This window comes from Thamnophis sirtalis, unplaced genomic scaffold (genome assembly GCF_051295495.1).
Source record: "Thamnophis sirtalis isolate CommonGarterSnake01/CBP01778 unplaced genomic scaffold, rThaSir2_p1.2 scaffold_5, whole genome shotgun sequence".
NCBI lineage: Eukaryota > Metazoa > Chordata > Lepidosauria > Squamata > Natricidae > Thamnophis > Thamnophis sirtalis.
Genome location: NW_028261385.1, coordinates 93,851,479 through 93,923,567, shown reverse-complemented (window position 1 = coordinate 93,923,567; position 72,089 = coordinate 93,851,479). Strand labels below are relative to the sequence as shown.

Below are 72,089 nucleotides of genomic sequence, written 5' to 3'. Positions count from 1 at the left end.
TACTGATTAATTTTTCTAACTGTCAGGAAATTTCTCCTTATGGTTGCATTTCTCCTTAGTTTCCATCCATTGCTTCTTGTTCTGCCTTCATGTGCTTTGGAAAATAGGTTGACTCTCTTTTCTTTGTGGCAACCCCTGAGATATTGGAACACTGCTATCATGTCACCCTAGTCCTTCTTTTCATTAAACTAGACATAAAACTATTGACATCATAAGTACAACTAGACTTGGAACAAATGTACAGATCTATCTAACGAATAAATGAGTTAAGCGGAACTTCATCAACACTTCTGTAGTTAACAGGCAGACTTTAGCTTAACCTACTGGCTTTATCTTTCAACTAAACACTCTGCCCTGTTGAGTCATTGTTTTAGAGATATTTCTTTATCTGAAATGAGAAGGTGAATGACCAAGGCCAAAAAAGCAGTGAGAATGGAAGTAACTTCCTACTTCCTGCCAGCTTGACTGCAAGTGATCACCCTCCAACAGCCAATGATGGGATGGGCTATGGCAGAATTGGTCTACCTCATCTCTAGCAGATGAAGTAGGGCCAGTCTACTGAAATTGGGTGGCGGCACAGCAACATAGTGGCACTGAAGTGACTGCACATTTGTCAAATTTCAAATCCCATGGGAGTCATGGCTCTCCAGTTTTTATATGTATCCTGTAAGTTAGCCTACTTGTGCCCTGGTTCAAAAATTGTTGCCTTATGATGCACTGCTAAAGATTGCAGGTATGAGAGTTCAGTAGTATATAGATCAGGTTCATATTACAGCATCTCTTTTTGGAAAACAAGTGTTCAGGCTCTAAAACAACTACAAAAATAACTATTTCATTCTTAAGAGAGTAACAACAGGGCCGAATAAAATAATATTGGAAAATAATTTGACCAGTGAAATGAAGAGGGAATACTCTTAGCAACTCTTAGCACCTTGGAGTAAATTTAGTCTAGTGGTTAGGGCACCAGGCTAGAAAGCAGGTGATTTGTAAGTTCATGTCCCACCTTAGCCATGAAAGTCAGCTGTGTAACTTTAGGCCAGTCATTCTTTCTCAACCCAACCCATCTCACAGGGTTGTTGTTGTGGGGGAAAATGAAAGGAAGAAGGTATGTTTGGATGTGTTTGCTATCTTGAGTTATTTGTAAAAAAAATAAGGTAGATTACAAATACAAATAAATAATAATAAATACAGTGTCTGCATTTTTCTAGAAGCAACTCCCAGATCTGTAGCAGTTAATTACGGTAGGTTTATGACAGAAAGGAATGTGTGAGGAATTGATTCAAAATTTGGCTTTAAAAAGGGTGGAATGCAAATCTAAATACCACTATTGCAAGTACGTAAGGAAGCTCACGGCTTTACATGGCCAAACAGAATATATTTCTGCTGCAATTAATGCATGATCTTATGGTTTCTTTAAATTCTGTACACTGCCTTGACCATTGTTACATTAGCTGTGTTGTGTTATGTTAATAACTTTACCATTTCCTGACAGCAAACTTCATGAACGCCATAAGAATCTTTTTGGGAATAAACATATGCAGAAACTTGCAGAAAATTTATTTCCAACATTACACATTTTTGTTTGCAATTCTCCAGAGGGCAGCACGGAGTTATTTTAATAGTTGGCTATATCAAATACCCCAGTTCCTTCTTAGCTGGGGATGCTTAGTCTGCAGACCAAAAATTGAGATGACCATTTTCTTTCTTGTTTTCCTCTGCTGGGTGCAAAAAGCTTAACTGCTTAATTGCAAAGTCACTGGAGGCTCTTAAGTTCCACTGCAACCATAAATGATAATAATATGATTGCAATCTCTTCAAAGGTTTAACTTAAATCCTCCCCCCCCCCACCTTTAAATCATGAACACATGTCTGGAAACCAATGTCAGTTAGCTACAAAGAACTCTGAAAGCAAACAATTCTGATACAGTTTACAAGTTTAATTTCCCTATTGCGTAGAAAAACAGCTTTCTTTGGATTCTAATTAAAACCTTTTATATTGTACAATGTCTTTTACTCTGAGGACTTTACTGGACTTTACTGGACACACAGAAGAGTCACAGCTGCATGCAAAACCATGTCCTGTACATGTCAATGAATCCATAAGCAAATGGAAATGGATAAATCTTTCGCATGGTGCAAAGTTTAACATGAGACATTTCTGCAGATTGGAACCCATGTCTCGGTCTACGTGCAGTGATTTACAGATTCAAAATAAGAAAACACTGAATATGGCATCCAAAAGTCTGAACAATATTTTAGTGTATATTTTATAACAGCTATTTGGGCAGAAGGAACAGGGTCTACACATTTCCTTGGCTAAAAGTCCTTCCATTCTCACTTTGGGAAACTTTTCACATTTGCCCTTGCAAAATTCTATTAGCTCAGAAATATTCTTCGGTCTCTTTATATAGCAATAGCACTTAGACTTTTACCAACTATGGAAGGCGGGAAGGCTGAGTCAGTCTTGAGCCAGTCAGGGTCAAACTCTGCAATGAGCAGAATTAGCCTGTAATATTGCATTCTAACCACTGTACCCTGACAGCTCTTATATGCTATCCATATTAATCTCTCCTTGCACAGATTTTTATTATTGTTATTGTTACTGTTATTTCATTATTCACATTCAGAATCTGTGAAGGCACTTACAAAATATTTTTATATATATCCGGTGATGGTGGATTTGGAAGTCTTTTTTATGCTGTTTTTCTATTCTCTCATCAATATTCTGTAGTTGTATCCACATATCACATTAAACCCCCTTTTTGACCATAGATGGTTGAAGAAACACAAACTCGGATTAAGCTTTATGATTGAGTAAAAGAATAATGGTTTACATGGCCAGTTTCTGATTTGTTCTACCTCTTTTTAATTCTTTTTTGTTTGCTGTTGTTCCTATGATACTCTGGATTGCTAGAGGTTAAAATAGAATGGATGAAAAACAGCAAGCTATGTTTCTATATTTGTATACCATGTACTCATAAGCCAACAGCAAATTAATATCAAGTGATTATTTACTGTCCTCAAATATCCCACAGTTGTTTTGGGATTGACATTCACATAAGAAGGTAAGCCAACATCAAACCATTGGTTGTGGCTTAGTGTTACTTCATAACAGTATAGAGTATTTTCTGGCAAATCATGAAAAAGTACAAATCAGTTCGTTGCAGAATGCCTGCTATGCTGAACTAAAAGATCTCCAAACTCTAGATCCTATTTTCAAGGAAATACATTGTATGGTGAAGATCTGGTTGTATTTGGAGTAAGATTAAAGAAGTACTTGGCAAAATCATTTGTGGAATATCTTTCAGTTTCCCAGATTTTAAAAGGCAAAGGGACATGTTTGTACTTCACTTTGTCTGAATTCCACTCTTTCATTACATTGGATAAACTCTCTCCCAGCTGAAGATTAGAGAACACATATGCAAAGTGGGATCTCTGTTTGTAATACCTTGTTCTTTCTCTTCCATTTTAACCACAAAGACATTCAGCATTATATATGGCAGCTGAATATGGTAGTTTGTGCAGGTAGTCCTCAATGTATGATTACAATTGAGCCAGGGGTAGGTTGCTGCCAGCATTGCTGCTGGTTTGCTTTGCTTGCTCATGAGCACATGCGCAGTTGATGATAAATTTAAATTGAATTTAAAAGGAATACTTGTATTCTGACTTAAATGACAATAGTTCTTAAATAATTTAACAGAATAACAGCATTGGAAGGGACTTTGGAGATCTTATAGTCTAACCCCCTGCCCAAGCAGGAGACCCTATGCTATTTCAGACAAATGGCTGTTCAATCGCTTCTTAACAGCCTCCAATGATGGAGCACCCATAGCTTCTGAAGGCAAGCCTTTCCACTGATTAATTGTTCTCAGCTGTTAGGAAGATTCTCCTTGGTTCTAGATTGCTTCTCTCCTTGATAAGTTTGCTTCATCCATTGCTTTTCTTCCTGATTTCAGGTGCTTTAGAAAATAGATTGACCTCCTCTTCTTTGTGGTAGCCCTTCAAATATTGGAAGACTGCTGTCATGTCATCCCAGTCCTTTCCCCACTACTAGACTAGAGAAACCCAATATCTTCAACCATTCTTTATATGTTTTAGCCACCAGCTCCCTGGTCATCTTTGTTCTCTGCCCTCTTTCTAGAGTCTATACATCCTTTTTATAATATGGTGACTGAAACTGAATGTAGTATTCCAAGTGTGGCCTTACTAAAGTTTTAGAAATTATTGTAAGTACTAATACTTTATATGTTTCACAACTTTCATAAGTACTGTGAAAATTTGTTCAGCCATCTTCCTCTGCGATTTAAAGGTTTGGGACAGCATAGAAGATTTTATTCTTGGCTGTTCAGCCAAATTCCCCAAAGCTGCAATAATTATAGGGGGGGGACTTAAACGCTAGGATGGGTCCAAATGATCAAGCATTATACAAGCAGTTTAAGATTCACTATGATGAAAATGTAACAGATGAATCTTTGCATGCCAGACAATTTAAAGACCCTAAAGCTAATCGGGCAGGCTTATGTGTAAGACAAATGACTGAACGTTTGGATCTGTGTATCCTTAACAGGTCCCCATGGGGTGATTTCCCAGCAGAATATACTTACTGGGAAGCAGGAAGAAAATCCACAGTTGACTACTGGATAATATCATATGACCTCCTGAAGTTTTTACAGAAGATAGAGGTAGACTCGCGATTGGAAAGTGATCATAATACAATACTCCTTACTCTCACATTGCACCAGAATTCTCTAAGGGCAGGCACAGCCTACCCACCCAGGTTAGAAACTCAAAATACCCAGGTAAAAATTAAATGGAATGAGAAAAACGCTAAGGAAGTTACCAAATGGATGTTAGCCCCTGAAACCATAGAGTTACGTACATCTCTACTAAGAAATAACTGTGGGGGATCTTACATAGAGGGGTTTGAATCCTTAATGGTAAACTTGAATTCGGTTCTCAGTAACAGATCACTAGCTCACCCCAAAATGCTAGTTTCACAAAACAAAAAATGGTTTGATAGAGATTGCGTTCAACTAAAAAAGATATATAATGAAGAATACAAGAACAGTAAAGGTGCCCGCTCCGAGGAGCACACTTACTACTTAAAGCAGCTGAAAGCACAATATAAGAACCTTCTAAAAGTAAAGAAAAGTGCGGCCCTGAAGGAGTCTTGGCATAGACTAATTACGGCAGTCAGGACAAAAAATACATCCCATCACCATGGGACTGGGAAAACCTCCCCTACCCCCTACAAATCAGGTTCCAATTCATGCCTGGGAAGAGTACTTTAGGGAGCTTTATACAGATCCTGACTACGTAACCAAGGAGAGCCAATCTAGTTTGGACCACACTCCTCATTGCCCCCCTGTTACACCAGAAGAGATATCCCGGTTAATTGGAGCCCTAAAGGCTAATAAGGCACCCGGAGCTGATAATGTCCTGCCAGAAATAATTAAAAAGAATGCCAGTTGGTGGGCTCCACTTTTAGCATCACTGTTTACATTTATAGACAATACAGGCCATATGCCTAGAGATTGGGGAGTAGCAATTATCATACCAATTTATAAAAAAGGGAATAGAAATGACCCAGGCAACTACAGACCCATTAGTCTTCTAAGCGTTATTAGTAAACTGTATGCCAAACACCTAAATTATAAACTTCAAGATTGGCTAATTTCAGGGGGGATAATCAAAGACGAACAAGCCGGTTTTAGAGAAGGAAAATCGACGGTGGATCATATCTTGGTACTCCACCATTTAGTACAAAAATACACACATAAAAAAAAAATCCTCTCTTTTTGTGGCCTTCCTGGATTTTAAACAGGCCTTCGATTCAATATCCAGGATCACCCTCTGGGAGAAGTTAAAATGCACCACTATCGATAAACACCTCCTCTTCCTCATACAAAAATTGTATGCCAATTCCACCCTGAAAGTGAGGTGCAATCCCCAAGGGAGTTTAACCGGCTCAGTAAGGGTACAAAAAGGGGTACGGCAGGGTTGCATCCTGTCCCCTTCCCTCTTCAACTTCTATATTAATCCCCTGATTGAGCTTTTACAGAACCCGGATTTCCATCCTCCTAACCTAGCACAATGCAAAGTGCCAATTCTCTTATATGCTGATGACGCCGCTATCATTTCACAAACCCCCATAGGACTGAAGAGAGCAATTAGGGCAACACTCGGCATGGAACATGGAAGCCACACCTGGATCACACATTGCAAGTAGCCATTAGGTCCTCAAATGCAATCAAACATTTCTTTTATACAGGTGGAGGTCAGTTAGTACCTGCTGCCTTAAAACTTTTTGAGGCCAAAACATTGGCACAAATTCTTTACGGGGCACAAACAGGAATCCTTGCAAAGAGAGACTTGTTAGAAACCATTCAAACAAAATTCCTGCGAGCCATCTTAGCTGCTCCCAATGGAACTCCAAATGCTCAGTTAAGAATTGAGACAGGCATGCCTCAAATTCAAGTAAGAGCCTGGAAGATGATGATCATTTATTGGCTTAAAATGCATTTCTTTCCAGAGGGACTGTCCCCACTAGTGTTGACTGACAATTTCCCTTCCCCCTGGAAACAAGCAATTGATCATAAGCTAGGCTCTTATGGGCTTTCACCTTTATTCTTAATGTCCCTAGGCTTTGAGCAAGCAAAGCAAGTAGTAATCAATAGAATGAGGGACATGGAGTTCCAAGAAAAACTAAATAGGTTGCCTTTCCACAGTAGGGACAGAATCAAACAGGGTGTGTGGGAATCGGCAAGATATCTAAATAACCTGATCTCTCCAAAACAAAGAATAGCTTTCTTCAGAGCCAAATTTAACATTCTTCCTTCAGCACTCCTCCAGGGCAGGTATAAGAGAACACCTATAGCCGAACGTGTTTGTATATGTGGTAAAGGAGAAGTGGAAGATATTTCACATGTACCATTACACTGCGAGCTATACAGAGCTTGTAGGTCTGCATATATTCTCCCCTTATTAGAGAGATTGCCAGGGAGGGCAGACCATTTTTATCTAGGCTTTCTCCTCCAGGACACTAACCCGGTTATCACGTATGCAGTGGCAAAGTTCTGTGCTGCTGCAATGTCCATAAGAAAAAAATTGGCTACAGTATAGTACCATCTTGTACCAATTATCTGGACATACCTTTAACAATCTTTGGACCATAATGTTATTATCCACTTTTAATGTAAATACTTTTAATTATATTTTAATGTTAGTATTTTTAATATAGTGTAAAGACAAATGTATATTGCTGGTCTTTGACCATAATAAAGATCTTACTTACTTACTTACTGCAATTTAAAGGAACATTTTGTCAAAATTAGGACCCAGGTCAGATTAATATAGGCAGAATTTACACTGTGTGACCTTTTTTTCCCCTGTATCAATAATTTCTCAATTGTGGTTACTGTTTGGTGGGGCACATGTTAAAAATAGCAATGCTTTACCAAATTGATAAGATACTTGCATGCTATTAATACTGTGTGGCACACACCAGCATAGTATTCTGAATGAGTCAGATAATCATATTTTATCATTTGAATTGATATCATAAGAACGTACCACCTACAATGTAATCTATGACACAGAAATTAAGGAGAAACAAGATTTCGTGCCAGATCTGGAAGAACACAGGTGACTCTGTAGGCAATGTAGCTTCTACTTAAATTCAGTAAATTTATTTTTCCTAATTGCAAATTATTTTACATTCCTCTCTAATTCTGTTACCATCCTAGGTGTGTGTGTGTGTGTGTGTGTGAGAGAGAGAGAGAGAGAGAGAGAGAGAATTCTGGTAACTACAGGTACAATTCTACAGCAGGTGTTAAGGATAAAGTTAGCATAGTTATTCACAGTCACAATGAAAAATAGTTTTGAAGATAATGAAGTCATTGATTTTTTTTTGTCTAAAAAGCCTGTTTTTCTTGCCTTGGGTGGGAAAAAAATTGTAACACAGGTCCTACTCATTTCCAAACACTCCCACTTTGATGAACACATTTAACTTGGGGAACTGCATTCATAAAATTGGGATAAATTTAGTTAGGGGAAAAAATGGAAATAGAAAAATAGCTTTGGAAGAACAGATTGGGAATGTGGTGCCAGGTCTGTGGTTCACAAGGCTCCCCTCGTCCAGGACCTAATTACAGACGAGGGGGCAGACCTGGCATGTATTACTGAAACCTGGCTGGCCCGGAGGGAGGCGTCTCCCTCACAGAAAGTGCCCAGAGGGTTTTCAGGTGCTTCATCAACCGCGACCCCATTAAAGGGGTGGGGGAGTGGCCATTGTTATCCGACAGTCTTTAGCTCCTCGTAGGATCCCTGCTCCGGAGCTTGTCGGGTATGAGTCCTTGCTGGTGAAGATGGACCTTGCAGGTCAAGTGGGCTTGTTGTTAACGTACCTGCCTCCCAACAGCGTGGCAACAGCCCTCCCCTTGCTCCTCAAGTCAATAGCTGAGCTGGCGGTTGAGTTCCCCAGACTTATGGTACTGGGGGACTTCAATTTGCCTTCACTCGGCGAACGCTCTGATGGAGCACAGGAGTTCATGGCTTCCATGACAGCCATGGGCTTGACCCAAGTAATCCAGGGTCCGACTCACTCAGTGGGCCACACACTCGACCTCATATTTCTCTCGGAGCAGTGGAGTTGTGATCTTGGTCTGAGGGGTAGTGAGATCATGCCCCTGTCATGGTCGGACCACTTCCTATTGAGGCTTGACTTTCGGAGACCAATCCCCCGCTGTAGGGAGGAGGAACCGATTAGGTTATGCCTGATACTCTCGCCCGCAGTTCGGTGGAGACCTTAATCACTACTTGGAACTCGGTAGCATCTGAGGCTCTCCACCGAATTGCGCCTTTACGGCCGATCCACAACAGTGGATCCAGGAGGGCTCCTTGGTTTACCGAGGACCTCCGGGAGATGAAGCGCCAAAAAGAGATGCCTAGAGCGCCGCTGGAGGGCCAGTAAATCCAAGTCAGACCGAGCACTCTTAAAAGCCTGCATCGGAGCATATCTATCAGCATTACGGACAGCCAAGAACAACCACATTGCCGCTCTGATTACGTCCGCTGAGTCCCGCCCTGCTGCCTGGTTTAGGGTGACCCGCTCCCTCTTAAATACGAGGGTTGCGGAGAACCCCTTACAAGGTAGGGCAGAGGAATATGTCCAGTTCCTCGCGGACAAAGTTTCTCGGCTTCGGATGGACCTGGACTCCAATTGCGCAGAGCCAGCCGAGGTACCGGGAGAAGGTCTTGAACGACATCTCTGGACTGATTTTCAACCTGTTGCTCCTGATGAAGTGGACAAGGCCATGGGAGCGGTGAGTGCTTCCACATGTGTACTGGACCTGTGCCCCTCCTGGCTGGTCGCGAACAGCAGGGAGGTGACGTGGGGCTGGATCCAGGCGGTGGTGAATGCCTCTCTTCGGGAGGGTTTCTTCCCACTGGCATTGAAGGTAGCGGTGGTGAGACCCCTCCTGAAGAAGCCATCACTGGACCCAGCCAGTTTGAACAACTACCGTCCAGTCTCCAACCTCCCCTTCATTGGGAAGGTTGTTGAGAAAGTGGTGGCCTCGCAACTCCGGCGGTCCTTGGATGAAGCAGATTATCTAGACTCCTTTCAGTCGGGTTTCAGGCCTGGCTACAGCACGGAAACCGCTTTGGTCGCACTGACCGATGATCTTTGGAGAGCCAGGGATGGAGGTCATTCCTCCATCCTAGTGCTCCTTGGCCTCTCAGCGGCCTTCCATACCATCGACCATGGTATCCTTCTGCGACGGTTGCGAGAGGTGGGGGTGGGAGGCACCGTTTTTTGGTGGTTCTCCTCCTACCTCTCGGACAGGTCGCAGTCGGTGTTAGTTGGGGAGGAGAGGTCGACCACTAGACCCCTGAAATATGTGGTTCCTCAGGGTTCGGTCCTGTCCCCCCTGCTATTTGATATCTACATGAAGCCACTGGGTGAGATCATTCGACGGCATGGGATAAAACACCATCAATATGCGGACGATACACAGCTGTATCTGTCCGCCTTGTGCCAACTCAGTGAAGCGGTTGACATGATGTGCCAGTGCCTGGAGGCTGTTAGGGCCTGGATGGGGGTTAACAAGCTTGTACTCAATCCAGACAAGACCGAGTGGCTGTTGTGTTTCCCTCCCAAAAACTTGGTCAATATTCCATCACTCAGGCTGGGGGGTGAAAATCTACGCCCCTCAGACAGGGCTCGCAACTTGGGGGTCCTCCTGGATCCACAGCTGACTTTAGAACACCATTTGTCGGCTGTGACCAGGGGGGCATTTGCCCAGGTTCGCCTGGTGCACCAGTTGCGTCCCTACCTGGACCGGGAGGCGCTCGCAACAGTCACTCACGCCCTCGTGACCTCAAGACTGGACTACTGCAATGCGCTCTACATGGGGCAGCCCTTGAAGAGTATTCGGAGACTTCAACTCGTCCAGAATGCAGCCGCGCGAGCGATTGTGGGTGCACCTCGGTACACCCACGTTACACCTATCCTCCGCGAGCTGCACTGGTTACCGATTAGTCACCTCTTCAAGGTGCTAGTCGTAACTTATAAAGCCCTTCATGGTATTGGATCTGGGTACTTGAGAGACCGCCTGCTGCCAATTACCTCCCACAGACCCATTAGATCTCACAGGGTTGGCCTCCTCCGGGTGCCATCTACCAGCCAATGCCATCTGGCTATTACCCGGGGGAGGGCCTTCTCTGTGGCAGCTCCGGCCCTCTGGAATGAACTCCCCGCAGGGATTCAGACCCTCACCTCTCTCCAGGCCTTCCGAAAAGCCGTCAAAACCTGGCTTTGCTGGCAGGCCTGGGGGTGATGAGTTCCCTCCCCTCTCGACATGTATGGTTGTGCGACTGTTGCCTATTTTTATTATTTGTATTTCGTTTTTATGTTCCCCTTTCCCCCTTTTGAATTGTTCACCGCCCTGAGTCCTCCCGGAGAAGAGCGGCATACAAATAATAAAATTCTATTCTATTCTAATGTCTTGTGTGGTATCATGTGAATGAGTCAGACATTATAGTACTGGAATAAATCTCTCATACAGAATAGCTCTAGAAGCCAAATATAGACCAACCAATGCATATAAAGCAATGATATGATCAGAAACTTGTGTAGCTATTTTTAAAAAAGAATCCTCCTTTTGTGGAGGCAACCATAAAAAGTGTGCAGAATAATCAAGATACATTTTGTGGAATCTTTATTATATTATATCATTTTATTATTTACATAGTTTAACTTTTTAAAGGGAAATAAGGTTTGTTTCCCACTCCATGTCTTTTAAGGGTATTATATATTTGATCAACCTTTTGGACCAAGGACTGGTTTCATGGCGAGATATTTTTCCACAGATCAGAGGAGGGGCCTGTTTTCACGTACTGCCTACATCCCATGGGTGGGGCCTCGCTTGTTTGGGAGTTGGGGACTCCAGCCTTAAAGACAAAAACTTAAAGTCGTACATTTTCTGATTGAGTAGTTCTTGTCTTCTGATCATTCATTCAGCGACCATTCAGCATTGAAAAAAGTGACTTATAACCAGTCCTCGTACTTGCAATCGTTGCAACATCTCCACTATCGCTTGATCACAATGTGTGTGCTTGGAAAGTGTCATGCATTTATGACAGCCTCCCAAGTTCATGTGATTGCCACTTGAGACTTTCCCAACTGCCTTCCAGCAAGCAAAATCAATGAGGGAATCTAGATTTGTTTTACGACCATGAGTTGCTTAACAACCATAATGATTTAGTTAGCAACTGTGGCAACAAGGTCATAAAATTGGGCATGACTCACTTAACAATGGACAAGCTTAGCCATGGAAATTCTGGTCATAGGTTGAGGATTACCTGTGTGCATTTCAGTTTAGAGAGAGCGGGGGTGGAGGCCAGGTGAGAATTTTCAACCAAACAATTTTGTTGTTTCCTAATTCTAGATCAGGAAGAGCCATAAAGAAGCAGATAGAAAAAGTTTCCCATAACTTTTAACCAAGATAAGGTTTAATTTTAGGTTTATGTTTTTTCTTCTTCATTAAAAAAAAATCTTTGGTTTAATTATATTTAGGATGGCTTGCATTTTCCCCATCAAATTCATTTTCCCAGGTTTCTAAACATATTTCAGGTATCAGATTTATCTGAGTAATATAATTTAGCTTAGAAATGAATAATTAAAATAGCCCAGAGCCAAGAGAGTTAAAAAGCCTTGGCTTCTTAATTTAATTGGTCATCTAGACATGAACCACAGCCATGATTAAAAATTAAAAATGCTGGATCTAATCAAAGATCTACCACATTCAGTATCCTTTTCCCCAACAGTGATAATATCTTTTTGAAGCTTATATAGTTTTTACCCACTGTTTGTCTCTACACTTAGTGTTCAAAGTTATATTGCTTCTCAACATATGGGTTCAAAGTTGTAAGACGACTAGCTATCACAGCTTTTCTATCTTGATAGAAAAGCCTTCACAAGTATGGTTAAAGACTTCTAAAACATGGTGGATCTTATCTCGGCTTCACATTTCCCGTGCAGAAGTATAATCAATATTTTCCCATCAACAGAAACACTGAAAGTTGCTGATAGGAATCAGAATTTTTCTGTGGCTGGATTTGATTTACTCTCTTCTAATTCACTTTAATAATTCTAATTAATTCTCTCTTCTCACTCACTTTCCCATTGACAATTGGAATTATATGGCAAGTAAAAGAGAAACAGTCTTCCTCCATGAAATAGTGAATCTAGGGAATGACCTCACTTTAGAATTTTATCAGGATCTAGAGTGGGATTTTAGCCATATTAGACCACCCTTGGCAAGAACACCTTTTCATTCAGTTAAACCAAGGGGTGAAATGATGCTGGTTTCGACCAGTTTGCCCAAACTGGTAGTAAAAAATGCAGTTTGAGCGAACCGATATTTCTGACAGTCAGCTGTGATATGCGATTTATATTAGCTAGAATCATCGGATTTCCTGCTTTCTAGCTAATATAAATCGTGTGGCACAGTGGATTCATCACCACCCCGCTGTTCTACTTACCTTTGCAGACTCGGAAGGCTTCAAAATGTTCATTTTTTAGTGCTGTGTGGGTGCGCCTGAGGCGCCCATGCGCGGAAAGTACATGCTCGATAGCAGATTCACCGAACCGGTAGCAGACTTCAGAGGATTACACCTCTGGTTAAACCATATACTTTGATTACCATATTCACCTCATCAATTGTATTTACTTTATTAACATACAGTGGATATAAAAACTATACACCCCCCCAGTTATAATGCCAAGTTTTTGAGATGTAAAAAAAAATCAGATCAAGATAAATCACAAATCACTGTTTTCCAATTGAATTGTACAGCTTGTATGTTATATTAAAAATGGAAAACATTCTGAAGTGGAATGGATTTTTTCAGATCCCCCCCCCCACACCTTTAATTTAATATATAAACTGCACAATATAATAATAAACTTAAGGGATTTATTACATTTGATTTTATTTCACCTCAAAAACCGGGCATTTTAGCAAGGATGTGTAGACTTTACGTCCACTGTACTTGAACTTAAGGGGACATAAGTTCTAATTGACCTTATGGTGGATTGTAACGTTAAAACCTTTTTATTTTAATCTGTTACTTTGAAAAGTTTTATAGCTTTGGTATTGTGTTAGATTCTTACAGTGCTGTCTTTTTGAAGAGTATTGATTGAGTGATTGATGGTTCTCCATTCTCCCATGATTTGTGGCATAAAACACAAACTAAAATTATATCTTAATAATCATAATTATGACATTATAAGTACTTCCCATATAATGAGATCTTGTTTTAACTGCCTTCCTAAATACCTAAATGCAAATAAAGAGTTTCATGGGTCTTCGAAGAGAGGTAATTCCAGAGAGAGAGGTAGTTATAATTTCAATTTTACACCTCATTTTGTATTTATATAATAATGATGATCATAATGGACCTGATTGAAATTTATCTTTCCCCAATGAATGTGCCTCATTGCTAAGATGTTAGTAGGTGACTGCTATGGACTGACCTTGGGTTTGTTTAGGCAATACATTTTTCTATATGAAAGTTATTCCCATTTAAGCTAGTTTTTTTTCTTGGTTTCTGGCTATTTTTACTACAACTGTTAGAATCATTTGTGTTTATCAAAATTCTCTGTGAGTATGTTCAAAATTCAGGTTAAAGGTTTAATCTGTCACGCACAAAGCAACCAGAACACCTGAGAATAGGTCAAATAAGTTTCTTCATGTTTACCAAAATCTTGCCTTCCATTGAGAAATGACAGGTATAGTTTGACCTCAAACATTCCTTCCCTATACCCATTTTTTGTGCTTTAGAAGTGTGCTCTGTTTTAAAAATATTTTTATAAAGTGCATGTTATACTTCCCATGCTTTCGTCTTGACTGTCTGTCTCCTGCCTCCCAATCATCCATGAGTAGTTGAGAAGTGGCAAAGCTGCTTTGATGACAACAGGGACATAGTAGGCAAGATCATGAATGTTATACAATAACTGTCCATAATATATTTATTCCATTGCTGGTAGCATCCAAAAATCCATGTGTGTTTTCTCTGCAGTAACTTGACCGAAGAATGTGACTTATTTATCTCACACTTCCATACAATTTTACCATAAGTAATTCCTGGTGTTTAGAAAGCAAGTCTGTTGGGAAGCACCTAGCCTGGCTGGGAGGATCAAGTGTAAAGTTAGCCTGGAGTCACGGCACAACCACAAAAGGGCTAGGACTGACCCCCCCCCCCAAGAGCCTTATTATAATTCTCAAGAGTAGGTTGCCAGACTTAAAAATGTCTATATTTTAGGCAGAAAATAATAAAGTAATTAGTGGGTCTGCTTGTTTTCACATGACAAATTACTGTATGTGATATAAGGAATAAACCTCTCTTCTAAATATTTTTTCTCAAAGATCTGAATGCAACTCTAAACAATTTACTTGGAAGTCAAGAAAGTAGAGCAGGGCACAAGAAAAATCATGAAATGTTGAGCTAAAAAAGCTAATAATAAAAGTTAAGCCACAGATCGATCCATCCTTCCTTCCTTCCTTCCTTCCTTCCTTCCTTCCTTCCTTCCTTCCTTCCTTCCTTCCTTCCACCACTGAACACAATATGCATTTTATTATTTTCAAAATATTATTCCTGTTCGCTGTCTCTAAATAACAACTCAAAGAATTAATAATATTACCAACAATACAGCCTGCACAATGACCACCGATAGTTTTCAGGTGCACAAAGCATCTCCTGTAGGTTCTATATTAGGAACATGGGAACTCTGTCAAAGCAAATGTTTGTTCAAAAAGCTTGTTTACCCAAGGGAAGGAAGTGAAACATTTCATACAGAAGGTAGTATTGTATTATGCATCAATAAAATGTAGAGAAAAATGGATGACAGAGCAATTGTAAATACCAAAATATGAATAGCACCCGAGAAAGCGCACCATTTGGTTTGCTATTCTTATATGATAGCCTCAGATAATACTAATTTTAAAACAGCTAGAAGTAGTGGAATTGACACATCGATCACCAAAACAGTTTTGAATTAACACAGTATGCAATAACCAAGTGAAATGCAAATGATTTTATGTGGATTTTTTTTTGAGAGTTGGGAGAATATATGAGAAAAGTATACAATCCTGACCGATTTAAAATTCTATTTCTTGCTTAATCAAGATAAATGTTGTATTCCTTAATGATAAATTTTACTAGTGTGGATATGGGGGTGGGTGGAAGGAGACTCATAAAGTTGTACTTTCTCATCCAGATATTAAACAATGAGGAATAGCTGATCCAGTCACTTTGGGCCCAGATGGCAAATGAAATTTTGTAAGTCAAGGGAATTTTCGTTACTTGAATTTTTTTTTATGGTCAATGTAACAGTAGAAATGAGAAATTCGATGTATCAACAAGTTCTCTCCCATCAGAATTGCCTAAGTGCGCAGACAGCTATGATCTTTTCACTTATTTTTAATGATCTTAATATCAAGTAGACCTTAATTTAGAATATTCCATCTCTTAAGTCAATGAACTAGGTTGTTAACTGCCAAAGTTGATATATTTATTTTCTAATAAACAATCATCTCCCCTTTTCCTCTTTCCTTCTAGACAGTATTTCCCTCCCGTAGTTCACACCTCAAATTCACAATTTTAAAACATAACTTACAAAACAAGGGGAATCAATTTAAAAGAGGAAAAAAATTGGCAGAATCTTATATGTATGGTATTATCCAGTGGTGAATTTCCAATTTTTTTACTACCAGTTATCTCGCATGTTCTTGCGCGTGCGCACAACACTTCTGCGCATGTGCAAAAGCGTCTGGGAAGGTGGGCGGAGCCTCCCACCACAGCTACTACCTGTTTGTCCGATCCGGGCTGAACTGGGAGCAACTCAACTCGGGTGTTATCACTATCTGCTGGTGACAAGGCAAGTGGCATTTTTATGTGCAATTCTATAGATCCATTGCAAATATTTCCATATTTTCCAGCTTCCTGTTTTTGGATGGGACTAAAATATTTTGTCAGCATTATTCATTTATCTGTGTTAGCTTTTAATATTTGGTGGAGATCTTTGCCTTTAATGCTAAGTATCTGACAAATACCCTCATTGGTGTATCTTTTTTGTTGTATATTTATGTGTAAATCTAAGCTGGCTTTAGTTGTATGGGATGCATGGCATTGAATTATTTAATTAATTTGTATGCCATACATCTTTCTACCAAGTGACTCTGGGCAGCTAACAAGACCATAAATTTTGGCATTTGGCATGACTGTTTGAAGGTTTCCATAGCAATATGACTAATTTTTAACAGTTTTTGATGGTTTCCAGCATTTACTTTCACTTTGCAGCAAAAACAAAAGTCCATTGAATTTGCTTAACATTTGTGGCATTTACTTAATCATCACTTAAGTTATTCATTTAATAACCAACACAAAAAAGGTAATAAAATCAGGTGTATGGCTGCTTAATGTCCACAATGACTTGCTACCAAATTTCTGGGCTCAATTATGGCCGTAAGTGAAGGACTTCTTGTACACTGAACTAAATATGAATATGTGCTAAAAAGAGAAACCACAAATGCTAGGAAAAAATAGGATACGATTTTATTTACCTGTGAATTTATGTGATCCTCTCTTCTTCCTCTATGTGGAAGTCTGAAAAAGCTAACCTTACCAAAATACAGTGTTAATAATGACAAAATAATAAACATCAGAAATGACATCAGCAACTAGAACTTGAATGAATATATATATTGTGGAATATATGTGGAAGCAGTGAGCTTCCTCCCATATTTGGGCTCAGCTGATAACGGAGAAGGACCTTGTGGCTTAGTGGTTAACACATCTGCCTAAGATGTAATACAGCACAGGTTCTAATCCCAGTAAGGGTATGGCTAGCTGATGAGAGCTAAATAGCTTAAAATAGATCTATACTAGTCTCCCTTTATTTATTTATCAGCACAAATACAACACAAACACACACACACACATATATATATATATATACACACACACACACACACACATACATACATACACACACATAATTTCTTTTGACATAAAAACATTCCCTTTCCTACAGAAATATTTATTTTCCTTGGGAATGACTGACATAGCAGATTTGGGTAGGCTTTGTTTGGAAGGGAGTTCCAAAATGGCAAAGCTGTGATTAAGAAGTTCTAGTTGATAAACAGCTATCAACTTTTCAAGGCAGACCCAACCAGGAAACCAAAGTCAGGCATGCAAATGGAACTTTTATTATAAAGGTTATAGAATTTTGCAAGTCTTGAATGTCCTTTCCTCTGTTTTTGTTTTATCTTAGTGAGAATCAGGGAGAGTTCATCTAAGAGAGGGGTGTCAAACTGGCAGCCCATGGGCCGGATATTTTACTTGCATGCCACCCTCACCCCAGCGCCACGAAGGGAAAATTGTTGTGATACATCATGTGACAGCAACATGACGCTGTGAGTTTGACACCCGTGGTCTGAACTGTTTTCTCAGCTTACAGTTCTGGTTCGGACACAGATTTCTTTTCTCTCACTATTGTCTTGATTGCATTTCTTCCACCTGTTCCTCGAAGTTATTCCTTCTGCCCATTACAACAGCAGCACCCATAGACAACTACACAGTTATCAAAGTGCCAATGCACTGCAGTGACATCATCATGCAAATGCTTTATTGTGGGAGGACATCATCATGAACTTGTTGGCCTTTGCTTCCTCTTACTCCACCTGCAGATGCCTCTGAGCATAAAATGATCAGGAAGCTATGGATGGTGGAACCGGTTTATTTCTATCACTTGCACCATACTTCCCAAATATTCTCATCAATACATCAGGGATAATCCCTGTTTCTGTAATCTTTGTGTTGATTAATCACTGCTGGGAGGAACTCTTAGAAATTGTTCGGAATTCTGTTGACTACCATGAACCTGAAGAACTAAAATGAGAGATATTGGTGTGGGAGGAGATATGGGAGTTATATCAAAGGACCAAGGACCATTCTTCACCATTTTGCATTGCACATTCTTCACCATTTTGCATTACTTTATCTCAGGGGTATGTGAGGGAATTTATTTTGGGGTGGGAAAGTGAGTCAAAACTGCCCAATTTTGTTTTCCAGAAAAACATATCCTGAGGTACTTTTTGAATTTTAGCCTTCATATTAGTTGTCTTCCTCCCTTCCTCTTTATGGGTGGGTATCAGCAGAAAGCACAAATCTTTATGGAATGTGTGTTCTCCAACTCCTTTATAGGTACTCCTGGAGTTACAACTACAATTGAACCCAAATGTTATGTGAGACATTTGTTAATTTTACAATCTTTCTAGACATAGCTGTTAAGTGAATCATTGCAGCTGTTAGCTAGTAACATGGTTGTTAAGTGAATCTGGCTTCTCCATTGACTTTGTCCGTCAGAAGTTTGCAAAAGAACATGACTCTGGGACACTGCAACCATCATAAATATGAATCAGTTGCCAAGCACCTAAATTTCATTTTTTTCATTTCATGTTCATTTTATTAAGCATTTATAGGCCGCCCTTTTCCCTGAGGGGACTCAGGGCGGCTTACAATAATAGGGGGGGGGGAGTGCAGGACAAAACACAAAAAGAAAATGTGAATAAAAATAATTAGCAGTAAAAACCCAACATTCATTCAGCATTCGGGAGGGGCGAGAGTAAAGTCTTATCCCCAAGCCTGACGGGATAGCCAGATCTTGAGGGCTGTGCGGAAGGCCTGGACGGTGGTGAGGGTGCGGATCTCCATGGGGAGATTATTCCATAGCGTCGGAGCTGCAACTGAGAAGGCTCTCCTCCGCGTAGTCGCCAGTCGGCACTGACTGGCGGATGGAATTCGGAGGAGGCCTACTCTATGCGATCTGATGGGACGGAGGGAGGTAATCGGCAGAAGGCGGTCTCTCAAATAGCCAGATCCACTACCATGGAGCGCTTTATGGATGGTAAGTAGGACCTTGAAGTGCACCCGGAGACCAACAGGTAGCCAACGCAGCTCACGGAGGATCGGTGTTATGTGGGCGAACCGTGGTGCGCCCACAATCACTCGCGCGGCTGCATTTTGGACTAGCTGAAGTCGCCGGATGCTCTTCAAGGGCAGCCCCATGTAGAGCACATTGCAGTATTCCAGCCTAGAGATCACAAGGGCTCGAGTGACTGTTGTGAGGGCCTCCCGGTTCAGGTAGGGCCGCAACTGGCGCACCAGGCGAACCTGGGCAAATGCCCCCCTGGTCACAGCTGATAAATGATGGTCGAAACTCAGCTGTGGGTCCAGGAGGACTCCCAAGTTGCGGACCCTGTCTGAGGGGTATAAATTTTGACCCCCCAGCCTGAGTGATGGAACGTCGGCCAAATTGTTGGGAGGAAAACACAACAGCCACTCGGTCTTGTCCGGGTTGAGTACCAGTTTGTTGGCTCTCATCCAGTCTTTAACAGCCTCAAGACCCTGGTTCATCACGTCCACCGCTTCATTGAGTTGGCACGGGGCGGACAGATACAACTGTGTATCGTCCGCGTATTGATGGTATTTTATCCCGTGCCTCCGAATGATCTCGCCCAGCGGTTTCATGTATATGTTAAACAGCAGGGGGGATAAGACCGAACCCTGCGGCACCCCATAAGTTAGGGGCCTCGGGGACGATCTCTGCCCCCCCACCGACACCGACTGCGACCTGTCCGAGAGGTAGGAGGAGAACCACTGCAGAACAGTGCCGCCCACCCCCACCTCCCGCAGTCGTCGCAGAAGGATACCATGGTCGATGGTATCGAAAGCCGCTGAGAGGTCAAGGAGAACCAGGATGGACGCATGGCCTCCATCTCTGGCTCTCCAGAGATCATCGGTCAATGCGACCAAAGCGGTTTCTGTGCTGTAACCGGGCCTGAAGCCTGACTGGAAGGGGTCAAGATAGTTAGCTTCCTCCAAATTTTGGTCACATGACCATGGGGATGCTGCATTGGTCATAAGTGTGAAAAATGATCCTAAGTCACTTTTTCAGTGCTGTTGTAACTTTGAAGGTCACCAAACAAACTGCTGTAAGTTGAGGACTACCTGTGTTTCATTCTATGTGTGTAATATTCAATTCTCTCCCTTGCAAATAGTCACACTGACAGAAAAAGGCCGATTACTAAAACCAATCAAAGCATTATAAAGCATTTCAAGTATCCAATTTCACTTCTGAATTACTCCTTGGGGTTATCTAAAAGAAGAAACGGCACCTTTGCTTTAACATTAGCAAGAAGAAGTAGTTTTCCAAGAACTGAGTCCAGCAGGAACATGTGATAGGAAAAAGGAATAAGCTTAGGTAAATGATCTTTTGCATGGTGACTGATTGTATCTACAATACTCCCATGAACAATTGGAGAGTTATCCCCCAAAATGTGGGTTCCCCCCCAAAAGGAAACTGGATTTTCTTGGGTTTTTTTTCTTTGACAACATTTTGCTTCTCATCAAAAAAGTTTCTTCAGTTCTTGGATGAGAAGTGAAACATTTCCAAAGAAAAAAAACCAAGAAAGTCCTGTTACCTTTTGAGGAAGCTGGGGGAAGGAAGGGAAGCACCTTTGGGACAACCATGACTTGAATGATTGAGAGTCTCCATAGATAATTGGAGAGTTTAGTTCTTCTCAAGAAGTTCAATATGCCTGCAATAGCTATAGTAGATCAATTTAAATACCAGTACTGGTGACTCCTCACTTACTCTCCACCCATTCTTGATACCCAGAATGATGCAGTAAAGGAAAGTTACAAGTAGCTTCCTTGTTCCTTTCCCCTCCTTGAAATTAGCTGGTGCAAGAAAAGGATTGAAAGGGTGGCAGTGGCACTCTTCAGAACAGCAGCTGGAAGGAGCTCTTCACTCACACATAATGCTGTTTTCCCTGATAGATAGTAATCACCATCATCCTGGTTTATAGTTTCGAGTAATCCCATCCAGGAGAAGGAAGCAGGTTTCCTACACTTGCTTGCAACCTGCTGCAAAGAAATGTGTAACTTGCGTGATGGCGAAGAGGAGGGGACTTTGCCATCTGGCAGCGCGAAGAGGCTGCATTTTCGTTGAAAGTCTGAAAACTTTTAATAGCACAGAACTTGAATAACAGGATTTAGCAAGCCTTAGCATGCATCTAGAACAAGTCTGCTGAGTCCAAAACAAAATTATGCAGAAAAGGTTTCTCAGTGTGATAGAGCTCTCTTTTTTGTTCTTGTTGTTTCAGCCTCACAATCCGACACAAGCTCTCCTTAGAAAGGGTTTTTCACTTTAATTGTTTGGTTATTCATCTACAAATGGCTGTTTCTTCAACAAGGAGAGAATTCGAGCTTCCTTTTGTCACCCCTTCAAGGATCTGATCACAATCATCGAACATACCCCGGAGGGATTTCTACACAAATACACTAGGAATATGATTTCTTCATCTTTTGAAGCTCATAGGGAAACTGTTAAGTCTTTCAGGCAGCAGAGGGCAGTTGTCACTTAAAAAAAAAAAAAGCAACAACAGCCAAAAAACAAAGCAACACATCTGAACACACCTTCAAAAAATGCTTGTTATTGTTTTCTATTTTTGGTCAGGAATCCAGTTCGTGGTTTTATACCAAATGGGGAATAAACCATACTCAGGTTGAGTCTTTAATGTTCATATCATACTCATTTAGTCCAGTCAGAAATGATTTGTACTTAAGGTCAAGACATTAAATACATTTTAGTACAGATAAATTCTTAGGACTCACTTCATAGGATTGGATTAAACATAGTCAATTTTCTCCAGTATGGTTAAGACCTTTTATTTAATCTGATCTGTCTGAGATCATGAATGATTGGCAGCCATTTTAACCCCGATTATCAGACATTGATAGGAAAATATAGTTTATAGAGAGAAAAGCATACCACTTAGTAAGAGAGAAGTGGAAAATTTAAAAAGAAAAGCAGAATACTGAATATAAAGGGGAAGTGGCATGCTAATGAATGCAGAAAATGTTTCTTTAAAACATATGATTTAGTTTAACTTCTTTTTCAGTCATAGATGTCTGATTAAAATAGGTAGAGGGAACTAATGGAAGCTCTTGTGGACTAGCAACCTCCATAAAATTATCTGCTAGGCTCCTTTAAGCCAATGAAGGTAAATTTGGCAGTAAGCCTCTTCATTATAAATCATTATTTTCTTGATGTGCATAACACTCTGATTCATGGATACATTCTTCCAACTCTTGAAAAACAGGTCCCTGATTTATACATACCAGAAATGGGAGAGGAAGGTTAAAGGGCTAAAATTAATATCAAAGAATATATAACTTAATTATGGTTTGCTATATATAGAATTTAGAATGTATTCCCACCAAATTTGCCAATGTTATGACAATATATATCTTTTATCTTTATATAAAAATAGTTTTTTTGACAATTGGAAGAAAAAGCAAAATAACTACTGACAGAAAAGTATCTTTGAAGCCAAAGGCAATAAAACTAATAAATTATAGCTTGAAGCTTGGACTTTAAGAATTTTTAAAATGAACATGCTTAGTTAAAGATTTTTTCACATCAATCTAACTTAAGCTTTGTTCTAAGATGGTCCAGCTACTGATTTCCAGAATATTTGTCAATTACTAACTTTTTAATATTAAGTGTATCTTGCAGCAGGAGTTTGTTTGAAATTTCTGAATTAAAATGTACTTCTTGGATCCCAGTTAGGGTGTAATTAACATCTTACATTCTTAATAATTAAGAAACACTTAATATCTTTTGTCTCCATTTCTTAAACAGCCAATTGTGGGAAGTTTACAAATGCCAGAAAACAATGTCTAAAGCTGCAAAATTCTGTACATTGGATAAGGCAGTTTCACTATAAAAATCTTATCTTAAATCTGATAATTTCTCCAATTTTGCTTTTTTATTATTGTTTAAGAAGTTCACCACTAACTGTTTATCATTTACATTTCTGGTTGATTACTTGTAGTTCAATGAAAATGCCACGGGATGATGAACTAATGGGGAGCAACTATTTATTTAGCACTTGAACAGAAATGATTGAGTGACATACGGCTTTCTATTATTCTCGTGAGACAAAAAGAATGGGATAATTATCAGATTGCTCTTCACCATGACACAACTATAGTTATTCCCCACTTAAATGTTGAAGCAAAGCCCTAGCTGTTGCGTATCATAAGTCATGTCATAAATATGTACAGTACATATGTGTGCATTTTTATGCACATGGATTTGACAATACATTTCAACCTTGTATTGAAGTTGGCATATATAAGGTTACAGTAAGACCACAACTGAACATACTTTGGGGAAGAAAGGTGTTTGTTAATGCCAAATGACTGACAATTTCTGTCACTGACAGTTCTGTATTTGGGCAATTATGCATTTAATATTTTATATTGTGTCTATAATATCTATGCATAATTCTTCGCACAATAATGGCTTGATGAAGATAGTATATAATGTTAAATATGTGATTACACAAAAGACATGCACTGATGCAAATGAAATAAATTGCATCTAGTTTGCTTCAGAAATAGTCTGAAACTTTAGCTATTTTTAGAGGTTAGAATCAAAAGTAGAATATTTTTCACTGCTTTCAAAGTTTATTGAATGGAGGTCTTCATGACAATATTTTGTGAATATTAGCTATGGACTGGTAGAAACCAATCAGGTGAGCTTGGAATGATCATTAGACTAGTTAAACCCTTCTGAAATATCAGTTCTGTTGTGGTATAATTTTGAAATTGCGAAAAAGTACTTTTCAGACAATCATCTGAAATGTGCATGCTGGTTTTTACCAATACATTCCCCCTATTTCTTGATTTTGCCATCTTATTTCCAGACTTCCCTTCATATTTAAGGAATTCACTATAGTCTAACATATATTTGAATGAATTTGTTTGAATTTGTTAGTTCAAAAGTAAATTTTGACACCAAGGAAGTGAGGTGGGCACACAGAATGTAGCGTTCCTATCACTGTACTGTATATAATTTGTAACTCTTCTGTCTTGAAATAAATACTTAGAGGACTTTAGGATATAGATCTGATGGTAGCAAATTCATTTTTTTCTTTAAATACATTATAGAATGCTGTTTTTCTTCAGTTGTAATTTGTGGAATTAATCGAAAACCCTTCAGTTGATTTCACTGATTTAATCTATCTACCCAAACTCATATTTTATTCTTATGCTGATGTTCTTTTATGTTTTTAGTGTGTTAAGCAGAATTAGATACAATGAATGATTCATTCTGACTTAATTAAGTATTTTAATTCACTCAATAGCAACAATTGTGTATCTTCATTAGATTAATAGGTCTACTAGAAAAAAAACTGAATTTATTAAGACTGAGGATTTTGCCCAACAGGGAAAAACTGAAATATGTTTGTGCTGAGCTACAAATAATTAAATTGTTTTGATATGCATGGGATTTCTCTCCAGGCTTTGTATCAGATATACAGAAAAAGGTTAATGAGGAACAAAGCTCTTCATTACTGTGAGTTTATTTCGCTTATTTTGTTTTTTTAAAACTGATTTGCCATAAATAAAGTCAGCACTTTTCAAACAGACATGTATCATCCTGCAATGAGCAATTTATTTGTCCTTACAAATGTGTCGGGTTTTGTTTTTTTCGGTTTTTCAAACTTTTCTTGGTTGGTATGAGGATTACATTTCCTAATGTGGGCACTTCAAGTAAGCTCACAATGCATGAGAATTGTTGAGTAAATTAAGTAAGCACCAATCTGGACTGAATCAGAGAACCGTTCAGAGTTAAATTAAGATTGGTTAATCAACTAAGCCGTATTATTTTTAATGTGAGTACTGAAAAGCAGTCCATAAGTCTTATGTTTTTTCTTCTCATAAATGCAGGTTTGGATTACTGTAACATTCTCCACTCTTGCGTTTGTTTAGAAAGTGCAATTGTGGGCAGAAAGGCTCCGGAGGGGGGCATTTGCCATGCATCTCTTGACACTTCCGCTAAAGCAGGGGTAGGGAACCCTGGTCTTTTTATGATTTGTGGACTTCAACTCCCAGAATTCCTGGGACAGCCATGCTTGGTCAGATGCTGGCTCAAGAATTCTGGGAGTTGAAGTCCACAAGTCATAAAGGGGTCATTTTACCCCACCTCTGTGCTAAAGCAATTGTTCTGGCTGCTTATTAGCTTTCACATCATGTTTTAAGTTTCTGATAGCTACGGCCTTAGGAGCTAACAATATAGGCTCAGAGATTTTCTAGTTGAAGACTGGAGACGATTAAGATGATATGTATTAGTCATGGGACAAGGGAGTTCTACCTTTGGTGCTAGATCTCTGGGATGCTCACCCCATTGAAATTTGTGAGATGCCTACTATTACCATCTTCCCTATGAATCCCACTCACCTTTTTAATTAATGTGTTTTTATTAGATGCAGCTCTTCAGAGTCATTGCCAGAAAATTCTTTGAGGTCAAAAAGATGCAAACTGAAGCTGCAGCTTGCAGCTTGTTAAAACAGCAGCAGCAGCTTTTCCTTGGATCTTAGTTTTGATATTTAGGCAAAAGAAACAGCTGCTTTAAAGAATTTCTGACAGGTATGACTGAAATCTTTTTAAAGCAACAATATCCTATTTTATATTAATTTTACTATTGTAATGCTTTGACTGAAAACTGCTTCATTATATGTATATCAGCTGAACAACATCCTTGTACTTGACAATGTAGCATCAACTGTCTTTGGTTTGTTTTTTAACTAGTATATTATATATTTGGTTGTTTAGAGAAAATAATAGTAATAATTCCCCAGTGGTTTGTACCTTGGCATGGTTGTGGAGCTTGCATGCTACAAGGAAGATGAGAGTGAGGCCAGATGTTCAACATACTGGACAGGTCTCAACAGAGGAACTAGACAAAAAAAATGCCTTTCCCATAAACAATATAGTAAGATATAATTTACAGAAACTCATACTAGATCGGTCCTCACCTGGTTGACAAGGAACATGCTAGGTGTTGGAGCACCTAGGCATCTAATGACAAATAGGCTACAGGACTCAGGACTGTTGGCTGTGGAACCAGAGCCAGCAGCTACCAGAGTACTAAAAAAAAATTACCCACTGCAAATATACAGAGTGAAAACCAAGGTATAATGATCTGCTATTACAAATCAAGTCCAATAAGAAGACAATTGAAGCACCACTTAAACACCATAGACATTGACAAAATCATCATCAATCAATTGCAAAGCTTTATTTGGAATAGCTTACATCCTGCGACAGTATTTGTAACACCATCAAACAACATCTGCCTATCCCAGGTCCTTTGGGAAGGACTTGATAGGTAGGTAAAAATGCCGAATACAATCTAAATATCTGGCTGGCTGTGTGACCAACCATTTACAACAACAACAACTAAAACACTTCGTCTCCTGCCCAACTCTCAGTGACCCTGGGAAGCTCATAACAATCAAAGAAATTACAGTATATTCAATAAAACATAACAAATAAAGGTAAAAGATGGCAAGCGCAATGAAGTGAGGTCTCTTCCTCTCTTTCACCAAACACCTGGGTGAAGATAGAAGTCTATCAGAATGATTTCTCTCCTTAGTTTTCTGCACTTTTGTCTTTCTTTCCATATTTCTTTCATCTGTTTTTATTCTAATCATGAGTTCTTCTGCGGATTGGCTTCCGCTTTTGATCTGCCGCCCAAAGACCGAACAGGGAAGCAAAGAGGCAGGAGAGACGAAGCAGGAGAGATGAAACGGGAGCCAATCCGGGTCATTCCTTCCAAGAGGCAACTTTCCCATCGAATGACTCGCTGCCCTAGACTCAAGGAGACCCTCTGCAGTCCCTCTCATCTGGCCGGGATGCCAGCGAGAGTGTTGGGCTGAAGGAAGGAGGGATACTCTCTCTCCCCCCCCCTCTCTCTCTCTTCCTCCCTCCCTCCCTCCCTGGCAAATCTGAGCAGCCGCTGCTGGGAGCCCATCCCATGCCTTCTCCCAACCCGCACACCCCTTCTCTGAGCTACTTACTTTCTGCCTTGTGAATCTAGAACTGATTGCTGTCTCCAGGCTGGCTCTCCTCTCCTATTATGGTGGAAGGTGTCTCACAAAAACCACTGCGCGGCAGTTGGAAACTGTTGCCACGTGCGCGACCACACAGCCGCGTAGCTTAGAGGGAACAGTGTTCTTCTGTCTTAAAATGTTAATAAAAGTATATATATATATATATATATATATATATATATATATATATATATATATATATATATATATATATATATATATATATATATATATATATATATATATATATATATATATATATATATATATATATATATATATATATATATATATATATATATATATATATATATATGTAGGTCTCTAGTTGTTCGGGTATATATATATAAATAAATGGAAGTATATTAGAATGACTTGTTTCAAGATACACATTAGTCCACGTTGGGTTTTATTGTATGGTGGCCCTTGTTCAACCCAAAAACCGAGCAATAGGTCATATTTGTAGAATTCTCTGAATTAAGTTGGATCCAGAATTCGCCTCCTATGCATCATAGGGTAATTTTGTCAACAGGAAACTTCAGATTCAGAAGGAGGAGAAAAATATTTGTTATTAAGGTCTCTTTCCCTATCAATCTCCTTTCAGAATCTAACTGAAGTAATTCAGCAGTAAGCTTTGTGCATGAACTAAACGTTATTTCAAAATCTCTAAGTAAGGGAAGCAGAATGTTTCCGCAGCATAGAACACTACTGTTTTTTATTCTGTATCAAAATACTGTCAGCTCCCCAACTCCTGCACGCAACCAGTATGCTATAAATTGGAGCAAGTGTTCATGATGTATTGTTGCTCTATTGATTTTTTTTTTTAGGTCCGGGAACCACAGCATATAATGGAACAGGTGGCCAATGCAGCAAGTTATTTTTAGCTACACCTGCCTTTTAAATTACAATTGCTGATGTTGATATTTTGTTCTCATGCCTGGAGACCACCAAAAGAACAAGGGCTCAAAATGAAGGAAAGCTGTCTTACATGCATTAAGGAGTGTTATCTGGCACTCACCCTGAACAATGGGTGAAATAAAAAAAATTAAAGGCACAGCAAAGGATTTAAAACAGAGAACTTAGAATGGTGTTTCATTTTTATCAAAGTCCTACACTGAGTAAGATATAGCTTTTGGCAATGGAAAAAAAGAAGCAAAAATATTTTTAAGCTTGGGAAAAATTTCAATAAAAATGCTACCTTTGTATAAACATACACATAGGACATCACAGCTAGATAACATACATATTGTTTATATTAATAACCAGCTGTTGTTGAATTAGAAAAAAATCTTAATGAAAATTGCTTTAATGTCATAAGCAAGAATGCACTTGCAATTAACAGCATGAAACAAATATATCAGCATTTTACCCGACAATGCATTTGAACTGTTTTCCCCATCCAGATGAATTTTAAAAGACCACACATATACTTTACAGTATACTGTTCTGTAAAATTAAATTGGTTGCTGTATTATATACATTCTCTTTAAGTGAAGATGTTGCAGATTAGATACTTTTATACATAAATTCTAAGGGGCAAATCTTTAGACAGCAGCATTGGGAGCCTGCATAGGCAGAAATGGGGATCAGATTTCAAAGTCTTGCTAAAAATGCTGCAATTCTGTAGACTCTTATTTAGAAGTAACTGTCACTGAACACAGTGAGATTTCTCAAGCTGTTGAATCAAGAGGTAAATATTTATGGATTTTTGTCTCATTAATTAGGCTACTTTATGGAACTATAATGAAAAAATCAGAAGTTCTGGGCAGAGGAAAGAGAGATATGTTGTATATCACAAGGTACAAACCGTACCAAGGAGTATCATCAAAATCTGGGAAGCTCTTAAATAAGATGCCCTCTAAGGAGTCACTTTTTAACTTGGGACCTAGTGTCTTCCTTCTTCTCCCTCCAACCCTAAACTGCATAATTAAGAAGAAGAGGACCCAAAAGAAGAACGAAATATTTCAACCTTTGAAGGTTGAACAGGAAAAAGAAGGAACATGAGAACATTTAGTAATAGTCTTCAAGAAATTTTGCAATGCAGATGTCAAACATAAGATCAGATTAATAAAACTAGGCTTATGGTCAACTAGAGAAATGGTTGTGAGATTATATACCTTGAGTACTGAATGTGGACTGGAAGGGGAACAATAGGGTATTAACTGCCGAAAGAAAAACACTTTTAGTCACTGAATAAATTATCGATAACTCTGACAAGTTAAAAAACTCTATACGCAACAGCAGTTCAAACATGTTTTCATTTTTTTTGTCTTCCATTTTCTCAAAATTTATGCTTGAATTTGTTTTAGTGATATCTATGCACAATGATTGGGGTCACATTAATATGCAAATTTAGTTCACAAATTCAAACTCTATGGAGGAAGAGCAGGTTACAGAAGTAGAAATTAAAATGTATACTGTTCAAAAAGTACACACATCCTTAAGTAAACTTTAATTTCATATGCTTCTTGAAAAAACTGATCATTCCATTTGAAAAATATAAACCAAATGCTTTCCCTACAAATTTCATGAAAGGTAAGTCTTCAATTCTATAAAACTATGATTTAGAAAGAGGGGTATTTTCAAAAAACAAAGACACATTTAAGAAGGTACTATGAATTTTGGTAATTGGATTCAAATAAAAGTTAAATGTCAAACAGTAATAATATTCCCAAAGAATGCTTCAAATGATAACTTACACGAAGTTTCGCTTTAACAGCATTCGGGAAACACGATCTGAACTTCAATAAAAAGGAACCCTCACTTATATGTACAGGTATTTGCAGTTTTCAGCTAAAACGCTAGTCTTTAACTTATTTAAAGAGATTTGAAGTTTTATAGCAACACATTCTACCTCCGAGTCTTGAAAATATCATAAAAACAATTTTTAATTTGACAAAATTTCCTTTTGAAGATAATGTAACACTAGATCTAAGAGATATAGACTCAACTTAAATATAGATATACTTTGCAGATGACCAGAATGCCTAATAAAATATGTTTAAATAATAAATATATCAAACTCTTAGAATGTTTGGACTATCTCTGTTAGTTTTTCTCCCTAAATTACTACATAGTATTACAATATTATTTAACCACATAATAGTTAAGGTACACTGCAACATGGCTTCTTTGCTCCACAAAATCCTGGTAAGTATGTTTAGGATTACAGCCCAGAATAATTTATTTTGGGGATAAGCTAAACTGTATTTGATGGGCTTACACCAGAGTAAAGATGACTAGAAGCAGTGCAAAACTTTTTAAAATATGGAGCCATCACAGCTCTTGAACATTATGCCTAAATATAAACTATCCATTCAGCTTTTCATTGTATCATATTAAAACGATTTAGAAAAAGCATAAAAATCCACTCAGATAAAATAGGTTTATTTAAAAGTTACTTTCAGCAAAATGAATATGCAAAATACAAACTCTGTCAAAATGTTCATTTCACTTCATAGTTTACAAAATATACAAAATAGAAGTCTCCTTAAATTTATATTACATATTTAATATGTAAAGACCTATATAGAAAAAAATTGTTCTGCTTAAGGCATTTTTGTGAATAAACCATTGTACAAATTATTGCACATTGAAACCACAGTGCATTACAGACTGTCTGCATAGAAAATTAAACACAAATAAACCAGGTTTATTAACCTGACTTAGGTCATCATTAATTGTAGATCGGAAGACAAATGTATTTCCTTGTCAAATATGCAGCAGTTTGAGAACTTTGGCTTCCTTTTTTGGTACCTTAAGAACCAAATGTCATTCAGCACCATGAAAATAGACTTTTAACCACAACTCTAAACCTGAATTTCTTCTTCTTCCCCATTTGACATAGTTTAGTAAAAGAAATTGCAGGATTATATCATGTTTACAATATTGCATTGAAAAGAAATTTTAAGGGAATTTAGGGTAAAGACAGGCATGACATTCAAAGAGTAATCATAGTGGATTTATCACTATTGCCACAATATGAGCCAGGCTAGCTCAATGTTTTGGAAGTAACATGTCTTTTATAAAATCAAATGGTGCTTCTGGGATCAAGCTTGTATTTCTCAACTTCCTTAAGGCATGCTGCTTTTAGATTCCATTTAAATACGATATGTACATTTGCTTTCTCCCCAAAACAATACACCTTTTAAAATTGTTACAAAAGTGCTTTGGAAACTTAGTTTTCTCTCTTCCAAGGAAAAAAGTAAAGCTTTTGGCCTGATTGAGGTAAAGAACCTTCAAAAGCAGAGTTACTGTTCTACTAGTGTAATATCTGTCTTTACCACTTGGTTCCCTACGTAATTTCCCATCCATCCATCCATCCATCCAACCATTCAGCCATCCATCCATCCATCCATCCATCCCTCCCTCCCTCCCTCCCTCCCCTCAACATTTGTGTTAACCCTGATATCCTTGACTTCCAGTCAGTCCTTGGCATTCTGTAGTCCAGAAAGATTCAAGTCAGATTTTTTTTTTAAAAAAATGGAATGATGATTTTAAATCCAGTCATTGTTCCCTTTGTTTATTAAAAAAATCCACATTTGTTTAAAATTGTTCATTCCTTTTGACCCCCCCCTTTTTTTTTGTGTGTGTGGAAGACTTCACTGGGGTTTTCTGTAGTGCTTTAAAAGTGGAGTCCTTCCCTCATGTGGAAGACAGTCCTTGTGCTGTCAAATACTGAATCTTCTCCAGGCTGTAAAGGTAAAGTTCCTTGTGTCCTTCTCAAAAATGTCTTTTCATGTGTAAGGCGAGGTGGTCAGATCTGGAAAATGCTCTGTCACACCTCTGGCACTGGAAAGGGCGGTGGCCTGTATGTTTTCTGTAGTGACGTGTAAGTTCATCGGAGCGGGCAAATTTCCAGCCACAGCCTTCCCAGTCACAGTGATAGGGCTTCTCACCTTCAGAAATAAAGAATCACATCAATTACTTCTGCATTTGGGGCAAACATTGGAACAAGTAACAATGAATGGACCACGAAATAAATACAAGTCCATTATCGTTAACAAATTCTCCAATGATTAGAGACACCTGTTACTATCCTTGCGGATTCAAGAAAACGTGGATACGTGTATTCTACTGGCTGAGCAAAATTGTCTCATATGAACTGTTGCCTACTTCTTTCCCCAGAATTCTGAAAAGTAGTTTAATTACATACATGTTTTCCTATAATGCATATATACATTTAGCTCACAGTCCTTTCTGTTCACTAGGTTTGGAAAAATTAAAAAGAAGCTGTAATAATTATGTGATTGGAAACAGCCGAATAAAAGAAACTGAAAGGGAATAGGGTACTAAACCTGTAACTATGGGTAATGAGAATTGCTTTTGGGCATCCAAGTAGGCACATGTTACTTTTTTTTTCTTTTTCATTATTTTAGGGCATTTCCACTTTCAAAAGATTACACTAAGATAATATTCATGATTGGACAGGACTTATTTAAAAATCAGTGTGTGCTATAGGTAACAATGATTCAACTTTATCACCAATTATTGCAAAATATTATCTGTCAGCAGCCTCTATGTACTCAGAAATCAGGACATATATAGAAACATAAAAAGACAATAAACAATTTTACTGATTGTGTGGCAATATGACCTATGCACTCCTTTTCTTAAATTCTTTTCTGACTGCTTCTGGATTAAAGTAGTATGGAAGGAGTACAGTACTCCTATCATCTTTCAGATATAGAGAAAACCAACAAAAAAAAATAGCACTAAGAAATATCTTAGTGAAGTTTTCATGTTTAACTATATGCTGCTGCTTTCATGAAAGTTTCAAACTATCAACCTTGTTAAATTTCTTTTAAAGTTCATTCTCCTAAGCCATCTGGAGAACAGAAAGAGTTTAATTCCATGTCTGAACTGCGCACTTATACTACTGCTACCACAAATGGGCTGATAATCTCCACCATTCTTATACAGAGGAAATGTCACTGAAATCAATGAAAATCAGTGTTTCAAATTAGGATGTTATCTTGCTTATCTTTTTTTTATAAGGCAGCCCAAATTATTTAACTGGAGATAAATCTTTTCGAATAACTTAGAAAATATTGGGGTGGGTTGGTAGGTAGAGTTCATGTTCCTGCACTTTTAACACACAGTTAATCAGAAATCACATGCACATTGCCATTTTAAATATATTGACTTAAAATTAAGCTCCTTTGGAAACTAAGATACTTTCTTCCAAGGCAACATGGTGTATGTGAAGTAAACTGACAATTTTTAAAATAATATTTCATAACTTATGCGACATATAAATCTTAGCAGCAAAAACCAATTAAATTGGTTATTTTTGTCACTTTATGCAGGTGGCTGGAAAATCCAGAATTACAGATTTTCCAGAGCTAAGAGGACTGTTGACTGGCAGTTGTTTTTATGCACTGGGGGAAAAAAGAAAAGAACTGTCAATTCTTTGTGGGAGAGCAGTCTGGTTTAAATAAATTCAAAACAACTCCAATATAAAACTTGATTTCCTGGATCGTAGTCAGTAAACTAAGATTGGGTGATTTATAGAAAATGAGAATGAACAGGAATCATAAACCCAAAACAAGAGCAAGAAAATAAACAAATTGTGGTTAATTTCAGCATCCATTTCCCTGAAGAAACATGTCAATAATGTTATCAGGATAAACATGCTTAATTCAGTTTGGGTTTCTAGCTACCTTGTAATTAACCAGCCACATGGCCATAGCCAGGCAAGCAGTGCTCAAGCATCTATCTGCAAAACAATTCCTCTGCTAGGAGTGAGTCATTTTGAGCCATTTTAACCAATACCTTCAATCTGAAAGCAAATCCATAATTGTAATGGGCTTTTGACAGTTAAACTCCTATGTTAATGGACAATACTACAACCCACTATTTAATACAGTTGTGAAATGGTGCTATTCTAACTCCTTGTGTTAATAACAGAGTTGTGTTCTAATCCACACAAACTAAACACTAGCAATTTTTCCCCTCAGGGATAGATGTGGTTTGAGAGCAAAACATGGCTCCTTAGCGCGTGCCTGTTATCCATTGAGCAGGATCTTTAAGTTTCTATCAAAATCCCACTGAACACCCCCCCACCAAAAAAAACCACAAAAAAAACCCCTAGTTAGGCAATTCTGGGGAAAGGACAAAAGGGTTCACTTATATATGCCATGGATCATGCTGCACCTCTCAAATAATTCCCAGGACTTTTTGCTGGAGTTTTAGGAGTTTAAAATTGCAGTTCTAAGCACACTCAGAGATACCTCTTAGAAAACATTCATAGGATGATCGCTAAATAGTAGTTAAAAGTGGTGTGAAAGTGGTGTACAATCTTTCTTTTTCCACCCACTATTATCTCTCATTAGACAGGTTCCACTGGCTCTAAAAACTACAATGTGGACTTGACAAAGGGATAATGGCTGGGTCCATTTCTCTATACTTTGCACGCTGAAAAATATGTGATCTAAAACATCTGGCCAAGTGGCAGAGGAAGTCTAAATCTGTTTAAGCAATAAAGGTGACTAACTAATCTCAATTGCCTTTCAGTAGAATGCTGAATTGTCTACATCAGAACAGTCTTTTCGTACTATTGAAGCAAAGCACTATTAAATTGCCCTTACCTGTATGGGTCCGAAGATGTGCTTTGAGGTGAGAGCTCTTTGTGTATGTTTTACCACAGCCTGCGTATTCACAGGTGTGTGTGGCAGTCCTTTTCCTGGGCCATGACCTCCGTCCTCTCTTGGGCTTGGTCTCTTCAGAGAGGCAGCTCCCCGAAGGCATCAGCTCTAGAGGTGAAGAGGGCGGAGTCAGCACCATCCCTTGTACCAAGCGAGGCATATTTAAAGGCTCTCCAAAAACATTTAGATAGTAAGACTGACCTTGATACTGAAGGGCGTTGGGTGGCAGCTGCTCTGGAAGAAAAGGAGGGTAGGCAGGGCCAGGATGGTAGCCTGGAGGAAGTGGAAGAGTTGAATGACTTAAGCCCTGGGGGGAAGGGTGGCAGTCTCTAGGAGACATCATCTCCTCTGGAGTTAAGGGAGGATTAGTCCTACTAGGTAACGGCCGACCCAAAGAGAAGTCATGCGGCTGGGCCCTTGGACTATTCCCATGGGATTGGCCCATGGTGCATGAAGGGGCTGCCTCTTGCTTGATTTTGGGGCACATTCTTGGCACATGGTTGTACACTGCAGGGGGCACAGGTCCATCTGTGCAGGGGGAAGCTGCAGAAGCAACACTGTTTTTGATGTGGTTATTGCATTCTCCCATGTTCACCGTAGCCTTCAACACAAATTTCCCATGAAGGCTGCTTAGTGGAAGAGGTGGAGGAGGAGGTGGCTGCTGGGTCTGCTGCTGTTGCATATAAACAGGGTCCAGATCTGGCCTCATCAGTTCAGCTACAAATCCACCCGAAGGGGATACGTCATTTATATCAGCCAGGTTGAAAGGGGCAGCTGGAACATGTTCTCTAGTGTACATTATACCTCCAGGGTGATCTTCCCTTTGCAGCTGGTAGGAAAAATCACAGGTGGTCAGAGGAGGACAGGTGCTACTTGTGACAGAGGGTGAAGAACCAGGAGCACTCACAACGGCAGCAGCAGCTGTGGGCTGCTCCTGGGGCATCAGGGAATTCGACAAAATGAAATCAAAGTCCAGAAGTTCATTCAACTCCTCCGTCTCCCGCCTTGACATAGTCCCACTGTTGCCGTTTGTGGTGTTTTCCAGCTCAGAAGAGAAGTCAAAATGCCGTCCTGTCAGTACAGGGGGGATCCGCTTGAGGTGAGAAAGCTCCTCCCTCCACTTCTGTGTGAAGAAGATAAAAATGTAGCATTAATGGAAAGTCTCCTTTTGTTTGCTGGCAAAATCAACTAAGATGTCAAGTAGACCTTTTAAGTCAAGAAAAGCACAAAAAACCCCAGGTACTAGATATTAATAGACATACAGCAAAAAAAATCCTTAAATGCTTAAAATATGACTCTTTGGATCGTATAATTGAGTTGGCAACTCTACCATATTGCCACTGGGTTAGTAGTCATTTTTTTAACAAAAAAACCTCCTCTGTATACATTTGAAACAGTGGTTGTATAGCTTAAAGAAATCTACTGCTGAAAAGTGGAGCTATGAAATTAAATATGCAATATTGAGGGGGTATCTTTGAGAAAAACTGACTTAAATAACCTGATTACAAAAATATATGCTAGGAATTTTCTCTCAAAAATCTGCTACATGAGTTTTTAGGGCCAGGTGTAAAATATTTCCAAACTATCACACGCTGACACAGAACTGCTCATTTTTCCTTCTCCATTTTGTGCTATGTGATTTTTAGGGGGACATAAAATAGCCCTAGTTTATGAGCTTATGCCAGAATTTTAACTGTCAAGTCTGAAACTACAGGGCTTAACTAACTCATTTTAAAGCCATAATTATTAGTGTTTAGCATGAGCAGCATTCTGCTCAAAAGTCACAAGATAAAAATAAAGGCATTACTTTGCAATCCTATCATTAGCTTATACTTATTATACTGCGTCTGTATATAGGTTATATGTACATTTCCAGTACTTTTATCTATGTATTAAAGCTTTCTTCCAGACCCAGTAAATGTGATAAATATACATGACAGACCCCCCCCCCCCCAAAGCGGTTTTGGTGTAGTCACAGATTTAGGAAAATACAAATAAACTGATTTTGCAATAACTGCACATGCCACATTAATGCATTAGATTACACTCATTAATAATTAGGCACATGTAGGCGTTTTCTGAGGTTTCATGCATTATACAATAGCAGCTAGAGAAGCAAGGCATCAGCCTGAAACGATACAAAGAAAAGCTAACCTAGGCACATGAGTAGGTGTATATATTTCCAGAGGCTGCCAATGTATTAAACATCTCCATCCACACCCATGATTTTGGTTTGTGATACGCCACATACTTCAGTTTCTTATTTAATTCATTGTATTCCTTCATGGTATATTTTCCTATCCATGGGTGTTTCCTCTCACTTCACACAAAATGCTGATGTTTAAACTCAAAGCAAAATCTATGCCTACACAAATGGTAAAGACGTTTTTGGCACAATCCAAGAATTGAGGGAAAAGAAACAAACAAACAAAAAAAACCACTGCTACATTTAAACGGCACACTGAACTACAACTAGCAAACCACATTTTAGCCAAATGGATTGCCAAACCCAGCCCAGGAGTTTAGCTGATGGTTCCTTGTGCTGGGCAAACTCAGAAAGTCTGAATGAGTACATCATGATTAAGTTAGCCATGGTGAATTTGGGGCTAGTGTGCACCCAATGTGGATTTGTGTGTTATGTTTTTAGTAAGACAGTTAATATCTGGATTACCCGGGAGAGAAATCTCATATTCTCATAGATAAGTGTACCTATAAAACTATACCACGAAAGTTAGAATGACTTCCTTTACTTTTTTTTAAAGCCTGCTTCCTGTTTTATAGTAGGCATAGCTGCACCAGGGAAGAACTTTTGTTTTATTTCTGGAAATCTGATTAGAATTCTGGTCAGAATCCAATTGCTTTCCAGATTCTAGGAGAACATGTTTCTTTGGCTCCATTTTTTGTCATTTGAGCCTTTAAAAAAAATCAATCCCCCCCCCCCCAAACTGTTCATCAACACCCAACTGCTTTAAAAAAAATAATAATAATAATTTAAAAAGCCTCCCTAATTGGAGAGCTTTTTTCCAGCAAAGCGAGGGGAGGATTTGCCGCGTTATACAGTACTTTCTCAGGGTGGCACAAGAAGCTAACTCTACACCTGTTCAAGCCCATTCTCATGCATATATATATATATATATTCTCATTCGAGTGATGTTGGGGCTAAAATTCCTTCCACACGCTGCAGAATTATTCCTCCGCTACACCCAGCCACCCCGGCGAATACTCACGTTGTGGCCACCTGCTTGTCTCAAGGCTTTTTCCCTGCCGGCCGTGGCCGCCGTGGCGAAGGTGGAGATGGAAGGGAGGAGGGTGCCGCTGAGTGCCATGTCAAACTCGCCGGGGGGCGGCTGCCTGCAAAAACGTCAAAGGGAGAGTAAAGCGACCGACGGAGGGACGGCTGCATCTAAGAAGGAGGGAGCGAGGGAAGGAAGAAGGGAGGGAAGGAGGAAGAGCAGCTCCGCCGTTGGATACTGCACACTGAAACTTTTTAATTCCAAGTTCGGGTCGAGGCAAGGAAAAAAAAAATAGACAAAAAGGGGGTGGGGAATGCCACCCACCTCATTAACGTGTCAAAAGCCACTGCGTGATCGGAAGGCACAGAAAACGGCTATCTAGTTTAACCTAGTTGTGGATAAATATAGATATAGATATACACACACATATATGTATATACACACGCCGTATATTGCAAGTGAAATAGTCACGTTGAAAGCAACAACAAAAAGTCCTTTGGAGGAAAGGCTGCGGAAATGTCTTGCAGCGAGCGGCTCCTACGAGGAAGAGGAGGAGAAACCCCGCCAGGGAGTAGCAGCAGCAGCAGCAGCCGAAGCCGCTTCGCAAATCGGCGTCAGCGTCAGCGGCAACACCAACAGCTGGAATTCCTGGGGATTCCCTGCTCGCGCCTCTGCCATGAGGGGACTTCTGGAGTTTCCCGCAGCCGCCGCGTGTCCCTGGCTGGCTAACTGGGCGGGAGGGGCTGGAGCTTTCTCTCGCGCGCGCTCTCCCTTTTTCTTTTTTTCTCCCTCGCCTCTCGCAAGCGCGCTCCGGCTTTTTTTTCCCCTTCTCCTCCTCCTTTCTCTCCTCCCCACTACTTTTCGGCGGAGAAAGGATACCCGCGCGGCCTGAACTGTCAAGCCGCGCGCCCGCCGTTGCCTTACTTATAAACTCCAAGCTAGCCCCGCCCCGCCCCTCCCTCGCCTCGGAGCCCCGCCCATTTGCGGGGGCTAGGGAAGGTCGCCCTGGCGACGGGAAACAACAAACTTTACTCTCTCCAGCACGTGGGGAGGGGAAAGAGGAAGGAGGGGAGAGAGAGAGAGAGAGAGAGAGAGAGAGAGAGAGAGAGAGAGAGAGAGAGAGAGAGAGAGAGAGAGAGAGACGCACATACTCTCTCACACATACATACACACACAGAGAAAAAACAAGGGTTGGGCCGTGACGTCAGAGGAGCAGCTGGCTGGCAGCTCGCGCGCGCCGCTGACGCTGGCGAGGAGGGGCCCACGAGGCCCTCGCCGGCCTTCGACGTCCCCCCCCTCCCTTTTTTCTCCTTTCTCCCGCCGGGCCGCGCTCACACCTGCCCAAAGCCACGAGAAAGGGAAAGCTGAGCCGGACGCTTCTGGGTTGGGGATATCCTAAGGGTTGGCCGTGAGGGTGGCTCATCTTCGAGGAAGCCGACCGGGCAAACGTCCGGCTTGTAATGCAATCCCATTAGGATTGTTACTTTTGATATTAGGAGAGTCCGATTCCGAAGAAGCGCTCCACTCCATGCAAGAGGGGTCTTGCTTGATACATTCTCGAGAGGAGGGAAACTTAGTTTTGAGGCAGATCCCCCTCCCCCGCAAGGACATAACCCTATAAAGATAAAAAAAAAACTACCTCTGAACAGGATTGCAAACCAAAAATATGGGGTTAACCTACTGCAAAATTGTGCCCTGTGAGGTGTCTTCCCGTCCCATCCCCCAGAATAATTTGATATACTGACCAATCTTCAATCTTTAAGGGCTGACCCACCCTGGACTAGTATCAAGCCTGCCTGCACAACTCCAGAGCTAATTAGGTTCAAACTAAAGTCACTGATAAAAAAAGCTTATGCTGCATTTGACCATGCTAATGGAAATTGTAATAGAATTTCTCACAATTCGAGCAATTTCAAAAGAGGGAACTTTTTCTTCATTTTGTTTTTATTTTTAAAAAAGAATACTGGAAAGGTTACAGAAGATAACTCCAGTTTTATGGCTGCCATCTGAATTTAGGTGAGTCAGAGTCTTCTTAATTGGCAGCAAAGTCTAGTGGAGATAAAATTCTTGCAAGTGTCAATATCCACCAAGACTCAGTTTTTGTTAATGATTTTATGACAAAAAAGTAAAAAAAAATGTATTTTATTAAAAACATTTCTAGCCCACCCACTGTAATCCAAAATATTCTGAAGAAGATTGAGAGAGTAGGAATTGATTAAAAATGAGGGAAGGGAAGTAAAAATTATATTTGAGTGAGGGAATTTGTGTGCAGAAGTTACAACAGCTTTAAGAACATTCATCTGTGTCACAAGTTTTGATGTGTCACTTGGTTCTACTGTCCTTGCTTTAGCTGTTGAAAGGAAGAAGGAACATTTTGTCTTCTCCATTTGACAGTCCATTATTTTATGAGAAAAGTCTGCTTTTTAAATTGACTTCCAAATCTTCCAAAAATACATTTAAATGGAATATGCTGTTCTTTTTGTCTTTGTCAAGATTCTTTTTTATTTTGCAATTGCTGAGATGTGAAAAATAACTGTGACACTAACCAGAACAAATTATTTATGTGTGCGTGTGTGCACGCATGCACATGTGTGTATAACTGTACTTGACTATACTTACCTATAACTTGATACCTATGTCTAGGGATGCTTGTGAGGAATAAAGTTGCTTCCCAATCACATAACTGGGCACATCACATGTCTTTTCAATTTAATGGAGTTTTATTTCAAAGTTCAACTCAGTTCAAGGCCTCACTAATTTAGGTCTTTTGAGAGTGTAAATTCTATACAATGAAGTGCAATTATTTACATCATATTTAAGAAAATGAGGGTTTTCTGCCCTGCATGTGCATCTCGTAGATATATCTTCATGTACACCTGTACACTTACATTAAAATTTAGACATATCAATATTTTTGTTGCTCTTTATTGTTCTGTTTTCTCATATGAGTAGGAAAGAGGTTTGAATTGAGCAATATCAGTATTATTATACAGAAGAACCAGCTAGTAATGTGATACCCACTATTTGAGATTGTACAAATAATTTTACTCAGATAAAATAGACCGAATCAGTGTTTCTCTCAAAATCTCTGTTTATGGAAGTTTTTACTTTTTCCTGTGGTACCTAACCAGAGAAATATACAGAGAAAATATAGGGAAAGAGTTAGAAAAAGAATGGATAAGATTAAGCTGTAAAAAACATTTGAAAAACAACTGCCAAATTTAATCTTTACCATCATATTGTAAGTAGAAGGTTAGAAATCATGATGATAAACTGGAAACAACTTTCAGAAAAGGATTCTCATTTGAAGACCTTTTCATTAAAAATATGTATCGAGGATTATTTATTATTTCTAAATTTTCCAACCCATTTTTTTTTCTACAGTGCTTTAATTGGGGAAAGGGAATAGCCTTTGATTTGGGAAATGGTCTCAAATTATTTATTTTAAAATAAATATCACCAAGATTTATTTCTAATATCTGAGTTTAAGAGGGACGCTTTGAAGTAGCCGAGAGTATTTGTGTTATTAATAGCCAGGTACATCTGATTTACCTCCTCTTCCCCCATTTGATTAGGTATTTTCCATCTGTTGAAATTGCTAGCAACATTTTCATACTTTTCTTTTGAGACAGGAAAAAATATTCCACATCCTTCTTGAATTTTATCATAGGTGTGCCTGAGTACATGCATTTCACATTTGCAAAGTCCATTATTTCCTGGTTTCATCAGATTTATGATGATTACAATTCCTTAGAATATGTGAGATCAATCTATATAATAACTACATTTGAAAACCACTTAGTGAAAAGGAGGTGAGCTCCATATGGTGCTTTTGTGTTTGTAGGTGACTGTCTGCCCTGGCCCCACTTCTCAGATTGTGTTTCACACTTCAGTCCAAATTGGCAAGATATGTTGAAGATTTGAAGTAAATGGTGAGGTAAGTGCCCTGAAGTTTAAGAGGTTCTTTATCCATAGAATGGAAATAGATATGTATAGTGGTGGGATTCAAATAACAACTGGTTCTCTGCCCTAATAACCAGCTGGGTAGGCGTGTGTCAGTGGTCATGTGCCTGGATGGTCATGGCCAGTGGGTCGATGGGTGCTTCGCCTTAGCTGTTACAATGTAATAAGGGTTAACCAGAGAGCCAGTTTCTGTAAGCAAGGCAATAAAGATTAGGCTAGAAACAACAACAGAATGTTTCCTTCCTGCCTTCCTTACAGGATTAGCCCTGTAAAGTGGAAAAAAACCAAAATGAAATTTCTTCCAACAACCGGTTCTCCAAACTGCTTAGAAAGTTAACAACAGTGTTCCTGAATAGGTGCGAACTGGCTGAATCCCACCACTGGATATGTACATCATTTCACATATTAAGATTTGCCATGGTTCATGTGGTTTGCATTTTTAAAGTTCTTTCAAGTTGTGTATGAGGGCACCTTCTAACAAGGCAGTTACAACTGTGGCATTTGTTTCATACTTCATTGCATTTTGTAATGGACAAGTTGGGAGCTTAACTCATTGTTCTGAGATATTTCGGAATTTCATTTTAAATTGTAGGTAATGACTAACTTTTTTCCTTCTACAATATGTGTTTTATGTAATTGCCCTCAAAGTATGATGATTCCAGTAGGAGTTCTTGCTCTGTGGACCTGTGGTACAAATTCTGTTTTTTAAGAATATTTCGTAGCTTTTTGTTGTGCTTAAGATAATAATAGCTCATTCAGATGTTTGGTTTTTCCATTATCATCTTTAAGAATCAAATTTGTATCACAAATATGTTTTTGGTCTGTTTTGAGATGATTTCATAAGATATCTAAAGAGATAGAGTGATTGTAACCTTTTGGACTACATATAGTCCTTGACTTATGACTGGTCATTTAACAACCATTTTAAATTTCAGTAGGCCCAGAATGGGTGCTTTAGGCCCAGTAAAGCACTTCTGGCCATTGTAAAATGAGTCACATGATTGTGATTTGGATTTTTTTGCCAGTTTCTGGTAAAAAACGTCCATTTAGAAGAATTCTAAGGGTTCATACTTAGGGACATGGCGTTGACTTAATTACTGTGGGTCCACTTAGCCATGGTGATTCATTTAATAGCCAGTGCAAAAACTCGGGTCTGGTCACATGGGAGTGTGTTTGAGTTTGAGTTTTATTTTATTTATATGCCGCCCTTTTCCTCCGAAGGGGACTCAGGGCGGCTTACAACTCAACCAGGGAAGGGGGGTACAAACAAAAATTTAAAACAACATAAAACAATGCATGATTAAAAACACAACAGTCATACCAATTCGAGACGGGGGCAGCAGTTCTTTAGCCCCAGGCCTGTCGGAACAGCCAGGTTTTAAGGGCTTTGCGGAAGGCCTGGAGGGTGGTGAGGGTTCGAATCTCCACGGGGAGTTCGTTCCAGAGTGTTGGAGCAGCCACAGAGAAGGCTCTCCTCCGGGTAGTCGCCAGTCGACACTGGCCGGCGGATGGAATTCGGAGGAGGCCTAATCTGTGGGATCTAATTGGTCTAGTGGAGGTAATTGGCAGGAGGCGGTCTCTCAAGTACCCAGGTCCAATACCATGAAGGGCTTTATAAGTGACGACTAGCACCTTGAAGCGTATCCGGAGACCAATAGGCAGCCAGTGCAGCTCGCGGAGGATAGGTGTTACGTGGGTGAACCAAGGCGCACCCACGATCGCTCGGGTGGCTGCATTCTGGACAAGCTGAAGTCGCCGAATGCTCTTCAAGGGCTGCCCCATGTAGAGCACGTTGCAGTAATCCAGTCTAGAGGTCACAAGGGCACGAGTGACTGTTGTGAGGGCCTCCCGGTTCAGGTAGGGATGCAACTGGTGTACCAGGCGAACCTGGGCAAATGCCCCCCTGGTCACAGCCGACATGTGGTGTTCAAAAGTCAGCTGTGGGTCCAGGAGGACTCCCAAATTGCGGACCCTGTCTGAGGGGCGTACTGTTTGACCCCCCAGCCTGAGAGATGGAACACTTGGCCAATTAGTAGGAGGGAAGCACACCAGCCATTCGGTCTTATCTGGGTTGAGTACAAGCTTGTTAACCCCCATCCAGTCCCTAACAGCCTCGAGGCCCTGGCACATCACGTCAACCGCTTCACTGAGTTGGCACGGGGCGGACAGATACAGCTGTGCATCGTCCGCATATTGATGGTATTTTATCCCGTGCCGTCGAATGATCTCATCCAGCGGTTTCATGTAGATATTAAATAGGAGGGGGGACAGGACCGATCCCTGCGGTACCCCATACTTCAGGGGCCTAGGGGACCGATCCCTGCGGTACCCCATACTTCAGGGGCCTAGGGGTCGACCTCTGCCCTCCGACCAACACCGACTGCGACCTGTCCGAGAGGTAAGAGGAGAACCACCATAGGACAGTGCCTTCCACGCCCACCTCCCGCAGTCGTCGCAGAAGGATACCATGGTTGATGGTATCGAAAGCCGCTGAGAGGTCAAGGAGCACAAGGATGGAGGCATAACCTCCATCCCTGGCTCTCCAGAGGTCATCGATCAATGCGACCAAAGCGGTTTCCGTGCTGTAGCCTAAATCCTGACTGGAAGGGATCTAGATAATCGGTTTCCTCCAAGGACCGCCGGAGCTGAAAGGCTACCACCTTCTCAACAACCTTCCCCACAAAGGGGAGGTTGGAGACTGGACAGTAATTGTTTAAAGCGGCTAGATCCAGAGATGGCTTCTTCAGAAGGGGTCTCACCACTGCCGCCTTTAGAGCGGGGGGGAAGAACCCCTCCCGAAGGGAGGCAGTAACAACCGCCTGGATCCAGCCCCGTTTCACCTCCCTGCTGTTAGCAACCAGCCAGGAGGGGCACGGGTCCAGTACACATGTGGAGGCACTTGCAGCTCCCATGGCCTTGTCCACGTCCTCAGGGGTAACAGCCTGAAAATCAATCCAGTGATGTCCTGCCAGATTCTCCCCTGGTGCCTCAGCTGGTTCTGCGCAATTGGAGTCCAGGTCCGCCCGAAGCCGAGCAACTTTATCCGCGAGGAAATGGACGTAATCCTCAGCTCTGCCTTGCAAAGGATCGCTCGTATCCCTCCTATTTAGAAGGGAACGGGTTATCCTGAACAAGGCGGCTGGGCGCGACTCAGCGGAAGCAATCAGAGAGGCAATGTGTGTTCTTTTAGTCGTCCTAATTGCCCGGAGGTAAGCTCTGATGCTGGATGTTAGAAGCGCTCGGTCTGACTCGGACTTACTGAATCTCCATCGTTGCTCTAGGCGTCTCTTTCGGCGCTTCATCTCCCGGAGTTCCTCAGTAAACCAAGGAGCCCTCCTGGATCCAGTGCGTCGGATCGGCCGTAAAGGCGCAATCCGGTTAAGAGCCTCTGTCGCTGCTGAGTTCCAGGCAGCAACCAGAGTCTCCGCCGGACTGCGGACGAGGGTATCAGGAATAACTCCAAGCTCCGTCTGAAAGCCCAAAGGGTCCATAAGTCGCCTGGGGTGGAACCACCTAATCGGTTCCTCCTCCCTACAGTGGGGGTTTGGTCTCCGAAAGTCAAGCCTCAGTAGGTAGTGGTCTGACCATGACAGGGGTAAGATCTCACTACCCCTCAAACCAAGATCACAACTCCACTGCTCCGAGAGGAATACGAGGTCGAGCATGTGACCCGCTGAGTGAGTCGGGCCCCGAATTACTTGAGTCAAGCCCATGGCTGTCATGGAAGCCATGAACTCCTGCGCCCCATCAGAGTGTTCACCGAGCGAAGGCAAATTGAAATCCCCCAGAACTATAAGCCTGGGAAACTCAATTGCCAGTTCGGCTACCGACTCGAGGAGCGAGGGGAGGGCTGCTGCAACGCTGTTGGGAGGCAGGTACGTTAACAGCAGACCCACTTGACCCTTGAGGTTCAACTTCACCAGCAGGGACTGGTGAAGAGCCTGGAGTTATAACCTTAACAATTTATGACTGGAAATCTGATCCCAATTGTTGTAAATTAAGGCCTACCTGTAGGTATACTGTAAAATAATCCTTGCCTGCTCTGAATTTTGAAGTATTCAAGACATACTATGCATGAAACTTTACTCTGAAGAAAGATAAAATATATTTTTTTCACTTGAAATCTCTCTAGATTAAACTCTTCTGTTCCTTCCTTCCTGATGAAATGTACTTTGACTAGCCTGCTAATCTAATACTTGGAGTATATTAAGTAATAATAATTTAATACTTTGCAAAGAAAAATTAAAACATTAGTCTATTCTTCATTTTATTAAAGTATATTATAGGTTCTACACCTCTGTGAAAAATCCCTACTTTCTTGATTTATATATATAGATGAAAGTACATTCAATAATTATAGCTCTAAGAAAAACAACAACAGTAAAATTGTTTTTGCATTTTATGTCATAAAATTAAATTTAATATCAGGTACAAATTCTAGAAAGAATGAAGCCTTGAGCTGTAAATGCTTTTAGGGTGATTCAATTCCAGATACATAAAGTTTACTAACTCCCTTCTCATAATCTGTTATTTTTAAACAGGTTAATCTGGGGAAGTTAATCCTGCAGTATATAATTTATAAACATGAGGGTGAGTAACCTTTGATGACTACATCAAACCATGAAATAATAGAATACTCTGGTTTCTTTCAGGTATCCTGCATTTCAAGTTTAGCCATATTAATAGTTAATTTTCAAGGTTGTTGAGAACAAAATGTTTCCTGTGTTAAGGTCATTTCTTGACAGAAGATGTGCTGAGGACCATTAATATCAAATGATTAATGCAGACACATGAGAAAATAAAAGAAGGTGGAGATTCCCCCCCCCCTTATTAAAAATTACTTTTGTGCATACTGTATGTTATATCATCAACATTAATTTAAAGTAGTATTTCATGAACTGTTAGTCAAAACAGTTTGTGGAATTGTTGGAGACTATATTCTATATCCGTGATGGCAAACCTATGGCACATGTGCCACAGGTGGCACACGGAGCCATATTTGCTGGCACAGCAGCCCTTGGCAGCCCTCAGTTCCAGCACACATGTGCATGCTGGCCAACTGATTTCCAGCCTTCCAGAGGGCCGTGGGGGCCTTTTTCACACTCCCCAGGCTCTGGAGGCTTTCCTGAAGCCTGGGGAGGACGAAAACAGTCTCCCCCCAGCCCTTTGGAAGGCTGGAAATCAGGAAATCCTCAGGAGCCTGGGGAGGGTGAAAATCCTTTCCCATGCGGGGGTCGCTTACGCATGCATGGTGGTGGGGTCACTCATGCATGCGCGGGTGGGTGGGCACACCCTCACGCACACAATAGTGTTTGCACACACAGTTTTGGCACACTTTATAAAAAGTTAGCCATTACTGCTCTATATCATTGCTTATACATTTCCTTTCTTCACACTCTCCATGGAATTTTTTTGCATCTTACAGGGTCCAATGATTTCACATTATTCCCAATTAAAAACAGCTTTTTTAAACTGAACGGTTAAAACACCAATTTTCCAACCTTATATGTCTATGCTATATGCTTGGTCTTGCATTTAATGTGTTAATGGTTATTAGAAACTAAAGTAAACCTGGCTACTTCCTTATTTCAGATGAATTTCATAATTTATTGGAGGCTGTTTTTGTTTGCCAACAAGTTACATTTATTGATACTATATAATCCAGCATTTACTAGAAAAAGACTTTATGCTTGGGATGTGTAAATGCATGGAAAGGAGTTAGGGAACGTCTTGCGGAGTAAATGGAATGATTTCCCCCTCCCTTCTGTTCAGTCTGAGTCTCAGAGACTCGCTGGACAAGCCCTTGTAATTTTCTTGGCAAGATTTTTCAGAAATGGTTTGCCATTGCTTCCTTCTGAGAGAAGGGCTGAGAGAAAGTGGCTAACCCAAAATTACTGAGCTGGCTTTAAACCTAAAGCGGGACTAGAACTCAGAGTCTCCTGTTTTCTGGCCTGCTGCCTTAATCACTATACCAAGCTCACTTTCAAATGGAATGTACTTTTATTTGTGTTATTTGCTTTTGCCCTGTGACAGACTAAGTGTCAGAAAGTAGACAAGCTATCATTATTTGTATCTATTTGTATGTATAAAAGTTAAACACAGGAGCAGAAAAACTCTTCCTCTTTATTTCTTGATCTTCCCATGATACAAATACTGTACAACATTTTTGAAAGAAGTGAGCAGTTACCCTGTGAGATTTACAGCAGTAAAGCAAGATGTTATTACTAAATTACTACTAACTAACTAACTAACTAACTAACTAACTAACTAACTAACTAACTAACTAACTAACTAACTAACATCAGCAATGCAACCATAATCTAGTCCTATTATCTGTAAATGCATTCAATCAGTCCAGAGCTTTCTGAATGTAAAATAATGGGTCAATCCATGGAATTATCAACCTCCTTGAAAATAACTTTTAGGAAAAGCTATATTGCAGAAACAAAATAAGTTTACTTTTCAGGGAATGGATAGATTGGCAATTTGAGAGTTTGAGTTCTTTACTGTGAGCTACAATAGTAGCTTACGAGAGAGAAAAAGTACGTTAATATGGATGTAAGAAAGTGTCAACATTTAAAAAAAATGAAAGTTAAACCTTTAACGCTGTCCATTTTGAGGTAGTGAGAAGAGAAAATGCTTCCTACTTTCTCTGCATAGACTCATGGCCTTCTGATTCCAGGTGTTATTTACTTTTGAAAATACTGTATTTATACCATATAAATAAAAGACTAAGTGGATATTTTGTTCAACAGTACAAAATACTGAGACTGGTTTTCATTAAAATAATGTACATCCTATTAAAGATAATATGTAATTTGCTCTTGGAGAAAACCTATAAGTGATTCAGAAGAATCTGATAGGTATGATGACTATATATATATATCTATATCTATATATCTATATATCTATATATCTATATATCTATATATCTATATATCTATATATCTATATCTATATCTATATCTATATCTATATCTATATCTATATCTATATCTATATCTATATCTATATCTATCTATCTATCTATCTATCTATCATCTATCTATCTATCTATCTATCTATCTATCTATATATATATATATATATATATATATAGTGAATATAGTCTATAATATAGTAAAAATAGTATTCCATGAAAAAGAATAACAGGTGGGATAGCATGAAGTCAAATAAAGACAGAGTTTTGATAAATATTTTTATAGAAAGTGTAGGAGCCAAGGTATACTTCTCAGTGCCAGAAATTAACAGGAATGAAACTAAATGGTATATTCTGCAATTATTGTTAAATGTGTTTAGTATTTTTAGAACAGATGGTAAAGAATTTTAAAATATGACCTCCATTGTTTTATCGTAATATTATTTCCTATGGTATTCATTAATTCACTCAAATCAGAATGTATTAAAGAACTATAATTTTACAAGTTGACACTGGACCACTGCAAATTAGATAGAATTCAGTATGTAATGTATATTGAAGTTATAATACTACAGTTGTGGATTCTTTTCTTCCACATTCTGAAATGTCTTAAAAACCATGAAATAGATTGTAGTAGGGGCAGGTTGACTACCCTTGCAAACAAATGGATTGTAACTTCGTGGCTTTGACAAGGGTGAGAAAAACATATGTTAAACATTGGTAATGTTTATTTGTTTTAATTAATAAACTGACATTCCACCTCTCTGATAAAATATAATACAACAGACAATTAATCCTTGGTTCTTCTCAAGAGCTGCAGCCCCATTGCTTGAGTTTCCTGGTTGGCTGCTTTTCATTTAATGGCGAAATGAGTGCTTAGAAGGAACAACATCCTTGACTTTCAGAGACTGCATTTTGAAAAAATATTATTTTGAGAGCTAAGTGCTATGGTGGTTTCTATTATGAAAGATGGGACTGATATTGTGGTGTATTCTTTCTACCACCTCCCTCTTTTTTCAAAAGGTCTGTTTAGATTTTTGAGGCATAACACATTAGTTATGTTTTTGCTTGCTAATGAAAATAGGAGTCTAAATATGAGACACACAAATGAGTCATGACAGTACCCTGTTTCCCTGAAAATAAGACCTCCCCAGGTAATAATTCCAATCGAGTTTTTGAGCGCATGCACTAAAATAACCCCTCCCCCCAAAATAAGCCCTCCTCCCAAATATTGCAACACAGGAATAGCCATGAGATGACCAAGCTCGCCGCCTCCTGCACCCAAAAATAATAAGACCTCCCCAAAAATAAGGCCAAGTGCTTATTTTGGGAGTCAAAAGAAAATAAGACCCTGTCTTATTTTTGGGGAAACATGGTACTAGAACAGATAGCTCTCTACATGGTACTAGAACGGATGTGTTAGCCCTCTAATAGGAGACTCACAAATAGCATATTGACAGTTCTAGATCCTTAGAACTGTTACAGTACGAGGCCAGAGGATTGCAGGAATCTTTTAATAGCTGTACCATGTTATCTTCACAGCTTCATCTTACCAGTTGAAAATAAAACTGCATTAACTCAAAGGCTTGTTTATTTAATCAGTTGGTGATCTAGGCAAATTCCTTATAATTGTTTACTCAGTTATTTTCTAATATACAGTAACAATTTGTTTCGATTTTCCTTTGTCCTTTTTTCTCTTTCCTTTTTCCCTTGTCTTGTTATATGCTAGATATTATATGTTGAATTATTAAGTCTTTGATTACATTGTCATGTAATACTTCATTCTGAATGTTTATTGAAAAATAAAAACCATGTAACATGTATTCCATCATTAAAAATCTATCCTTTTCTTCAATTGGTAGAAAATGCTACAGAGAGCATTCAGAAAGACAGTTCCTTATGGTACCCAACGAAATGTATGTATTTTGTGTTTTTCACCTTAACATTTTTCCTAGTATGAAAAAAACATGATAAATGGATGATGAAAACACCTGGATCTCTTTACAGACTTTAAAGACATTACAGCCTTTAAAATCTTGTCTAGAATATGCTGTGTTACAAAACATTCTGAAAAATATTTATAAACGTATTAGAAAAATGTTTACAGAATTTAACCTGCATTTAATTTTGCTTATATTGAAATTTATCATCTGGTGTTATAGATATAGCATCTATACGTATAGATATAGTATCCTATATTAAGTATTTATATGTAGGTCAGGAGATCTGACTTATCTAAATTATTTGATCCATATTTAGAAATTGGCTTGCTCAATTCAAATTTCCATTTAAATAAGAGAATATTAACTCCAAATGCATGCCTTTAGAATATTACAGTTTTTTGAGAAACTGAATATTTCTTGATGAACTGAAGAATTCCAGATCCATTATTTTTATGTGGTTCTCTTGTATGTGATCTATTTGGGAGTTGGGACTTGGAAGAGTAAAATTATGTTTCTGTTCTAACAGTAAATATTTTGCTTCAAGAGTTTCCCTTAAATGTCTCCAGCTTTGCTTTGGCATTTATAGAGCAGCAGGATACCATTATCCTATGATAAAAGTCTTTTGCACAGACATGATAGTTTAATTAGAGCAATATGGAAACAACTTTAGTATCTTTGACATAGACTCTGCATAGTGAGTCATTGATATTATAACCAAAGACAGATTTTTGGCATTATTAAGGACAGTAGGAAAAGGATTTAGGAATATAAAATTCTTCTCCATTGAAATGGCAATTTTCTAAACAGATTCTAAACAGATAGACAAGGCCAGGGATTTGTCAGGGCCCCTAACAATGGCAAAAGGTGAAATCCCCAGTAATACTGCCATTAAACTTGGGGCACTCCAATATGTTATTGTGAGATTATGCTTGGTTTCAATAAGAATAATGTGTTTGTTTATTTATTTATTTATTTATTTATTTATTTATTTATTTATTTATTTATTTATTTAATTATTAAAATTTATATGCCACCCAATCCCATAGGACTCTGTTTCTGTTTTGCCTAGTAGATTTGTTTGTTCCTTGAATTGGCAGTACCATTATACTGCCAATTGTACTAAATACATTTTTGTCCTTTTCGCTGAATAAGTCTTAGGCTTGTATTTATAAGAATATAATTCTCCTAGAACAATTCTTGCACCAGTAGCAAAGAAAATGAGTTTATGAGGCAGGAGGAATGACTATATGATGGAAGATTTATCTGTGAGTTAGAAAAAAAATACGGAATTGTGTGATGTTTTCAAAACAGTTTTTACTACTAATTTTAGGTAGAATCATTCAAGGATCTAAGTTTATGGGTGGGGAATCTATTCTCATCTAAATTTATTATATATTAGAATCAGCAGTCTGCAAAATGTAGTCAATGGTAAGGAATAGAATGAATTATAATGAAATAACATTTTGGGAGTATTTGGCAAACCAATAATAACTTTGAATCCATTTGGAAATTCAGTTAATAGGGCTGCTTGTTATGTACCAGTACTTATACTCTGAGCAATGATGAGATTGCTTGTTATACAGGTAGTCCTCAACTTACGACTATAATTGAGCCCCAAATTTATGTTGCTAAATAAGACATTTGTTAAGTGAACTTTGCTCCATTTTACGACCCTTTTGCCACAGTTGTTAAGTGAATCCCTACAGTTGTTAAGTTGGTAACATGGTTGTTAAGTGAATCTGACTTCCTCATTGGCGTTGGTTGACAGAAGTTTACAAAATGTGATCACATGAATACCAGGACACTGCAACCATCATAAATATGAACCAGATATCAAGCATCCAAATTTTAATCAAGTGACCATTGGGATTCTGCAATGATCGTAAGTGTGGGAATTGTTTGTAACTCATTTCTTTCAGTGCTGTTGTAACTTCAAACAGTCACTAAAGGAACTGTTGTAAGTCAAGGACTACCTCAGTGGTGGGTTGCAGGCGGTATGGCCCAATACGGGTGTACTGGAGCCTGCCTGGAGGACCGGGTACGGTTCCGGTACAGTGCTCCGGAGGGCCCACCCATTTGCCCACACTCCTTACCTGTCTTTAAACTCTTCGGCGCTTCCGTGCAGGCATCACTGGAAGGTAAAATGTATGCGCACGATGTGCACGTTCATGTGGAGGATGCTGGGCCCCGCTGCAACCGTACCAGTTGTAACGGGATCCAGAACCCACCACTAGACTACCTGTACATAAAAAATGGAAATACTAATAGGATAGATGCTTTTTTCAACATTTATTCTAAGAAATAACTTGGTAGATGACGAGCAGCTTTCTACAATTACAGAACTGATGTGTGTGTGTGTGCGTGCGTGCGTGTGTGTATGTATGCATGTGTGTATAACTTTTCCAACTCAATCATTTTATCACTTCTCAATTTCCCAAAATTGTTTCCATGTTTTCCCTATCTATTGGAAAAAAGATAACGCTTATTTCTTAGTTTGGAAGAAAAGTCACAGCAAAGGTCTCAAATTCAAACTCAAGTGCTTGCCTGAGGCTGAAGTCTATACCACTAAACCCTTTTCTTATATTGTTACAAAAGTCTCCAATGAATCAGGTTTTTTTTAAAGAAGAGTATCATAGTATCAAATTAAACAATAGTAACAAAAAACCCACACACCTTAAACTGCCTTTTCACTATTTCATTTTGACCACTTACAAGGCAACATTCTTCGTTAATCGGATCCTAACATTTGGTTTGGTTATTATGAACCTAATCATTAACATTTGGCAGGATTTATCCCCTCAGAAAAAGCAACTAAACCTAAAATTATTTCCAATACTGCCAAGCAATAAAAATTGCATTGGCACTTCTCAAAGAGAGAGAGAAAAAAGTGTTTTGTCTTCAATTTGGCATATGCCACTTTCATAGTAAGAGGCAATGATTTCTGGAAATTTAGCTCAGTTTCAAAGCTCAATTTTAATGGAAAGCAGGCTAAAAATTGATTACATAAATATATTTTATCACACAGAGGGGAAAAAAACAGCTGCAGCTGTGAAGAACAAGGAAGCCATAAGTGATGTTGGCCTTGCCTGTCCATGCTTCAATCACTCTGTCACCAGTTTGTTGAGGTCCAACTTCAGCCTGGTGCACGCATGGCAAACTGACAGGCTCTGAGATATGTTCAGCTTTAATGGTCAGTAGGACACTGGCAGCTTTGTGGAATGCACTGATGCAAAGAAAGAGTTTTGAAGTATTAAAGGATCTGCATTTCTGTAACTCCTACACAGGTGCAGACTACTGGGGACAGCCACACAAAGCTTCCACCAGGGCAGAACATTTGAAAGAGAGATTATTCAAATGCTGTGCACAATCCTATTATACACATGTTCCCCTTTTGTTGCCATGACACTTGCAACTTACCATATATACCTTTCATTTAAAACTCCATCAGCATCTTGATGTGGCAGAAGACTGTTTTCTCAGTCTTCCTCAAACTTAGTTTGTGCCAAAAACAATTTAAATTGAACCGATAGAGCTCACGCTGTGGAGCTGCATATGGCTCTTTCATCCCTCTGCTGTGGATCCCTGTCACCAGTCGGCACCACAATTTTGAGAGGAGCTTCCAGTTGGGGTGGGGGAAGCAGGTGCGCCAGGAGGAGACTTTATGGCAAGGAGTAGGTTTTCTGATCAGCTCCACAATTGATAAGGCTTTCCATTAGGACAGGTAGAGGAAAAAGGATGCCGCTGTAGGAGGATACTCTATGGTGGGGAAACCAGACTTCTGGTCAGCTCCAGAATGGAAAGGGGGCTTCTGGTTAGGACCTTTGTGGCTCTTTGAGTGTTGCCGACCCCTGCCCTATTGGGATGTTAAAGTAGTATTCGACTTATGACCCACAATTGAACCCAACATTTCTGTTGCCAAGCCAAACAGTTGCTAAATGAGTTTTGTCCCATGTTATGTCTTTTCTTGCCACAATTGTTAAATGAATCATTGAGTTGCTAAGTTAATAACATGATTGTTAAGTGAATCCTGGTTTCCCATAGACTTTGCTTGTCAAAAGGTTGAAAAACTTGATCACATGACCCTGGAATATAGCAACCATAAATACATGCCAGTTGCCAAGTGTTTGAAGGTTGATTGTGTAGCCATGGGGATGCAAACATCATAGGTATGAAAAATGGTCATAAGTCACTTTTTTGATTGCTGTTGTAACTACAATCAATCATTAAAATGAATGGTTCTAAGACGAGGACTATCAACTCTATAATAAAATTGATTATTGAATCATAAGAGCAATAGAAAACAGGTGAAGAGATGTTGGAAGAGTTGAATTTTGCAACCGAAGCATGCATTTAGGAACATAAGAATCAGAATGGTATATAGCTTCAAAGAGGTGGTTTGGTTTGGTAATGCTTTCACCTAAATAAATGCCTCATTAAAACGATCTTTAAAATAAATACAGTAAATGTAAAATGGAAAGGGATACAATTGTTTTTTTAACAATCAGATGAAATACACTACATTGTATGTAGAACTACTTGGAACTATTTGGTTAAAGCAATATTTATTTCTTTGATCTCACCTTAAAATTAAAACAATGATGCTAAAGGGGTCTAACCACCAAATGAAACAGAACAATTAAAAATAACATAGAATTAAAAACAGGACATATGCATGAATGGGAGAAATAAAACCCAAATAAATAATGTAGTATATAGAACATCTTAGAAACAATCGAACTGGCTTACATTGTTCCATCAGAAACTAATCTTGGAAAACAGTAAGTTCACCGTTATGAGGCACTAGGTCTTTCTTCAAGCAATATTTATGCCTACATATTTTAAAGTATTTGTCCATTTATACTCCAAACAATGCAATTCATTATATGCATCAATTCTGGCTTAGGAACTGGTTTATTCAAGTGGTCAAGATGACTTTAAGGAGGCGAACTTTGTGGGAGGGGAAACATCTTCCCTGAAGTCCACTCCACACTGTTCTTAGAGTTTCATTCCACTTCATAGAGTGGTGAATGGTGTAGTGGGAGTTCTTATCTCCCAGACAGTATCATTCTTTCTTCAGGGTCTGGAAGATTAAATCTGGAAGTTGACCTCCTTCAAGTCCTGTTGTGTTTCCTCATTGTGATGGTGGTGTATGTTTCTGGGAGCGATGAGCAAAGAATACTGGTGATACCTGCCAGGGTATATGGTCCCAGAAGAGTCACTGAAAATATTATAGTCATTGCAACTGGCCAGCTAAATCTAGCAGGAAACTATATTTGGCAGCAATGTCATAGGTTGATGTTCTAGGCATCTGCCTATTAGGGCTAACAGCTGGAAATATTAAAAAGAAAAATATAATTGGACTATATATGGCTTAGGAAACTATGAAGCAGGATAACGATTTATTAATTTCTGTCAATCTAATAACTTCTTCATTGTTAGCACAATCTTCCAATAATAAAAATGACACACATACAGACATCATCAGATGGAAGAAATCAAATTGGCTACATTATAGGTAGATGGATGAACTCAGTTAAAACAGACATGTCCATCAGAAACATCAGAAATTACTTTAAAGTCCTGAATCTCTTCCACTGAAGCTCTGTGGAATGAAATTAAAGAAGTTGTTAAGGATGAATAATGAAAAGAGACTGCCAAAGACCATAACAGAAGTAACAGAAAAAAAGTAAATTATTGTCAGAAAAAAATAATGGAAATAGCTAAGAACAGAAGAGAAGCCAAAACCAAAAAACAGTAAAAACACGAGGAAGGAATTTAGCAAAGAATTTCAGAGAGCTATTAGAAGAGACAAAGAGATCTCTGAATTCAGAAGGAGGTTTCAACTTTGAATTGGTGTGTTAAAGAATGCCAATGGGCAGATAGTAACTAATTTAAAGATCAAAAAGATTGGAAGGACTGAAATTCTGTATGTTAGAAATGTCAGCAATTCTGTCAGATACCTTAGAAGGCATTCTCTGTATACAGGAATTTCTAGTACTAGAAGATGAAGTTAGACCAGCACTTTGATCATTGTTAAATCAAAAGACTAGCGGGAATGATGGACTATCTAAAGAGCCATGGTACACAATGGAACTGATCATCTAGGTATGTGATATCTAGAAGATGACTTTAACTTGATGGTACATCATCATTATAATTTTCAGTCTGTTTATCTACAATTTGGAGGACACTGAAGATGGGAAAGTCTAGTGAAAGCTAGATGTGGGTGAATTTGGTGACTGTGATGAGAACTAGAGCCAATTCATACTTTCAGTTGTTTTTATTCATGCATTTCCTTCCTTCAACATCGTTCTGCTTTTGTTACATGCAAGTAAAATAACATTCATATTTATCCATGTCATTTTCATTTGCAGATGGAAAGGCTAGCTATAAGGTCAAAAGTTCAAAGGGAATATTTGCTCCTAGTCTGTGAGATGAGAACAAAGACAACCAGAAGTCCAGCAAAACCACAAGCAAAGATGGTTCCGTTTGATCCTAGTATGAAGATTGTAGATCTCTTAAAAGTGCAAAAACACAGTTTGGATATGAACTTGTATACAACTACAGTATACTATTAATTATCCTCTAATGTTATTTAACTATCGTACTCCATATTTTTCTCCTTTTTTCTCTTTTGCTACACACAAACACAAACACCCACACACGTTGTAGTGTTTCCTACTTCATGATTTTGAAGAGACAGAACAATAATTTCAAGCACTGATAAGTCCCAGCAAGGCAGTTACTAACCATAAGGTTCCCTCCCCCCAAGACATTACAGAAACAAAGCTCTCACTTGTGTTTTTGTTCAGCCTTAAAGAAGGATTGTTTCAGAGAAAACTATCTCAACTTACAGAAATACTGAGGATATTGGTCCATTTTCATAGTGAAAACAATGTCAATCCTTGAAACAGTAATAAATTTCAATTAATAAAATTAATTGAAGCAATCTATGGTTACATTTTGTTCTGGAACATTATCTGTGATAAACTTCAAGTTCAGCCTAGTATTTCCTACATGTAGTAAGAGTATTTCTTATTCCAGAGAATACTGATGGTGGAAGTCAGTTTATGAGCTCGTCAGTGGAAATCAAGGGTAGCTTTCTTAGATCTATTGCTATGCCTCACCAGTGACAGTTCAAGTTTTCTGCAACTCACAGAAAGTCTCTAGGGATATCGTTTGTCATCCTTTGTCAACACTGCTCTTCCGTGTTGTGTAAACACAAGGTGATATGTCATCTATTGGACAAACTGTGTGTTATAAAGTTCATCAGCCTGGCAACTTTTACTCATGCTTACAGATAAAATGTATAAGTTTCCATCATAATTGAAAAGATATCCATTGGACAAATAATGCTGAGGGATACCAACTCAAAGTACATCAAAGGACTGAAAAGGCTTGGCTTGTTTTCACATCAAATTCCATCTGCCTTAGAAAGCTGAGCCCATAGTTGATGTCAAATGAACCTAGTGGGAAAGATTTCAAAATAATATTCTGTGTCAATCCTTGTTTTCCAGTTTCATGTATGTGTTAAAATTTGCATCTGATCCACTATGGGCTGGCATGAATCAGGCTTACTTGTAGCTGCTTGTGCCTAATATTTAAAACAATCTCTTACTAAAGGTATACCTTCATACAAAGTAATGCAAAAATATTAAAGAGGGTTTGTAATTCTTTTTGAAGTGGAATGCAATGAATACTATCTGATTTAGTCAATAGTTGAAAAATAATTACTTAAGCAGTAGCTCATATATCTTACGATGTAAGATTAACATAAGTTATTCTTCCCCTGTGTCCTTAATCAAGCAACCTCTTTAGTATATAGTATATTTCTGCTGCATGCCTTGATTGGTCTTGTCCAACTTGTGGGCCTCCAAATATGTTGGCACTATCATTCATTTTCGTTTCGTTTAATTTATTTGTATGCCGCCCTTTTCCCTGAAGGGACTCAGGGCGGCTCACAACTCAAAAGGGAGGGGAAATACAAACAGAGTAACAAAACATAAAACCATACATAATTAAAAGCACAACAATAATACCATTCGAAGTGGGACAACGAGTCTTTAGCCCCAGGCCTGTCGGAACAGCCAGGTTTTAAGGGCTATGCGGAAGGCCTGGAGGGTGGTGAGGGTACGAATCTCCACGGGGAGTTCGTTCCAGAGGGTCGGAGCAGCCACAGAGAAGGCTCTCCTCTGGGTAGTCGCCAGTCGACACTGGCCGGCGGATGGAATTCGGAGGAGGCCTAGTCTGTGGGATCTAATTGGTCTAGTGGAGGTAATTGGCAGTAGGCGGTCTCTCAAGTACCCAGGTCCAATACCATGAAGGGCTTTGTAGGTGACGACGAGCACCTTGAAGCGCACCCGGAGATCAACAGGCAGCCAGTGCAGCTCGCGGAGGATAGGTGTTACGTGGGTGAACCGAGGCGCACCCACGATCGCTCGCGCGGCTGCATTCTGGACAAGCTGAAGTCGCTGAATACTCTTCAAGGGCTGCCCCATGTAGAGCATGTTGCAGTAATCCAGTCTGGAGGTCACAAGGGCACGAGTGACTGTTGTGAGAGCCTCCCGGTTCAGGTAGGGACGCAACTGGTGCACCAGGCGAACCTGGGCAAATGCCCCCCTGGTCACAGCTGACAAATGATGTTCAAAAGTCAGCTGTGGGTCCAGGAGGACTCCCAGGTTGCGAACCCTATCTGAGGGGCGTACTGTTTGACCCCCCAGCCTGAGAGGTGGAACACTTGGCCAATTAGTAGGGGGGAAGCACAGCAGCCACTCGGTCTTATCTGGATTGAGTACAAGCTTGTTAACCCCCATCCAGTCCCTAACAGCCTCGAGGCCCTGGCACATCACGTCAATCGCTTCATTGAGTTGGCACGGGGCGGACAGATACAGCTGTGTATCGTCCGCATACTGGTGGTATTTTATCCCGTGCCGTCGAATGATCTCACCCAGAGGTTTCATGTAGATGTTAAAAAGGAGGGGGGACAGGACCGAACCCTGCGGCACCCCATACGTTAGGGGCCTAGGGGTCGATCTCTGCCCTCCGACCAACACCGACTGCGACCTGTCCGAGAGGTAAGAGGAGAACCACCGTAAGACAGTGCCCCCCACCTCCGCAGTCATCGCAGAAGGATACCATGGTCGATGGTATCGAAAGCCGCAGAGAGGTCAAGGAGTACCAGGATGGAGGCATGACCTCCATCCCTGGCTCTCCAGAGATCATCGGTCAATGCGACCAAAGCGGTTTCCGTGCTGTAGCCAGGCCTGAAACCCGACTGGAAGGGATCTAGATAATTGGTTTCCTCCAAGGACCGCTGGAGCTGAAAGGCTACCATCTTCTCAACAACCTTCCCCACGAAGGGGAGGTTGGAGACTGGACGATAGTTGTTTAGGACGGCTGGATCCAATCAATCAATCATATTATTCCCAACCAAAATGGTTATTGTCAACTGAATTCTTTAAAGTCAAAGGTATATTATATTACATCTTATTTGTGAATGGTAGGGCTCTACTGTGTTGTTTTGCTTCTCTCTAGATTGAAGGACAGAGACATGTTGCTTCAGTGGCTAAGACACTAAGCTTGTCGATCGAAAGGTTGGCAGTTCGGCGGTTTGAATCCCTAGTGCCGTGTAATGGGGTGAGCTCCCATTACTTGTCTCAGCTTCTGCCAACCTAGCAGTTTGAAAGCACGTAAAAAATGCAAGTAGAAAAATAGGAACCACCTTTGGTGGGAAAGTAACAGCGTTCCATGCGCCATTGGAATTTAGTCATGCTGGCCACAAGACCACAGAGATGTATTTGGACAGCGCTGGCTCTTCGGCTTTGAAACGGTGATGAGCACCGCCCCCTAGAGTCGGGAACGCCTAGCACCTATGTGCGAGGGGAACCTTTACCTTTAGATTGAAGAACACATTTTTTTAAAGGACATCCTGAAAGTCCCACTCCAGAATGTAGTCTGAACAAAAGTTAAATCTTATGAAATTTAAAGCAAAATTGTAGTTAAAACTAAATTGACATGATTATTTCTGAATATCCTTAATAATAATAATCTTGTACGACATTAAAAAAATACATGTGATAATTTTTTTCTGAGCCCAGGAACTTAAATAGTTATCTTAAAAATATTGTAGTACAAGAGCAGAAGGTTGTATTTGTGGAACCAAAGAAACAATTAACTTCCTCCCCAAGATCACATGCAGTCAAGAGGCCCCACCTGAATATATTCACTGATGAATAAGAGCTGAGGTACAGACACTGACTTTCCAATATACTGTAACCTAACCTCTTTTTTCCTCCTTGCCTATTCTATCCTGAAAATCTTACTTTCTTCTTGTGAGCTGATGTAACCAGTTTAGTAACACAATTTGGTGGCAACATTTGGAGAGAATCATAAATCACATCCAAGGAAGCCATACAAAACCCATTTGGACTGTGGGCTTCTGGTACATAAGATAAGCTTCAGCTGAATAAATGTTCCCCATGACTGCATTTGTTCCTCTTTTCTCCTGTGAAACTTCAGTTTGTATTTGATAAATATATTTAAACCATTTTTAACAAAACCCTACACTAGTTTCACAATGGTCCAAGCTGGATCTTTGATAAAATGACCTAATGACTAAGATCTCACTATATTGCATTTTAATTATTTCCTTTGAAGAAGAGTAGTTTACAGGCCTTAAATACATAATACAAAAATACAAAAACTAATCAAAGTTTAAAACTAATTAAAGTCATATAAGATTGGGCTTGGGGTTTCAGTTAAAGGGAAGCCTGTCAAATTGGAGGCCCATGGGCCAGATAGGTCATGCGCAGGCTACACCCACCCTGGTTCCGCAAAGGCAAAAAATGTCATGATATGTCACATGACGCGATCGAGTTTGACAAACATGTTTAAGGGCTCAGCTATTGCCTCACCCCTCACCCCCCCCCAGATTGCTAACTGTAATTTGATGCCAGCAACTCCTATTAGTGGCTAATGTATTTGTAAATTAGATGTGCAAAACGTGTATTTTCCGGAAGTGATTCTTCTGTAATAGAAAGTGGTTTGTGATATTCTACCATATCTTTCTTATGAACAGTGGTTTATGGTTTAACATGTCTATACCCAGCTAACTGAGCTAACTGTACGATCATTTATTTTAAAACTATTGAAAGTTTCAGTGCCACTGAAAGAGTTACCTAAAGCTGGTCCTCAAACTTACTTGTAGCGTTTCCGCAGTCACATGACCAAGCACCTGGAAACCAGCATGTATTTACAATGGTAGAAGTGATTCGGGGTCATGTGGTTGCCATTTCTGACTTTCTCAGGGGGCTTCTGACAAGAGAAGTTAAAATACAAGCTTGATTTGCTCAACAACCATGTGATATACATAACTGCTGTGGCAAAAAAGATCATAAATTTGTACACAACTCACTTAATGACTGATGGATGTTCCAATCTCAATTGTGGTTTGTTGTGGACTTCCTGTATTTTGAAACTGACTTTAAACTGCTGACCTAATGGCAGGGGTGGGTTCCTGCCAGTTCTAACCTCTTCTATAGAAGAGATTCCTCAAATCTACAGTACCGTTAAGAACCAGTTCCAGCTCCCTCCCACCGCCTGTCCAGACATCATCAAGATGAAGAGCGAGAGGAGGAATTCTGGGAGTTGAAGTCCACAAGTCTTAAAGCTGTCATGTTTGAATACCCCTGGGGTTTTTTTTCTAAAGGGTTAGGGGTGCAAGGATCTTGTAACTTGACAGCTTTAAGACTTGCACACTTCAGTGCCAGAGTTCCTGAGCCAACATGACTGGAGAAGGAATTCTGGGAGTTGAAGTCCACAAGTCTTAAAGCTGTCAAGTTTGAACACCCCTGGTTTTTTTTTCTAAAGGGTTAGGAGTGCAAGGGTCTTGTAACTTGACAGTTTTAAGACTTGCGTGCTTCAAATGTCAGAGTTTCTGAGCCAACATTTTGGTTGCTAAGCAAGAGCGTTGTTAAGTGAGTTTCACCACATTTTACAAGTTTGCCACGCCTACCCGGTTCACATGGCTGGCAAGCCACTCCCACCCAGTCACATGGCTGCCGAGCCACACCCACAAAGCAGGCCACACGTATAGAAGAGGTTCTAAAAAAATTTGAAACCCACCACTGCATAATGGCCCCAGTATTTAGCCTAATTTTTAGATTTTCCAATTTATTCCTTCACCTCTGCTTTTTGTATCATCTTGCTTGAGGTTTTGGAGAACTAGAAAATTAATTCTCATTGCTTTTCAATTTTCATTATGTATAATAACAATTTTGCCCAATGATGAATTTTTTTTCCTTATGAAATCCCCAAAGTTACATTTATTATTAGAATACTTTTGAGAATCATTAGAATTAATTAGGAGATCATAATGGATTTAATACTTCTGAAGGACAAGGATGTATTTTTGAAATTAATAAAATAATTTCCTTTCTCTCTTCATTTAGTTTGCATTTAGTTTGAGAAGCAACCGAGCAAATCAAATATTCTATTCTGACTAAGCATGTAACAACCTCTCTCAACTATGATTTGGCACAATACTTTGTACTATGTTTTAAAGACCTGCATGCTATAGCAGTGTTTCATAACTCCATGGCAATAGGGATCAACAATTTAGGTAGTTCTCAATAATGACTGTAATTGAGACTGTGAACTGAGTAATATGGCCATAAAGTGAAAAATCATGTGATCATTGCAGTTGATCATGTGATCAACTGCAATAACTGCAGTTGTGGCTGTGTTTTAAAGCAAATTATTGTTAAGTGAGACATCATGTGACCATGATTTGAGGCTTCCTATTGGCTTTCCCTGTTGCCTTAGTTTGTTGGAAGTTGGTAGTGAAGATTGCAAGTGATGATCACATCATAATTGTGAGCTGGTTGCCAAGAACTCAAATCACAATAACGTGGCCTCAGGAATGCTGCAATGGCCGCAACTTTGAGGACTGGTCATAAGTCTCCTCATTCTGGAGGAGTAAGACGGAACGATCACTGAATGAGGACTATCTGTATGCAAGTTCAGACTGACAGCACTGGAAACCCTAAGTTCTTTGTAAACATTGCTTTAAATCTCACTACACATTTCCATTTTGTATTCCTTTTTACCTGATTGTCTCTTTCCCTCAGAATTTAATTCCACTGCCAATTTTACATTCACCCCAAATTTATTGCTGTGTTGAGTTATCCCTTAAGGGCCATGATCAAATGGTTACAAAGTGTAAAAATTTCCATGGACCCAGTGGCAACAATACTTTTTATTGTCTAAAAGTGATTTTCATCTGTTAGACTTAAAGCATTTACTGTGAATAAACTTGGTTCCTTGACAACAGGGCTGGATAATCTCCATCAAGAGCTTTCACGTAAACAATGCTGTGAAATTATCATTTACAAAGAATCTGCCTGCCCTATGCATTTGACTTGCGAAGGCAGGGGTGGGTTCCTGCCAGTTCTAACCTCTTCTATAGAACAGGTTCCACAAATCTACACCCTAACCCGTCCGCACATCATCAAGATTAAGAGTGAGAGGAGGAATTCTGGGAGTTGAAGTCCACAATCTTAAAGCTGTAAAGTTTGAAAACCCCTGGGGTTTTTTTCTAAAGGGTTAGGGGTGCAAGGATCTTGTAACTTGACAGCTTTAAGACTTGCGTGCTTCAAGTGCCAGAGTTTCTGAGTCAACATTTTGGTTGCTAAACAAGAGCGTTGTTAAGTGAGTTTCACCACATTTTACAAGTTGGCCATGCCCACCTGGTCACATAGCTGGCAAGCCACTCCCACAAAGCAGACCACACCTACAGAAGAGGCTCTAAAAAAATTTGAAACCCACCACTGTGCGAAGACCTGCTATATATATCCTACTTAACCCATATAAAGCTAAGGGGTCAAGCTTCCCCTCCCCCAATGTAAAGATGTCCCCAACCCTATTAACATTTAGGATGGAAGTGAAAACAATCCTTTTTTCATTGGGTGTTGAATTTTACTTCGGGAGTGGCCAAGCTAAGGTAGTCATTATTACCAATAGTATGGCTCTATATTATTGTGGTTTGATAGTAGTGTTCATTGGTGAGCCACCCAGAGAATTGTGGTAAGGCAGCAAAGAAATTGAACAAAATAATAAATAAATAAATCCACATTATATATGAGTGATGTGCCTGGATATTTGGGGGTGGGAATTTGGTTGATTTAGGAGGGCATTTTTAATGCTTATTTGTAGATATTTACAATACTTTTGATTACTTCCATCTCAAATGGAGGGGACTGGAGACTAAAACATATGAAGAAAGGTTGCACGAACTGGGTATGTCTAGTTTAATAGAAAGAAGGACTAGGGGAGACATGATAGCAGTGTTCTAATATCTCAGGGGTTGCCACAAAGAAGAGGGAGTCAAACTATTCTCTAAGGCACTTGAGGGTAGAACAAGAAGCAATGGGTAGAAACTAATCAAGGAGAGAAGCAACTTAGAACTGAGGAGAAATTTCCTGACAGAACAGTTAATCAGTGGAACAGCTTGCCTCCAGAAGTTGTGAATACCCCAACACTGGAAGTCTTTAAGAAGATGTTGGATACCCATCTGTCTGAAACGGTATAGGGTTTCCTGCCTAGGCAGGGGTTTGGACTAGAAGACCTCCAAGGTCCCTTCCAACTCTGTCTGCTATTGTATTATTGTAAATGAGCAGTTAATGATGGTGGTCATTGCCAGTGTTGGTAGAAAGTATGAAAATCAATCAGGAGGCATGTGTGGCAGCAAAAACAAAGGTTTGCCCCTTTGATTTGTGTGTCGGCATCATGCAGTCACACAAGGGGTGGTAGTTAATTGCATTGCCCCTTTGCTTTTGCTGAGAACTCCATGGAATTGCTACTAATTTTCATCAGTGTTGGTCAAATGAGACTCCAGGTCATTAAATGGAGCTGGTGCCCACGCCATTTTACCAAGCATACCCATCTTTTCATATATACATGTTTCCCAATGGGCATTTTGATACAATATGCATATTTCTAGAAAACATTCATATTTTGCTCACTTATAAGGTACATTCAGTGGTGGGTAGCTCCCAGTTCGGCCCGGTTCGGCTGAACCGGTAGTAGCGGTGGTGGGAGGCCCCACCCACTGGCCCAGACGCTTCTGCGCATGAGCGAGGAGGAGTGAGCCCAAACTTGTAGTAAAAATATTTGCAATTCACCACTGGATACATTGGAATGGAACTGTTTCTCATTTGGAAAATGTGTAAAGCAAAAGAGCAGAGAAAATAATAAGGGGGCCATCCCTTCTTTTGCTCTAAATACAATTCAAATCTGGTTATACCGACAGAGTGCAGGGTCATCCATTCTGTGTATTTGATCAAAGCAAGGAATATGACTCTGGTTTCTATTCTTTGTCTGAATGGCACTTCTTCAGTGAGAGGGAAAACTTTGAATAATGTTTTCGAGGAAAGATGGCTATGGCCCTTTCAAACTGATGAATAGGAATGGATTTTATATGTGTAGGTGTATATTGCTGAGAACTACTGTAGGTTTTCAAACATATAGGAATACTTCAGTTAACCCAGTTTCTGTTAACACTGAAAATTAATTGGTTTTAACTTGCATTGGTTTTGGAATCTTTCATCATTTACTTGCAATCCCCTATTATTGTGTAACTCTCTCAAGATCTTAGTCACAATTACAAATATTTGGGAGCTCAGAAATGTTTCTCATGTATTTTACAACAGTCCTTCATCGCAACATAGATGTCTACTTTTTTCTTGTAATTTTTGGAAATTGATGTAAATTATATAGAGTTGGGTTTTTTATCAACTTATTCTGCTGAAGTCTTTCATGGCTGCTAATGTATTTTCTCAAGATTTTTGAATAGTTTGTAACTATTACTAAGAACAGGAACATTTTCATTAAAGGTTATGCAATCCTTCCCTTATTTTTAATCAAATAGGTTATAGAAATCAAATTTTATTGCTGTAGACTATTTCATGAAAGAGTTGATTTTGGTGGCCTTTAAAATTAACCTAATTAGTATATTTTTTTGTTTTGCATAATTTAGTCAGTTACTTGCTCCACTTTTTTGAATAAACAGTGAAGTTGGTGAGATAAATCCATAACTGGACCTTCTAATTTTTTATATAGGTTATATACTCTAGGTATTTAAAATTAAATAGTGTTTAATGATGGGAGTAAAGTAATGCTGGAAGGTAAAGCTTAATTATGGGAAAATTTCAAAATGATGGATTTGGTAATTGGTGAATTGGCAGTTTATCAAAAGACAGAAATGTAATTAAAGCAACAGCTGTCTGAGTTTTGGAACAAATCTCTTATGATTACAGAGAAAAGGCAGAAAGTACTATTTACTAAAAGTATAAAAACTGAAGAGATGCTCTTGAGAAGAACTGAAAGAAATAGTTATTACTTGAGTAAGCAAAGTTTTAGAAAAAAATATTACTTAGATTAAATTTGCATCACATGTTTGATTGAATCCACAGAGGTGTTATATGGACACCAAACCATAGTCAGAAGTGGTATAGGAGAGCACTGAGGCAACCTGGGCTATTTTGGATTAGCCATGTGTCAAATAACAAACCCAATTAACTGGGGGGATAATTTCCAAAATCACAAAGTCAATTCTCAAAGAAAAATAGGAGAAACAAGGCCGCTATAACAAGTCTTGCTATAACAAAACTCTATGCCTGTGATGGTGAACCTATGGCATGTATGCCAAAGGTGGCACGCAGAAGCCCTCTCTGCTGGCACGCTCGCTGTTGCCCCAGGTCAGATTTCAGTGGTGTTTATTTTTTTGTGAGCTTCTTTTTCCCTGCAAACGACAAAACAGAAACTCTTGAAAAAAGAAGCTCTTATGTCTTGCCATACTGCTGTTGTTGGGATGCCCTGCCTCCTGCTGGCCAGCTGGTCTCTGGGTCTCTGCAGCGCATGTGCGCATGTTTGCGCATGTGTATGTTTGTGCATGCACATGTTCATGACTTTCAGTTTGGGCATGCGTGCATGCGCAGTTTGGAAGCTCGGTGGATAAGAGGCTCGCCATCACTTCTCTATGCTAAAGCTTGAATGCACAGACAAAAATACTAATAATCAAAAACATGTAATAATAATCAGGCTATTGCTGCCTCACTGATCAATGGGGATTTTAATGAAGCCAGTATTCTCCTGATACAAAGGCTTTGGGACACCGGACTGGTCTGCGGGAAATGAACAGGGAATTTGTATTCCCAAAAGTTGTTTCTTGACATAGTTAATGTGATTGAGTTTTACTAAACTCACTGGTAAGGTCTCAGTCAGTGATTAACCTATGTTAACTATGTGTGTACACTCAGTCTCGGAGAAAGACATTTATCAAATAAAATTTGCTCACTCACTGGGTTATAGAGAAATCTGTAGAAAGGGCACAGAATTGTCTAGATATCTGGTTAAGTTTATAGTGTTATTTTACTAATTAAACTCCTCCTGGTCCAGTTTCACCAAGCAGCTCTTGCTGATATTTTGTATCCTTCTTGGATTGGTAGCACTATTGGCTATTTCTGATTATTTCTCAGAACTCTAATCTCTGAATGTCTTGTCGACAAATGTCAAGGTTTTTGCTGATTTTTTCCCCGGAGGAGATCGTACCGATATGTATTAAAGTTGCTAAAGTCAGAATGTCAGTTTATAATGGTTCACAGCCAGCTGAGCATTATTGCAACAGAGGAAAAAAAAAAAGCATTAAAAAAATAAACAGAGCAGGCCAAGAACCATCTTAGTTCATCATTTTGTTTCTCACATGACCAGCCGGAAGCAGGAAATGGAACTGTATCATGCTCCCATTGTTTTACTGCGCAGCCCTCAGATGGCATGGGGGTCTTAAAGCCCAAGAGATCTTTGCTAGATCTGTCCTTCATGAATTTATTCAATCTGTTTTTTTCATCAGATTAAGAAATTTAGACCTGCAAATGGAACTTTCAAGAGCCCATCTTAATACTTCCCCATTTGCATGTTTTTTGTTTTTAATTGCAAAGTTGTGTCTGACCCATCACGGTCCCATGGACAACATTTCTCCAGGCCTTCCTGTCCTCTACCATTCTCTGTAGCCCATTTAAACTCAAGCCTACTGCTTCAGTGACTCCATCCAGCCACCTCATTCTCGATCGTCCCCTTCTTCTTTTGTCCTCAATCTTTCCCAGCATTAGGCTCTTCTCTAGTGAGTCCTTCCTTCTTATTAGGTGGCCAAAGTACTTGAGTTTCATCTTCAGGATCTGGCTTTCTAAAGAGCAGTCAGGGTTGATCTCCTCTAGAACTGACCGGTTTGATCGCCTTGCAGTCCAAGGGACTCGCAGGAGTCTTCATGACTAGTGGCTAAGAATCTTAAAACTGTCTCGCTCAAGTTTGTCCTCAAAACAGATGCATGTAACTTGTAAAAAAAAATACAAGCTCTAAGGCCTGCTCCCAGGATTTTAAAGACAGACTGGATCAATAAAAGTTATAACTTGTTAATTATTAAATCATGTATGCCAGATAGCAGTGGACCAATTCACAAATTAAACGGTTGTTGATGCCAATAGAAGAGAGTACAGTAAGTATTGTAATTGTAGCTTAGGGCAGAACTGTGGAGTTCTTGGTGCTGAGTTGGTTATTGGGTGAATAGGTTACCCAACTCAAATATGTAAGAAGTCCAGTATAAGGCAGTTTTCTTGGCTTAAACATTGGTATCTATTTAAACAGCTAAAGAAGGGCTTTCTGGAAGAGAAGATCCCTCTTGTTATATCAGGCAGTAAAAAGTTGGAAATAAAATCCACTATATATTTGATGCATATGAGAAAAGCTGGGTCAAACATTAAAAACAGTTAAATGGCTGTATTATACAGATATTTTGGACACTCTTCCAGTGTTGGGGTATTCACAACTTCTGGAGGCAAGCTGTTCCACTTGAAGTATTGGTTAAAATAATAAATTAGTGTATGTGATGGAACTTGATGTCCTCTTCCACCTTTATTGAGAATTGCTAATTTTTTTTTACTAAAATGCAAAAGTCTCTTGCATGTTTTATTAGGTGGAGAAAGCATAAATGTCCATTAAGGAGGTGGCATTTTTGCAATAGTTTAAAAAAAAAACCTAACATTTTTCTCTACCAAAACAACTTGACAGTTCTATATTCAGTGCAGAAAACTGTTTGTTTTCAACTAATGTTAACATATGGTTGACATTATAAAATATTTTTCTTTGCTCCGGAAGAGCTTTAATATTTAGTTTTAATCAGGCAATGGAGAGTAATAGAATTTTCCTGGCAAACAAAAATAGAATATAAATTGAAAGAAAAGGATAGGGTCTAACAGCGACTTGTATTCAGGCAGGAGTAAATTCTTAAATATAGCCAGATATCAACTATCATAGGAAATTAAAGACTATAAATCTAGAAAAGGAAAACAATATTTATAATGTACATGTGAAAATACTGTTAAAGGAGCAAGAAATATTCACCATAAGACCATAATTTACAGCATATGTTTATTTTGCCTTATCCCCAAGAAGATCAAATGATTGTAATTACTTTTCATATATTCTCCATGTTTTCGCATCAGAAGAATTCTGTAAAAACCAACAATAAGAATATGTATCAACCATAAGATCCTGATTTCCTACTTTGGAAGGCAACCTGCTTTAACTCCAGAATTAATTTAGGAACCTAGATGTTTATACCTTCCATAATTACCATGGGAAATCCATAAATAGTTTTCTCTTTTTTTAATTTTGTGATAGAACTGGATGAACTTTGCAGTTTGTGTAAGGCCTGCCAAGAGGATGAGTTAAAGTTTGCTTGCCAACTTTCTTTACATATTGATTTTTTAAAACTTAGACATGCATCTCTAACTTGTTTCCTTTTCTCAAAATAAGATGTCACTTCAAGACATGGTTGCCAGTTACATAAAAATACATCTGTAAAAAATTAAGTACCTACATTTCTATGTATATACCGGTATATAAAATTGCATTTGGTAAGAAATGTGCTAATTGTGTACAATATTTTATGATTAATTTTCTGCCATCAAATCACTGTTGACTTTTAGTGACCACATAGATCTTCTCCAGGATGATCAGTGACTAGATAAATCTTTTTGGGATGATTTGTCCCCAACCTGGTTCTTCAGGTCCCCCGACAGTGCCCCAATTGTTGGACTCAGTGAAGACATCCATTTTGACGCTGGTGAAATTCTTCTTCCCTTCCATGTTTCCCAGCATTATAGGCTTCTCAAGGGAGCTGGGTTTCATATAATGTGTCCAAAATATGACAATTTGAATCTTGTCATTTTTGCCTTAAGCAATAACTCTGATTGTTTTGCTCAGTGTTCATTTGTTTGTTCTTTTGATTGTTCATAGTATTCTCAAGAACCTCTCTCAAGAATCACCAAAATTCAAATTCAATATTATTTCCTCTGTACAAACAAAGCCAAAGCCTTCTCATTCCTAGTTGGAAGATGGACATGATCATGTCATTTGCATTTCAAAGCTAGAAGCACATGGCCTTTAATGTAGAACGGTGATGAGTGGAGACAAAGAGGTTCTGAAGTAAATAGATTATTGGTTGATATACAAATTTAAAAGTAGAGGAATTGGTATATTTTCTGTTTTACCCCATTATGCATAGTGACACCTTCAGAGAATTATTTCCAGGGATAGCATCTGATTCTCAAAATAACATTGGAACAGAGGGACTAAAGGATAAGAAGCATCTCTATTTATCTGTTGAGGGCTCCCTTTGTTTTTCCTGCAGACCCTCCCATGGAATTAAATCAAAGAAAACATCTGGGCCAGGAAGATTATTTCTCTGCTAAATGACAGAGAACTGTAACCAAGACGGAGTATAATATCTATTTAACAAG

The 72,089-nt window shown here is 39.3% G+C and overlaps 1 protein-coding gene and 1 long non-coding RNA gene across 4 annotated transcripts; one reads left to right on the top strand and one right to left on the bottom strand.

The window, feature by feature from the left end:
- Positions 1–31,928: 31,928 nt before the first annotated feature.
- On the bottom strand, positions 31,929–39,303 carry KLF4 (KLF transcription factor 4). Of its 3 annotated transcripts, XM_014058356.2 has the most exons (5): positions 38,737–39,303; positions 38,407–38,530; positions 35,381–36,302; positions 35,123–35,287; positions 31,929–32,431 (listed from the first exon to the last, which is right to left on the bottom strand). In XM_014058356.2, the coding sequence occupies exons 1-5, from the start codon at positions 38,739–38,741 to the stop codon at positions 32,256–32,258; spliced, it is 1,392 nt and encodes a 463-aa protein (XP_013913831.1). In that variant the 5' UTR covers positions 38,742–39,303; the 3' UTR covers positions 31,929–32,255. The 3 variants fall into 3 exon arrangements, with proteins under 3 accessions (XP_013913831.1, XP_013913829.1, XP_013913830.1); XM_014058354.2 differs by having other exon boundaries at positions 35,123–36,302; XM_014058355.2 differs by having other exon boundaries at positions 35,123–36,299.
- A 433-nt stretch (positions 39,304–39,736) lies between these two features.
- LOC106542572 (uncharacterized) lies at positions 39,737–58,186 on the top strand. The gene is made up of 5 exons (XR_001313059.2): positions 39,737–40,428; positions 42,257–42,349; positions 46,917–46,965; positions 51,157–51,210; positions 57,612–58,186. It is a non-coding gene; the product is annotated as an uncharacterized LOC106542572 (long non-coding RNA).
- Positions 58,187–72,089: the final 13,903 nt, after the last annotated feature.

Coding starts and splice junctions, on each gene's coding strand:
- KLF4 (XM_014058354.2), bottom strand. Junction 36,303..38,406: donor GACAAGCAGGTGGCCACAAC/GTGAGTATTCGC, acceptor TTCTTCACACAG/AAGTGGAGGGAGGAGCTTTC. Junction 32,432..35,122: donor ACATCTTCGGACCCATACAG/GTAAGGGCAATT, acceptor TTATTTCTGAAG/GTGAGAAGCCCTATCACTGT.